This window comes from Triticum urartu, chromosome 5A (assembly GCF_056163025.1).
Source record: "Triticum urartu cultivar PI428250 chromosome 5A, HENAU_Tu73, whole genome shotgun sequence".
Classification (NCBI taxonomy): domain Eukaryota; kingdom Viridiplantae; phylum Streptophyta; class Magnoliopsida; order Poales; family Poaceae; genus Triticum; species Triticum urartu.
The window spans coordinates 501,793,420-501,864,772 of NC_141877.1; positions in this window are offsets into that span (position 1 = coordinate 501,793,420).

A 71,353-nucleotide genomic window follows, 5' to 3' on the forward strand; every position below is an offset into this window, starting at 1 on the left:
AGACGTGTTCATGCCGACCCAGTACATACCGTTAATGTAGTTGAGGCTGACGGGGATCAGATTGCAGTCAAGGGGGTTGATGCTCGCCACCTTACGATCGTTATGCTGCGTGACACGCCATTTCTAAAGATCAGGCGGCATTAGCAAGCAAGGAGGTGGCTTAAAAAGCTCCGGTATGAGGTCTTTGATTAAACGGTACAGCCCCGATGAGCACGCGGTGAGCGGCATGGTAATGAGATTACCTCTGTGGGGAGCGAATTCCAGCCACTCTTTTGGCGGATGCTGCTTGGTTCTGCCATTGTTAGTTCTTGGGTTTCGGACGAGGGGGGGAGGCGCCTTAGCGGGGATGGAAGATTGGACGAGATTATGTGCGGACAAAGATGGAGAAGCAAATATGTGCTACGGGAGGTGGATAGGTGATGATGACTACATCACGCCGCTTGACTTACGAGACACATACCAGCAGCGTAGGGTCATGTCTATGCGAGACAACTTGCTTGAGTGATCATAGTACTGGTACTCCCTACAGTGCTATGCCCTAAATAGCTTGAGTAGAGTAGTAGAGTAGGACTCTGCTCTACTACTAGCACCGGAGTAGTATATTCTAATCTAATATAGTTACAAACTTCAATGCCCGAGCATGGAACGACTACGAACCGTGCTCAAAGACCGTGTCTACGTGGTGTTTGGACATGGGCGACAACCTCAACGCCAATGGTGCTGCTCCCATTGCACCGTATGTGTTTCTGTCCTTCCTGTTCGAAACCGGGGTAGAATTCATGATTTATTTTGTGCTTATTAGGATTAAATCTCTTCGTAACTTGCTACTATAGATTAGTACGACCAAAAATTGAACTAACCTTATATATAGTACGATAAATGCTGATGCATGTCACCTAAAATTATATCATTCAAAACTATGTTCAAATACGAATCCAACAATATAGTTTTTGTTGACATGCACTAACATTTTGTCAGTTAAATCTTCAGTCAAATTCAATGGGGGACTAATAAACCACGACCGAGGTAGTACAAGTGTAGAGGGCGGCGTTGCACGGGAGTCTCACTTCTCACCACACTCGTGGCGCGGCAGTAAAGCCGTCATATCACAAAACCCAACCACTCCCAGTAATAAGTGGCCTGGTAAAATAAACGGACAAGCAACCATCACATCCCTCCGTATTTTTTGCATTTCATCTCTCTGCATTTACTTTCTACGGTTCATCTCGCACACTCGATACCTAGCTACTACTCCTAGGGCCAGTTCTTTTGGCGGCTTCCCCAGCTTTTCCCACAAGACTAGTCACAGTGGAGAGTAACAATAAGGCGCCTCACTCATTTATTTGGGCTTCTAAACTACTGCTCCATCTTGGTTTATTCCTCACCATTGTAATTTGTGCTAAATTTTGACCAAAGATTTAACTGGTTTATTCCTCACCATTGTAATCCCTCCGTCTAGGTGTGTAAGTCATCTTACAAAAACCAAATAATCACAAAACACTTAGGCACGGTGCATTAACTTCTACCTCGTTTCTTGTTTCTTGACATATCAACCAATAAGAGATAAAGAGTGTGCATGCTTTTAATGACTTGAGATATCAAACACGATATGCAGTGGTTAGTTCATTGCATGCAAATACTATTAATTAGCAAATAAACATTAACGTTTCTTGTTTTCTCCTCCTCCTTGGTCACGGTGCACAACCTAAGATGACTTACTCACCTAGACGGATGGAGTGGTGCATGTGACATGCACTAACATTTCATTAGTTAAATTTATGATCAAAATTTGACACAGATTACAATGGGGACCAATAAACCAGGACGGAGGTAGTAGTTATGGGATTACTAATCTAGAAGCCTAAAAGAACTGGCCCCTAGTACTCCTACTAGTAGTAGTACTCAAGTTGGAATTCCAATTGCACGGCACAACTTGTTAGGCAAAAAATTCGATACAGGGTGTAGGAAGCGGTTTGGGAATTTGCATGCCTTTCCAACTAGTGAGATACTCCGTACAAAGTACGATAGAGAAATAACCACAGAGAAGGAGGCTAAAAGTAAAAAATAAAATGAGCATTTTTGCATTTGTTTTGCATTGAATCGTTTCACAAGCTTGACTAGTGTTGTTTTTATACTTTTACAAAAACCGCATCGTAATGTTAAAACGTGCATTTGCATGTACTCCCTCCGTCCGGGTTTATTAGGCCTAAAGACAACTTCTCTTAGACCAAGACACATAGTAATTTGCTCACATTAATTCATCCATTCCACTCCCAATGCACTCTCTCACGTGCATGCAGCCAATGAAAAAGCACACATGAAGTGTATTAACTTTTCAGCCATGGCACCAACAACAATAGCTTTCAATACAACCAATGAAATGGTTGCATGCATGCACCTTTCCAACGCGGGGCCTTATAAAAGGGGACATGCTTGTGATGCTGAGAGGCCTAATAAACCCGGACAGAGGTAGTACATAAGTAATAGTAGTACTCCCTCCGTCTAGGTGTATAAGTCTTCCCTCCTTCTTGGTCACGGTGCATAACCAAAGATGACTTATTGACCTGGACAGAGGGAGTAGCACAGTCTGCAAGCATATATTGAGAGAGACGTGCAGTGCGATAGTATATAGTAAAGTTTGTGCTATATGCACGTACATGCAAAATGCGTACAAATACACAAGGTTTCCAAACTTTCCCTTTTACATACTTAATTAAGGATGCTAAAAATTCTTGAATGTTTGGGATTTATCGTTTGCGTCCCAAAACTAATGAGATCGCCTTATGAAACAAAAATTATACTCCTCCTAAAAGCCACGACGCTCGTAGGAGCGCTTGCGGCGCGCCACGAGTGCCTTGGTGCGCGGCCGTTTCCCAGCGCGCCGCCCAACGCCTCTTCCTCAGCCTCGCAACACGCGAGGTGCTGATTGGCGGCTTGCCGGCGGGCGAGCGCGATCTCACCGGTGTGGTGATCTGGCGCCAACAGGTACTCCTCCTCGATGGAAGCATGCACCCAGTCCATGTACCGCCAAGCGTAGATGAGGTGATGAAGCTATGTACCTAGGGTAGGGTCATGGATCTGTCCAAGATACCCTCCCCAAGGACATCTCTAAAGGAGCCGGAAGCACTCAAAGAAAAATCATCATCCACTCGACCATGAAGCTATGTTCCACTCGACAGTCTCGAAGACACTCGACCGTATGGACAATCACTCGACTACCAGAAGATCTAGAGCCACTCCACTCTGCAACGGTCGGGAATTAAGTCATAGCTTTAATGGTCATTATGTATCTTTATTGCAGGCATTACTAGTAACGTCCCCCTCTTTATGTACCTTAAACCCTTTGTAATTGAGGGCAGGAGGTGTCCGGCGAACTCTATATAAGCCACCCCCTCCTTAGGGACAAGGGTTCGCACCCCCTATAACACACACGCATATAATCCAGTCGACCGCCTCCGGGCTCCTAGACGTAGGGCTGTTACTTCCTTCGAGAAGAACCTGCACTCGTAAAACTCGCGTGTACAACTCCTCTGCAGCAAAGATCTTGCCTCTACATTCCTACCCCCATTCTACTCTCAGACTTAGAACCATGACAGTTGGCGCCCACCGTGGGGCAGGTGTCTTAGCGACTTGTTGGAGAAGTTGTGGTTTTTCCAATCCCCATCAACATGGTTTCAGACGGAGGTTTGGCCAAGGGCCGCGAGATCCGTCTCGGCGCGCTCGTATTCATCGCCGATGACTCCGCTTGGCTCCAGGAAGCGGCACTCGACGTCGAGGCGCTCCCTGTCCGCGGGGCAACGCACTTTCACGCCTGGCCAAGTTGGTTGAGCGCACTCGACTAGAGAACCTCCAGTGCGCACTCGACGAGCGTGCTCGGCCGCGTGCTCCCGAATCCAGTCGACGTCAACTTTTCCCACCTCCGACTCAGGTATATTGAACTCGAATCCAGAATCTCGCAACTGCGGCCTAAATAGCGGAGTCAATTCAACCTTCCCAGTCGGAAGCTGGTCGATGTTTGGTGCAGATACGGGCCTTGCTCCGAGCAGCGGGAGAGCAGAATATAGTAGTATCTCAGTTGCGGAATAGGATTCACAGCAGATCCGTGGTTGCAGATACAGTCCAGTCGGCTCACAGCCCAAGATCGCCCCCGAGGTGTGAGGGACGTGGAGACCGACGAGATCAATACAGAAACTGTGAGCAGTATGATCACCGACTCGATCACGATGATCATCGCCGAGTGCCCACACCTCCCCTGAGGAGTGGATCATACATGCCTCGACAGCAGGATGATAGGCGCCCTCATAGTGGTGGGCGAAGGATTCTAGTCGACCCCAGGGAACCGGGCTTTGATGCGAGATCTATTCTCGTTCAGGGTCTGGTCGACAGAAACAGAGCTCACAGAGAAGGCCCCGACAGAGATTTTCCAACCAGCAGCAGAGTGCATGTCTCAGGCCCACAGTGCTTCAGCAGAGCCATCTGAGCTGCGGTGATTCCTCCCAACTTTAGGTTGGCGACTGGAGTCAGTAAGTTCACTGGTGAGTCCAAGCCTGACAATTGGCTTGAAGACTACTGAGTGGCTGTATAGATCGGTGGTGGCAACGATGAAGTGGCCATGAAGAACATTCCTTTGATGCTAGAGGGCTCGGCCAAGGCGTGGCTGAATCAGTTAGCTCCTGGTAGTATTTATACTTGGGAAGATCTTGCTCGAGTATGTGTCAGAACTTTTGAAGGTACTTGCAAGCGACCAGCAGGGTTGACCGAATTACAGTGTTGCATTCAGAAACCGAATGAAACTTTGAGGGATTATATCCAGAGATGGATCACGTTGCACCACAAGTGGAGAATGTGTCAGGTCACCAAGCAATTTATGCCTTCAAAGAAGGCGCTAAGTATTGGGAGTTGAATCGAAAATTCGGTCGGACAGGAGATATGACTCTGACTCGGATGATGGAGATTGCCACCAAGTATGCCAATGGTGAAGAAGAAGACTGACTCCGGAGTGGCAAGCACAAAACAGTCGCCCACGAAACTGGAGGAGGAAACTCCAATCGGAAGCAGAAGCGTAAAGCCGAGCCAGCCGCTCCTGGTGAAGCCTTAGCCGTGACTCAAGGGAAGTTCAAGGGGAAACCCAAAGGACCGTGGAATCCCAAGAAAGTAAAAGATCAGGATGGAAATGATGTGCTAGATGTACCATGCCACATTCACACCAAGAAATATGAAGAGGGTAATTTCATTTACCCAAAGCATACCACTCGACAGTGTCGACTGCAAATCCAGCAATTCTAAGAGAAACAGCCCAAGGAAAAGGAGAAGGATACAGACAAAGTTGAGGATGGGGAAGAGGACGATGACGGTTACCCCCACGTCAATTCCACTCTTATGATTTTCGCTGATGTCGAGAGTAAGAATCGACTGAAAGTCATCAACAGAGGAGTGAACATGGTTTCTCTAGTGACACCACCCAGTTATTTGAAGTGGTCTCAGACTGCCATCACATTCGACCAGTTCGATCACCCAGCACACATAGCCAACCCTGGGTGGCAAGCGCTGGTGGTCGACCCAGTAGTCGAAGGTACTTGATTGACTAAGGTTCTGATGGATGGGGGCAGTGGCCTGAATATACTGTATGTAGAGATGTTGAAAGGAATGGGCATTCCGATGTCCAGACTCAGTGAAAGCAATATGAGTTTCCATGGGGTCATTCCCGGCAAGAAGGCTGGATCACTCGGCCAGATCGCCCTTGATGTAGTGTTCGGTGATTCCAAAACTTATCGCAAAGAAAAGTTAACATTCGAAGTTGTAGATTTCCAGAGTGCTTATCATGCTATTTTGGGCAGGCCAGCTTATGCACATTTTATGGCTCGACCATGTTATGTGTACATCAAATTGAAGATGCATGGTCCCAAAGGGGTGATCACTATCACTTGCAATCGAAAGAAGGCAGAAGAGTGCTTCCAGAAAGGCTCAAAGATCGCTGATGCACAGATGGCAATAGTGGAATTGCAAGAATATCAAAAAAATGCAGATCCGAGTGATTTGTTGTGAGCTAAGAAGCCTGCCACGGATTCAGCATTCCAGTCGTCTGGCGAAACAATGTCGATTCACATTCACCCGACGGATCCCAATGCTGCTCCGAGTCACATTTCAACAACACTCGACTCCAAATAGGAAGAAGCGCTCATCTAGTTCCTCCGTGAGAACTGGGACATGTTTGCATGGAAACCTTCTGACATGCCAGGTGTTCCCAGGGGACTGGCTGAGCATCATTTGCGAGTTGACCCAAAAGTGAAACCAGTCAATGAACATCTTCGACGGTCTGTCATAAAGAAGAGGAAGGCAATTGGTGAAGAAGTGGCTCGGCTTCTGGCAGCTGAGTTTATCCGAGAGATTTACCACTCCGAGTGGTTAGCTAATGTTTTCATGGTCCCAAAGAAGGACAGCTCACTTCGCATGTGCATCGACTTCAAACATATCAATCGGGCCTGCCCGAAAGATCACTTTCCTCTCCCTCGCATCGACCAAATAGTTGACTCGACTGGGGGGTGTGTGTTGGGGAACGTAGTAATTTCAAAAAATTTCCTACGCACATGCAAGATCATGGTGATGCATAGCAATGAGGGGAGAGTGCGATCTACGTACCCTTGTAGACCGATAGCGGAAGCGTTATGACAACGCGGTTGATGTAGTCGTATGTCTTCACGGCCCGACCGATCAAGCACCGAAACTACGGCACCTCCGAGTTTTAGCACACGTTCAGCTTGATGACGATCCCCGAACTCCGATCCAGCAAAGCGTCGGGGAAGAGTTCCGTCAGCACGACGGCGTGGTGACGATCTTGATGTTCTACCGTGGCAGGGCTTCGCCTAAGCACGGCTACAATATTATCGAGGATTCACTACAAGAAATATGTCAACTTATGACCTTCTGTCAGTGACCCTCGAAGAATTGGTCATAAATTTATGACCATTTTAGACCAATTGGTCAAAAGCTGTTCAGGGGGCTTCAAACCCTAAACCATTGCGACCATTTTGGTCAGAAAGGTCATAATTTCCTTACACGAAATGGTCACAAAGCAAACAGTGCTACTCCGCTGCCTTATTTCTAGTTGTTAATGACCAATATAGATGGTCATAGCCTTGTAGATTGTGGTGGGTTGTGATGACTAGGCGCCATCTCATCAGTTTTGCCTATGTGTCATGTCCATGTGGCAGTTTTTACCCTAGGTTATGAAGCAACCTATATATCTATCATTCCCAAAATTCCCAAAAAAATCTCATAAATTCTTTGGGTCATATCTTCATCAAATATGTAAAAATCCTTCCTTGCCTAGTTCAAAACTAATTCAACAATATTCATTTTCCTATTATGTTCACAACAACACTTTATGAAGGAAGTGCTATTTATATATTCTTGATTGCCCTACGAATTTTTGGGCACTCTTTCCTATCCAAATCATTACCGCATGACAAAATTCAGCTCCATTTTCCTAGCAAATCTTCCTCGGCAAATTTCCAAAGTTTTTGTCCACCTAGAAGCATTGTGAAGGAAGTACCTTTTTATATCTCTAAATGACATGAAATTTATACATTTTCTTCATATACCCAAATTATCACCCTCCTCCAAATTGCAACTCAGTCAAATCATCTATGTGAGCCCAGGTTCAATTTATATTTTATGGCCAAATTGGCATGTTGCAAAGAAAGTGTTACATAGACCCCTCCTATTACCCTCAAACTTTTCGGGCACTCTTCCATACCCAAATCATTGCCACATGATAATATTCAGCTCAATTTTCCTAGTAAATCTTTCTCGGGAAATTTCCAAAGTTTCTACCTCGAGAGAAACTTTGTGAAGTAAGTACTAGCTAGGCTTACCCAAATGATCTGAAAATTGACCAGCGCATGACCATACCTAAGTAACTTACCTACACCAATTCTGAGCTCATTTCATTCATCCAATCTCTCTCACTAGTTTTCCCAAGTTTCTGTCCATAGAAGAGCATTGTGAAGGAAGTACTACTTTGGCATGTCCAAATGGTATCAATTTTCTACAATGCTTTCCTATGCCCAAATAACCATCCTCCACAAAATTTCAGCTCAATTCATTCATTATTTTGAGCCCAGCTTCAACATTCATATTTTTGTCTAGCGTGGTACTTTGCAAAGCAAGTACCACCTAGGATCCTCCTTTTGAGCTAAAAATTTGTGAAGACATTCTCCTTAGTATATGATCATCCTCAGCCAAAACTCGCGCCCATTGTCCATGTGAATTTCCCGTACCGCTAATCAAACACTTGTCTGCTAATTCATGTTTGAGCATCGATCGGTCTTCTCGTGAGAATCTTATGTTGTAATTTTCTTCCTAGCACCAACCTCGGAGTGCCCAACCCACTAGACATGCCTAAGCCGCCCAGAACACATGGCAACATTACGGTCACGCGGTGACCACGCGACGGGCATGCGAGTTTACGCGCTCTAGAGTTGGGGCCCTCGGCCACCGCCCAAACCTCGACGTATCGCCACCAAACCATGTATTTATGATTAAATAGGTCCTTATGTAACTAGAAATTATTTTTGGAAAAAATAAATAGCAAACTATGAGGCAGCTGCAGTTCAAATTTGACCTGCTTCCAGCTGAATCGGCGGAAATTTGTCTTTTTCACGAGAGGTGGATCAAAACTTTTTACACCCAACCATTTTGTCAATTGTGCATTGAATATGTCCTAGTATTTTAGAAAATTGATTTGGTCCAATTTTGCAACAATTATTTGGTAGTTCCTTCACAAAAAAACCTCCTTTCGGGTACTCAAAAAATGAAAAATGGTTTTTTCGTCCAAAGAAAATGAAAACTTCCTTAGGCAACATTGTTTGCCATTCCAATATGCACCCTTGTGCACAATATGAGATCATTTGAACAAACTATGCCACGAATGTGGCCATAAGATTGATCATTTGGCTTGAAAGCCATGAATCTTCAGAGATGATAGCTCATTTCTGAGAACACTTTTTTAAAATAATTGCCGTATTACAAGTTTGTTACTTTTCTTGGGAACTTGGCCACATATAATGACACAATGCGAAGGTTTCCCAATTTTTTGATTTTTTTTGAATTTTTTATGCCCGTTTCAAAATGCGGTCAAAACGGCGGGCTTGACCGTTCCTAGCTAGTGGTTGAATCTTGGAAAACTTTTGGTGTTTCTCTGATTAAATAGATACTTATGTACCTAGAAATGATTTTTTAAAAAAATAAATAGCAAACTATGAGGCAGCTGCAGTTCAAATTTGACCCGCTCCCAACTGAATCGGCGGAAATTTATCTCTTTCATGAGAGGTGGATCAAAACTTTTTACACCGAACCATTTTGTCAATTGTGCATTAAATATGTCCTAGTATTTTAGAAAATTGATTTGGTCCAATTTTGCAACAATTATTTGGTAGTTCCTTCACAAAAAATCCTCCTTTCAGGCACTCGAAAAATGGAAAATGGTTTTTTCGTCCAACGAAAATGAAAACTTCCTTAGGCAACATTGTTTGCCATTCCAATATGCACCCTTGTGCACAATATGAGATCATTTGAACAAACTATGCCATGAATGTGGCCATAAGATTGATCATTTGGCTTGAAAGCCATGAATCTTCACGCATGATAGCTCATTTCTGAGAACACTTTTTTAAAAGAATTGTCGTATTACAAGTTTATTAATTTTCCTAGTAACTTGATCACATATAATGACACAATGCGAAGGTTTTCCATTTTTTTTGATTTTTTTTTGAATTTTTTATTCCCGTTTCAAAATGCGGTCAAAACGGCGGGAATGACCGTTCCTAGCTAGTGGTTGAATCTTGGAATTTTTTTGATGTTTCTCTGATTAAATAGATACTTTTGTACCTAGAAATGATTTTTGGAAAAAATAAATAGAAAACTCTGAGGCAGCCGCAGTTCAAATTTGGCCTGCTTCCAACCGAAACGGCGGAAATTTGTCTTTTTCAGCAAAGGTGGATCAAAACTTTTGACACCCAACCATTTTGTCAATTGTGCATTAAGTATGTTCAAATATTTTAGAAAAATGATTTGGTCCAATTTTGCAACAAATATATTGTAGGTCCTTCTCAAAAAACTCATTTTCGGCACTTGATAAATGGAAAATGAATTTTTAATCAACCATGACCAATTTTTTAGTCAACTATGACCAATTTAAATGGTCATGACATCGTACCCGCGTGTTGCATTTTGATTGGTCTATGGGCGTTTCATGCGGATCGTGGATCGAACACCGTCGGATGCTCGCGGATCCAATGACAGTCCTCACCCCAAGCCCACCTAAGCCGAAACCCTAGTCCTTGTGGACATTTTCCAGCCACCCCCCCGCCTCCTTTCTTTCTCCCTCCCTCCCACGACCCCAACCCCTCCCTCCCGCGACCTCCTCTCCCCCGATCCCATTGGGCAGCGCGACCTCCGCTCCACCAGCCCCGCCAGCGACCTCCTACCCCAACGCCAGCGCGCGGCAGATCTCCCCCGTCTCCTCCTCCCATCAGATCCATCACCGCCGCCACCTCATCATCTCCTCCTCCCTTCAGATCCATCCACCCGTTGCCGCCCCTTCTCCCCCGTCTCCTCCTCCCATCGGATCCATCGCTGCCGCCACCTCCTCTTCTCCTCCTCCCTTTAGATCCATCCACCCACTGCCGCCCCTTCTCCCCCAGACCAAGCAACCTCCTCTCCTCACGCAACGGAGACAACAGCACTGACGCCCAGCCACAACAGCATTGCGGCTGGCTTGCTCGCCGGCGCGCGCATGCGTGCTTTGATGCGCGGCGCTCCGTCGAGCTGGCCGGACCATGGCGCGCGCATGGCTTGCTTAGGGTTTGCGGTGGCAGCACAACACGCCGTGTCTCCGTCCACCAGGACGGCAATGGCGCGAATCTCAGAGACCTCTCGGCCTCTCCCAGCCTCAAACGCTCACCCGTAGCCCTCCCCGTGGCTAGGGCGGCGGCGCCTCAATCGTCAACACGGCTCCGGCGACATTGGCGGCTGCTCCCCGACATCTGCCGCGCCCCCACATGCGTATCAGCCCCTGGATGGTGCTATTCCGCCCGGTGGCCTTGGGGTACTCGAGCTCCATCCCCTCCTATCTCTCTCTCTCTCTCTCTCTCTCACTTTCTCTCTCTCTCTCTCTAATTTCTGCTCTTGTTCTTTGACTGTAGGTATGCAAGAGGATGTTGTACATAGACTGGGCGGCAAGGATGGATGGCGCCTGAGGAGGGGGTGCTCGACCATGGCTGCTGCTCGGGATGCATCAGCCATGGATCTTACTCTCTGGCCGTAGGTGAGCTCGTCCCCTCCTCCTCTCTGCTCGATTGATTTGCTAGTACTAGGATAGGCCATTGCTTCTTTGGTGTTAGAATTTGGCACTGAACCTCATGTGGGTTGGATTGATTTTGCACAAAGATCCTAACAGCATATCAGAATAGAATCATCTTTTTAGGTTCGCTGGAATGCATCAGTACAGCAAACCGAACACATCATGCATCACAACAAAGAGCCTAATAGAAGTTTTGCTCTACTCCTTGCTAGTTCTATAATTAGATGCATTTTGTAGATAAATTGTTGGCCATCTATGATGGATTTACAGTGCTAATTTGGTTGTATAGCCTTTTCGAGAACCGGCAAAGATACTTCAAACATTATTTCTATTACAATGGTTTCATTAATCTGGTCTCAAAATTCAGTTTAGTTGGTTCAGTGTTGTAGTTTAACTGATCTCATTTGCCCCATGCACTGTCTTATAATGATTTACAATTCACCGATATGCTCACAAATGGACAACATCAATGATATGCTCACAAATTTGTTTTCCAAAATATTGACAGGAGCATTGCTCTTTCTGTTAGTAGAAAAGAAGAAGTTTAAATACAATTTCAGTACAGGGGCCAACCCCTAGCACCTTGGTACACAACCCAGATCATCAATGAGTATTCTGCTCACATTTTGACATGCATAAATGACCTGCTCTTAAATTGAGAAAATAAAGTTACGATCTCAGATAAATTTGAGTTCTAGATTCCTCACAAAATACAAATTCAGTTTCTAAAACTGAAACTTCACTTCAGGTTCTTGCTGCTCAGCTACTGCCTGCTGCCTCCTTCATCGGTTTAGAAGTTCAGTTTCTAAAATTGAAACTTCACTTCAGTATTTCTTGCTTGCATGTTTGCTTCTTCTTTAATGGTTTGCAATTCGGATCAACTAAACTGAAAGTGAGATGCTGAGGTGTGGATCACACTAGTACTATTTCAGTATTTCTTGCTTGCATGTTTGCTTCTTCTTTGTACTGAAGTAGGCGAGTTGATTTTCTGCTCTTAGTTTCTGTAGCAATTGGTGGAGGAGTTGGTGCCGAGAACTGGACCAGATGTGCTTTGATTCGTGATCTACAGCGCCCTTGATCTCAGGTGCGTGATCTACAGTGCCCTAGCTTGTTTGTTCTGACTAAATTTAGTTAGAACAAGTTAAGCTTCAGACTGCATATAAGAAAAGAATAAAAACAGACTCCTAAATTCAGTAAGAACAAGTTGAGTACCTGGAGTATATTCAAGGCCCTTTTCTTGTTTGTTCTAACTAAATTCTGTTGCCTCGCATGACCATGAGCGGAGGCTGGAGCAGATCCGGAGGGCGTTCCAGGGCATCGAGGGCTCCCACGTCTGTCCCTTCCAGGTCAAGCCTCGCTTCGCTATTTGTTTCTCCTGTAGTGTACATTACATTACTTGGTTTGCTGTTTGCAACGCTGCCTGCGTGCTATTGTCTAGTTTGCTGCTCCTTTTCGTGCTTCACTGAATTTCAGGATTGGGGTGTGTTTTCTAAATTTTCGTGCTTGTTATGGTGTAGTATGCTTCGACGGGAGCATCTGCGGAGAGGGTCAAGGAGTGGGTCTCAGAGCTGGCTCATCCACTTGGAGGTATGCACCTTGCTAAATCTTGGTGCAACTTATCATCAGATTTTCTTTGAAACTTGGCGTTGATTGGTCTGAAGATGAAACTATAGTACTATACACACGACATGCAGCAACCACTTATATCAAATAGTGGAACAGTGCTGATGTCCTGAATGGAACGACACGATATTTAGCATCGTTGATAAATCGTTTGTGTACTATCGTGTGTATAGCAGGGTTTAGATACTTGGAATTAATGTCTGCGTACATATATAACCGATTGGATTCTGTATGTATGCTTAGATGATTGTTTGGCTCTATATAATTGTTGACATGAATATCTTAACTTTCCAAACAAGTATAGGACTGTGCCTATGCATATAGATTATCCAAACAAAACTGAAAGTAAAAATTGAAGTATGAAATAAGCAATAAGTGTCTGATTTTTATCTACATGTTAAGCGGAAAGTTGCAGCCAAGGCTTATATATTACAAAATGTTGTCTCACATTTGAGCTTCTACCGTTGTTAGGGACATTGTAGTGTGATCTTCATGATTTTTTGCTTGAAGATGTACTGATTCATTAGTCAAGCAGAGACAGAAGTCATATTTTGTGTCTATTAAGTCACGTAAAAATCACATAACTTTATCAGTGCCTAACATTATATTTAAGCTATACTTTGTTGTAAGTTCTTGCTTATATTAGTGTCATTCATTTGTGTTCTAATTAATGTGGAACCGAGAATGAACATTTTTCTCTCTTTTTAGACTGCTAGGTTGTACAAGTTGAACAATCTGCTCTAGTTTAAACAAGTTGGGATCCATCAATACAATAGGACTTAGTTTACGTTTCATCTTTCTTGTAATCAATATCCTCACTTCTAATTAACCTCAAGTTTACCGTTTACCGAATGTTTCAAATTAGAAGAAGTTTCAAATTCTTATGTTGGTTTATGTTCTCTTTGTAGGTTATGAGATGTGCTGCTGGAGACATGCCATTAGCAAACTGGAAGTGATGCAACCAAATCTAATCGGAAGCATGGCCTTCTTGTAGGTTTGCACATAAGTGGAACTTGTAGTGTATAAGTAGTCGGTGGAGCTGTGATGGTGATCTTTCTTTTGACTGGCTGTCGTTTGTTATAGATGACAATCTTTTAGTTGCTGCTTCAAATGATGTAACTGCAAGAAATGATGTATGATTGTATAGTGAAACAAATGTTGCTTTGATAGCAAAATTGAAAAAAACTGAATTGTTTCTCTGTTGTCCAGTCCTTTGAATTAGTGGGCTGAAAATATTGATGGGCTAGAAGAGGCCTTAGCCCAAACAATATTGGACAAAAAAATGAAAGGAAAAACATCTTAAAAAATTTAAAAAATTAAATGGACCGCAGAAAGGCCGAGGCCCAGAAAAATGGAAGAAGCTCAGAAAACAAAAAAAGGCCAAATTGTTGGGCCAGGCCCATGTACTTAGCGAAAATTAACAAATATATATATATATATATTAAAAAGGCTGAATTAATGGGCTCGGCCCATCTAAAGCACCGAAATGGACCGGGCCGATTCTAATTTTTGACCTTTTAAATTAGTCGCAATTTTGCCACGTCAGATTGCCATGTCGGATCCGACATGGCCTGGGGAGAGAGCTAGCGACCAAAACAGAAGGTCATAGGATCAACGACCTTTTCTTAAAGGTCGCTATAGTCAGTTTACGACGCCCAGCTTTTGACCTTATGTTTTTGGTCACAAAAAGGTCATAAATGGAAATTTGTGACCATTGAGTGACCAATAGTGGTGGTCATAAGTTGACATATTTCTTGTAGTGATTATGGTGGATGGGGGCACCGCACACGGCTAAGAAAACGATCACGTGGATCAACTTGTGTGTCTATGGGTGCCCCCTGCCCCCGTATATAAAGGAGCAAGGGGAGGAGGCCGGCCGGCCCTATGGCGCGCCAAGGAGGAGTCCTCCTCCAAGTAGGAGTAGGACTCCTACTAGGAGGGGGAAGGAAGTGGGGAGGTAGAAGGAAAGGGGGGGCGCCGCCCCCCCTCTCCTAGTCCAATTTGGACTAGAGGGGAAGGAGGCGCGTGGCCCACCCTGGCTTCCCTTCTCTCTCTCCACTAAGGCCCATATGGCCCGTTACTTCTCCCGGGGGGGTTCCGGTAACCCTTCGGTACTCCGGTTTTCTCCGAAATCACCCGGAACACTTCCGGTGTCCGAATATAGTCGTCCAATATATCAATATTTATGTCTCGACCATTTCGAGACTCCTCGTTATGTCCGTGATCATATCCGCGACTCCGAACTAACTTCGGTACATCAAAACTCATAAACTCATAATATATCTATCATTGAAACCTTAAGCGTGCGGACCCTATGGGTTCGAGAACAATGTAGACATGAACGAGACATGTCTCCGGTCAATAACCAATAGCGGAACCTAGATGCTCATATTGGCTCCCACATATTCTACGAAGATCTTTATCGGTCAGACCGCATAACAACATACGTTATTCCCTTTGTCATCGGTATGTTACTTGCCCGATATTCGATTGTCAGTATCTCAATACCTAGTTCAATCTCATTACCGGCAAGTCTCTTTACTCGTTTCGTAATACATCATCTCACAACTAACTCATTAGTTGCAATGCTTGCAAGGCTTATGTCATGTGCATTACCGGGAGGGCCCAGAGATACCTCTCCGACAATCGGAGTGACAAATCCTAATCTCGAAATATGCCAACCCAACATTTACCTCTGGAGACACCTGTAGAGCTCCTTTATAATCACCCAGTTACGTTGTGACGTTTGGTAGCACACAAAGTGTTCCTCCGGCAAACGGGAGTTGCATAATCTCATAGTCATAGGAACATGTATAAGTCATGAAGAAAGCAATACCAACATACTAAATGATCGGGTGCTAAGCTAATGGAATGGGTCATGTCAATCACATCATTCTTCTAATAATGTGATCCCGTTAATCAAATGAGAACACATGTCTATGGTTAGGAAACATAACCATCTTTGATTAACGAGCTAGTCAAGTAGAGGCATACTAGTGACGTTTAGTTTGTCTATGTATTCACACAAGTATTATGTTTCCAGATAATACAATTCTAGCATGAATAATAAACATTTATCATGATATAAGGAAATAAAATAATAACATTATTATTGCCTCTAGGGCATATTTCCTTCAGTCTCCCACTTGCACTAGAGTCAATAATCTAGATTACACAGTAATGATTCTAACACCCGTGGAGCTTTGGTGCTGATCATGTTTTGCTCTTCGAAGAAGCTTAGTCAACGGGTCTGCAACATTCAGATCCGTATGTATCTTGCAAATCTCTATGTCTCCCACCTGGACTAGATCCCGGATGGAATTGAAGCATCTCTTGATGTGCTTGGTTCTCTTGTGAAATCCAGATTCCTTTGCCAAGGCAATTGCACCAGTATTGTCACAAAAGATTTTCATTGGACCCGATGCACTAGGTATGACACCTAGATCGGATATGAACTCCTTCATCCAGACTCCTTCGTTTGCTGCTTCCGAAGCAGCTATGTACTCCGCTTCACATGTAGATCCCGCCACAACGCTTTGTTTAGAACTGCACCAACTGATAGCTCCACCGTTTAATGTAAACACGTATCCGGTTTGCGATTTAGAATCGTCCGGATCAGTGTCAAAGCTTGCATCAACGTAACCTTTTACGATGAGCTCTTTGTCACCTCCATATATGAGAAACATATCCTTAGTCCTTTTCAGGTATTTCAGGATGTTCTTGACCGCTGTCCAGTGATCCACTCCTGGATTACTTTGGTACCTCCCTGCTAGACTTATAGCAAGACACACATCAGGTCTGGTACACAGCATTGCATGCATGATAGAGCCTATGGCTGAAGCATAGGGAACATCTTTCATTTTCTCTCTATCTTCTGCATTGGTCGGGCATTGAGTCTTACTCAATTTCACACCTTGTAACACAGGCAAGAATCCTTTCTTTGCTTGATCCATTTTGAACTTCTTCAAAATTTTGTCAAGGTATGTGCTTCGTGAAAGTCCAATTAAGCGTCTTGATCTATCTCTATAGATCTTAATGCCCAATATGTAAGCAGCTTCACCAAGGTCTTTCATTGAAAATCTCTTATTCAAGTATCCCTTTATGCTATTCAGAAATTCTATATTATTTCCGATTAGTAATATGTCATCTACATATAATATCAGAAATGCTACAGAGCTCTCACTCACTTTCTTGTAAATACAGGCTTCTCCAAAAGTCTGTACAAAACCAAATGCTTTGATCACACTATCAAAGCGTTTATTCCAACTCCGAGAAGCTTGCACCAGTCCATAAATGGATCGCTCGAGTTTGCACACTTTGTTAGCTCCCTTTGGATCGACAAAACCTTCCGGTTGCATCATATACAACTCCTCTTCCAGAAATCCATTCCGGAATGCAGTTTTGACATCCATTTGCCAAATTTCATAATTATAAAATGCGGCAATTGCTAACATGATTCGGACAAACTTAAGCATCACTACGGGTGAGAAGGTCTCATCGTAGTCAATCCCTTGAACTTGTCGAAAACCTTTTGCAACAAGTCGAGCTTTGTAGACAGTAATATTACCGTTAGTGTCAGTCTTCTTCTTGAAGATCCATTTATTCTCAATTGCTTGCCGATCATTGGGCAAGTCAACCAAAGTCCATACTTTGTTTTCATACATGGATCCCATCTCAGATTTCATGGCTTCAAGCCATTTTGCGGAATCTGGGCTCACCATCGCTTCTTCATAGTTCGTAGGTTCATGATGATCTAGTAGCATGATTTCCAGAACAGGATTACCGTACCACACTGGTGCGGATCTTACTCTGGTTGATCTATGAGGTTCAGTAGTATCTTGTTCTGAAGTTTCATGATCATCATCATTAGCTTCCTCACTAATTGGTGTAGATGTCACAGAAACTAGTTTCTGTGATGTACTACTTTCCAATAAGGGAGCAGGTACAGTTACCTCGTCAAGTTCTACTTTCCTCCCACTCACTTCTTTTGAGAGAAACTCCTTCTCTAGAAAGTTTCCGAATTTAGCAACAAAAGTCTTGCCTTCGGATCTGTGATAGAAGGTGTATCCAATAGTTTCCTTTGGATATCCTATGAAGACACATTTCTCCAATTTGGGTTCGAGCTTATCAGGTTGAAGCTTTTTCACATAAGCATCGCAGCCTCAAACTTTCAGAAACGACAACTTTGGTTTCTTGCCAAACCATAGTTCATAAGGCGTCGTCTCAACGGATTTGGATGATGCCCTATTTAACGTGAATGCGGCCGTCTCTAGAGCATATCCCCAAAACGATGGCGGTAAATCAGTAAGAGACATCATAGATCGTACTATATCTAGTAAAGTACGATTACGACGTTCGGACACACCATTACGCTGTGGTGTTCCGGGTGGCGTGAGTTGCGAAACTATTCCGCATTGTTTCAAATGTACACCAAACTCATAACTCAAATATTCTCCTCCACGATCAGATCGTAGGAATTTTATTTTCTTGTTACGATGATTTTCAACTTCACTCTGAAATTCTTTGAACTTTTCAAACATTTCAGACTTATGTTTCGTTAAGTAGATATACCCATATCTTCTTAAGTCATCTGTGAAGGTGAGAAAATAACGATATCCGCCACGAGCCTCAACATTCATCGGACCACATACATCTGTATGTATGATTTCCAACAAATCTGTTGCTCTCTCCATAGTATCAGAGAACGGTGTTTTTGTCATCTTACCCATAAGGCACGGTTCACAAGTACCCAGTGATTCATAATCAAGTGGTTCCAAAAGTCCATTAGTATGGAGTTTCTTCATGCGCTTTACACCGATATGACCCAAACGGTAGTGCCACAAATAAGTTGCACTATCATTATCAACTCTGCATCTTTTGGCTTCAACATTATGAATATGTGTGTCACTACTATCGAGATTTAATAAGAATAGACCACTCTTTAAGGGTGCATGACCGTAAAAGATATTACTCATATAAATAGAACAACCATTATTCTCTGCTTTAAATGAATAACCGTCTCACATCAAAAAAGATCCAGATATAATGTTCATGCTTAACGCTGGCACCAAATAACAATTATTTAGGTCTAATACTAATCCCGAAGGTAGATGTAGAGGTAGCGTGCCGGCCGCGATCACATCGACTTTGGAACCATTTCCCACGCGCATCGTCACCTCGTCCTTAGCCAATCTTCGCTTAATCCGTAGTCCCTGTTTCGAGTTGCAAATGTTAGCAACAGAACCAGTATCAAATACCTAGGTGCTACTGCGAGCATTAGTAAGGTACACATCAATAACATGTATATCACAGATACCTTTGTTCACCTTGCCATCCTTCTTATCCGCCAAATACTTGGGGTAGTTCCGCTTCCAGTGACCAGTCTGCTTGTAGTAGAAGCACTCAGTTTCAGGCTTAGGTCCAGGTTTGGGTTTCTTCTCTTGAGTAGCAACTTGCTTGCCGTTCTTTTTGAAGTTCCCCTTATTCTTTCCTTTGCCCTTTTTCTTAAAACTAGTGGTCTTGTTGAACATCAACACTTGATGCTCCTCTTGATTTCTACCTCCACAGCTTTCAGCATTGCGAAGAGCTCGGGAATAGTCTTATTCATCCCTTGCATATTATAGTTCATCACGAAGCTCTTGTAGCTTGGTGGCAGTGATTGGAGAATTCTGTAAATGACGCAATCATCTGGAAGATTAACTCCCAATTGAATCAAGTGATTATTATACCCAGACATTTTGAGTATATGCTCACTGACAGAACTGTTCTCCTCCATCTTACAGCTATAGAACTTATTGGAGACTTCATATCTCTCAATCCGGGCATTTGCTTGAAATATTAACTTCATCTCCTGGAACATCTCATATGCTCCATGACGTTCAAAACGTCGTTGAAGTCCCGATTCTAAGCCGTAAAGCATGGCACACTAAACTGTCGAGTAGTCATCAGCTTTGCTCTGCCACATGTTCATAACATCTGGTGTTGCTCCAGCAGCAGGCCTGGCACCCAGCGGTGCTTCCAGGACGTAATTCTTCTGTGCAGCAATGAGGATAATCCTCAAGTTATGGACCTAGTCCGTGTAATTGCTACCATCATCTTTCAACTTTGCTTTCTCAAGGAACGCATTAAAATTCAACGGAACAACAGCACGGGCCATCTATCTACAATCAAACATAAACAAGCAAGATACTATCAGGTACTAAGTTCATGATAAATTTAGGTTCAATTAATCATATTACTAAAGAACTCCCACTTAGATAGACATCCCTGTAATCCTCTAAGTGAGTACGTGATCCAAATCAACTAAACCATGTCCGATCATCACGTGAGATGGAGTAGTTTGATTGGTGAACATCACTATGTTGATCATATCTACTATATGATTCATGCTTGACCTTTTGGTCTCCATGTTCCGTGGCCATATCTGTATATGCTTGTCTCGTCAAGTATAACCTGAGTATTCTGCGTGTGCAACTGTTTTGCACCCGTTGTATTTGAACGTAGAGCCTATCACACCCGATCATCACGTGGTGTCTCAGCACGAAGAACTTTCGCAACGGTTCATACTCAGGGAGAACACTTCTTGATAATTAGTGAGAGATCATCTTAAAATGCTACCGTCAATCAAAGCAAGATAAGACGCATAAAAGATAAACATCACATGCAATCAATATAAGTGATATGATATGGCCATCATCATCTTGTTCTTGTGATCTCCATCTTCGAAGCACCGTCGTGATCACGATCGTCACCGGCGGGACACCTTGATCATCATTGTAGCATCGTTGTCGTCTCGCCATTCTTATGCTTCCACGACTATTGCTACCGCTTAGTGATAAAGTAAAGCATTACAGCACAGTTGCATTGCATACAATAAAGCGACAACCATATGGCTCCTGCCAGTTGCCGATAACTCAGTTACAAAACATGATCGTCTCATACAATAAAATTTGGCATCATGTCTTGACCATATCACATCACAACATGCCCTGCAAAAACAAGTTAGACGTCCTCTGCTATGTTGTGGCAAGTAATACGTGGCTGCTACGGGCTTAAGCAAGAACCAATCTTAACTACGCATCAAAACCACAATGATAGTTTGTCAAGTTGGTGTTGTTTTAAACTTCTCAAGGACCGGGCGTAGCCACACTCGGTTCAACTAAAGTTGGAGAAACTGTCACCCGCTAGCCACCTTTGTGCAAAGCACGTCGGGAGAACCGGTCTCACGTAAGCGTACACGTAATGTCGGTCCGGGCCGCTTCGTCCAACAATACCGCCGAACCAAAGTAGGACATGCTGGTAAGCAGTATGACTTATATCGCCCACAACTCACTTGTGTTCTACTCATGCATATAACATCAACACATAAAAAACCTGGCTCGGATGCCACTGTTGGGGAACGTAGTAATTTCAAAAAGTTTCCTACGCACACGCAAGATCATGGTGATGCATAGCAACGAGGGGAGAGTGCGATCTACGTACCCTTGTAGACCGATAGCGGAAGCGTTATGACAACGCGGTTGATGTAGTCGTACGTCTTCACGGCCCGACCGATCAAGCACCGAAACTACGGCACCTCCGAGTTTTAGCACACGTTCAGCTCGATGACGATCCCCGGACTCTGATCCAGCAAAGCGTCGGGGAAGAGTTCCGTCGGCACGACGGCGTGGTGACGATCTTGATGTTCTACCGTCGCAGGGTTTCGCCTAAGCACCGCTACAATATTATCGAGGATTATGGTGGAAGGGGGCACCGCACATGGCTAAGAAAACGATCATGTGGATCAACTTGTGTGTCTAGGGGTGCCCCCTGCCCCTATCGCGCAAGGGGAGGAGGCCGGCCGGCCCTATGGCGCGCGAAGGAGGAGTCCTCCTCCAAGTAGGAGTAGGACTCCTACTAGGAGGGGGAAGGAAGTGGGGAGGTAGAAGGAAAGGGGGGCGCCGCCCCCCCTCTCCTAGTCCAATTTGGACTAGAGGGGAAGGATGTGCGCGACCCACCCTAGCTGCCCTTCTCTCTCTCCAATAAGGCCCATATGGACCATTACTTCTCCCGGGGGGGGGGGTTCCGGTAACCCTCCGGTACTCCGGTTTTCTCTGAAATCACCCGGAACACTTCCGGTGTCCGAATATAGTCGTCCAATATATCAATATTTATGTCTCGACCATTTCGAGACTCCTCGTTATGTCCAAGATCATATCCGGGACTCCGAACTAACTTCGGTACATCAAAACTCATAAACTCATAATATATCTGTCATCGAAACCTTAAGCGTGCGGACCCTACGGGTTCGAGAACAATGTAGACATGACCGAGACATGTCTCCGGTCAATAACCAATAGCGGAACCTGGATGCTCATATTGGCTCCCACATATTCTACGAAGATCTTTATCGGTCAGACCGCATAACAACATACATTATTCCCTTTGTCATCGGTATGTTACTTGCCCAATATTCGATCATCGGTATCTCAATACCTAGTTCAATCTCATTACCAGCTAGTCTCTTTACTTGTACCGTAATACATCATCTCGCAACTAACTCATTAGTTGCAATGCTTGCAAGGCTTATGTGATGTGCATTACCGAGAGGGCCCAGAGATACCTCTCCGACAATCGGAGTGACAAATCCTAATCTCGAAATACGCCAACCCAACATTTACCATTGGAGACACCTGTAGAGCTCCTTTATAATCACCCAGTTACGTTGTGACGTTTGGTAGCACACAAAGTGTTCCTCCGGCAAACGGGAGTTGCATAATCTCATAGTCATAGGAACATGTATAAGTCATGAAGAAAGCAATAGCAACATACTAAACAATCGGGTGCTAAGCTAATGGAATGGGTCATATCAATCACATCATTCTTCTAATAATGTGATCCCGTTAATCAAATAACAACACATGTCTATGGTTAGGAAACATAACAATCTTTGATTAACGAGCTAGTTAAGTAGAGGCATACTAGTGACGTTTAGTTTGTCTATGTATTCACGCAAGTATTATGTTTCCGGATAATACAATTCTAGCATGAATAATAAACATTTATCATGATATAAGGAAATAAAATAATAACATTATTATTGCCTCTAGGGCATATTTCCTTCAGTGTGAGCGTTTGTCCTTTTTGGACGCTTATTCCGGGTATCACCTGATCCATCTGTACGGACCCGATGAGATAAAAATAGATTTCATCATCCCACTTGGGTGCTTCTGTTATGTCACTCTACCATTCGGTTTGAAGAACGCTGGAGCCACATTCATGCGGATGATTCAGAAGTGCTTGCTCACTCAGATCAGCTGGAATGTGGAAGCATACATGGATGACATTGTGGTCAAGTCACGTAAAGGTTCCGACCTACCGGCTGACCTTGCTGAAACCTTTGCCAACCTCAGAAGGTATGATATCAAGCTTAATCCATCAAAGTGCACGTTTGGAGTTCCAGGCGGAAAATTACTCGGTTTTCTCATTTCCGAACGAGGGATCGACGCTAACCCAGAGAAAGTGGGTGCCATACTCCGGATGAAACGCCCTGTGCGTGTGCATGATGTCCAGAAGCTTACTGGTTGTTTGGCCGCCCTAAGTCGATTCATTTCTCTCCTCGGTGAAAAGGAACTGCCTCTTTTACCGACTGATGAAGAAGTCAGATAAGTTCGAGTGGACTCCTGAAGCTGATGCAGCATTTGTAGAGCTTAAAGCCCTGCTTTCCACCCAGGCGGTGCTTGCTGCTCCAATCAGCAAAGAGCCTTTACTGCTTTACATTGCAGCCACTGGACAAGTCGTCAGTACAGTACTTACGGCCGATCGGGAAGAAGAAGGAAAAGCATACAAAGTTCAGTGCCCAGTATACTATGTCTCTAAAGTTTTGACTCCATCAAAGCAAACATATCCACATTATCAGAAGCTTGTTTATGGGATCTATATGACCACGAAGAAGGTTGCACATTACTTCTCTGATCACTCCATTATAGTCGTCAGTGATGCTCCATTATCAGAGATTCTGAACAATAGAGATGCAACTGGTGGAGTGGCAAAGTGGGCAATTGAATCCTTCCCTTAGATATCAAGTTCGAGGCAAAGAAAGCTATCATGTCCCAAGCAATAGTAGATTTCCTCGCCGAGTGGATTGAATAACAACTGCCGACTCAAGTTCACTCGGAGCACTAGACCATATTCTTTGATGGTTCCAAGATGCTGAATGGTTCCGGTGCTGGGGTGGTACTGTTATCCCCCCGAGGAGACAAGCTCAGATATGTCTTCCAGATTCACTTTGATTCCTCCAATAACGAAGCAGAATATGAAGAACTCTTGTATGGGTTGCGTATGGCCATTTCACTCGGCGTCCGTCGCCTCATGGTCTATGGCGACTCATATTTGGTAGTCAATCAAGTGATGAAGGAGTGGGACGTTAGAAGCCCAGCCATGACTGGTTACTGCAACGCAGTGATAAAGTTGGAAAAAAATTTGAGGGGTTAGAGCTCCATCATATACCCCGACTGAAAAATCAAGCAGGAGATGATTTGCAAAGATAGGCTCCAAGAGATAAGCCATTTCCAGTAATGTGTTCCTGGAGCATATTCATGCACCTTCAGCTCAAGAAGATCCCTTCAATGAAGAGCCCCCGCAGCCTAAGAGTGCCACAGATCCGACTGAAGTCGAGGTCCCAGCCATGGTCGACTTAATCATGGAGGTGTTGGTCATCACTCCCGACTGGACAGTGCCATACATTGCATATATCCTTAGGAAAGAGCTCCCAGAAGATGAAGAAGAAGCTCGACAGATCGTCCGTCGATCCAAGGCCTTTACTATAATAATAGGCCAACTGTTCAGAGAAAGTGCAACTGGGGTCAGCCAGAAATGCATAAAACCAGAAGAAGGCCGAGTGATCCTCCACGACATCCATTCGGGGACCTGTGGTCACCATGCGTCCTCTCGGACCATTGTGGCTAAAGCATACCGAGATGGATTTTATTGGCCACGAGTAAATGAAATGCCGAAAGATATAGTCGACAGATGTGAAGGCTGCCAGTTCTACTCCAATATGTCACACAAACCTGCATCAGCCCTGAAGACCATCCCACTGTCTGGCCCTTTGCTGTTTGGGGATTGGATATGGTTGGTCCACTGACAACTGGTAGGAGCGGCTTCACTGATGTGCTTGTAGCAGTCGACAAGTTTACCAAATGGATCGAAGCCAAGCCTATTAAGAATCTTGAAGCTAGTACTGTCGTCAGCTTCATCAGAGAGTTGATTTTTAGATATGTGGTTCCGCACAGCATCATCACTAACAACGGATCGAACTTCGATTCTGATGAGTTCAGAACCTTCTGCGCCTCACAAGGCACATGAGTCGACTATGATTCAGTCGCCAATCCCCAGTCGAATGGACAAGCAGAAAGACCAAATGGCCTGATTCTCAAAGGACTGAAACCTCGACTGATGCGAGATCTCAAGCACGTAGCGGGCGCCTGGGTTGATGAACTTCCATCAGTTCTCTGGGGATTGAGGACAACTCCTAATCGGTCGACTGGCCGAACTCCATTCTTCTTGGTCTATGGGGCTGAAGCTGTTCTACCGAGTGACTTGCTTCATAATGCACCACGAGTTGAGCTCTTCTCTGAAGATGAAGCATAACAAGCTCGGCAAGACGCAGTCGACCTCCTAGAGGAGGAAAGAGAGATGGCCTTGATCCGGTCAACCATTTATCAACAAGACTTGCGTAGATTCCATGCTAGACATGTGAAGGGTTGAGCCTTTCAAGATGGAGACTTGGTTCTTCGAGTGGATCAGCAGAAACCACACAAGCTCGCCCCAGCTTGGGAAGGTCCCTTCATTGTCACTAGAGTGCTCCACAATGGAGCATACCACATTTAAAGTGTCGACCATAAGAAGGACGAGCCACGGGCTTGGAACGCGGAGCTGCTCCACCCCTTTTATACTTAAGTACTCATTCGAATAAAGTGTAATAAGAAATAGCTTTGTAATTTGTTTATCAAAGACAAGAGCTTTACAGTCCTCTAGCAGGATTGTTGTTTCTTGTGTTTATGTCTAAAAACCCTTAGTGGGTGACTTAGCTGTGAATCCGTTTCGCCTAAGTTCGAAAGAAAATCCTACCGAGTGGTGAGCAAGCCTCTCACTCGGGGGCTTAGCTGCGAACCCGTTTCGCCTAAGTTTTTCAAAATCCTAATGAGTGGTGACCAAGCCTCTCACTCGGGGGCTTAGCTGTAGTCCAGTACTCGCCTAAGTTTGTAAAATCCTACCGAGTGGTGAGAAATCCTCCCACTCGCGGGCTTAGGTGTAGTCCAGTACTCGCGTAAGTTTAAAAATCCTGCCGAGTGGTGAGCAATCCTCCCACTTGGGGGGCTTAGCTGCAGTCCAGTAATCGCCTAAGTTTGTAAAATCCTATCGAGTGGTGAGCAACCCTCCCACTCGGAGGCTTAGCTGCAGTCCAGTACTCGCCTAAGTTTGTAAAATCCTACCGAGTGGTGAGCAACCCTCCCACTCAGGGGATTAGCTGCAGTCCAGTACTCGCCTAAGTTTAAAAAATCCTGCCGAGTGGTGAGCAACCCTCCCACTCGGGGGCTTAGCTGCAGTCCAGTACTCGCCTAAGTTTGTAAAATCCTGCCGAGTGGTGAGCAACCCTCCCACTCAAGGGCTTAGCTGCAGTCCAGTACTCGCCTAAGTTTAAAAACTCTTGCGGAGTGGTGAGAAATCCTCCCAGTCGGGGGCTTAGCTGTAGTACAGTACTCACCTAAGTTTGTAAAATTCTACTGAGTGGTGAGCAACCCTCCCACTCAGGGGCTTAGCTGCAGTACAGTACTCGCCTAAGTTTAATAAATCATGCTGAGTTGTGAGCAATCCTCCCACTCGGGGGCTTAGCTGCAGTCCAGTACTCGCCTAAGTTTAAAAAATCATGCCGAGTGGTGAGCAATCCTCCCACTCAGGAGCTTAGCTGCAGTCCAGTACTCTCCTAAGTTATTAAAATCCCACCTAGTGGTGAGCAACCCTCCCACTCGGGGGCTTAGCTGCAGTCCAGTACTCGACTAAGTTTAAAAAATCCTGCCGAGTGATGAGCAATCCTCCCACTCGGGGGCTTAGCTACAGTCCAGTACTAGCCTATGTTTGTAAAATCCTACCGAGTGGTGAGCAACCCTCCCACTCGGGGGCTTAGCTGCAGTCCAGTACTCGCCTAAGTTAACAAAATCCTGCCGAGTGGTGAGCAACCCTCCCACTAAGGGGCTTAGCCGTAGTCCAGTACTCGCCTAAGTTTGTAAAATCCTACTGAGTGGTGAGCAACCCTCCCACTCGGGGGTTTAGCTGCAGTCCAGTACTCGCCTAAGTTTAATAAATCATGCCGACTGGTGAGCAATCCTCCCACTCGGAGGCATAGCTGCAGTCCAGTACTCGCCTAAGTTTAAAAAATCCTGCCGAGTGGTGAACAATCCTCCCACTCGGGAGCTTAGCTGCAGTCCATTACTCGTCTAAGTTATTAAAATCCTACCGAGTGGTGAGCAACCCTACCACTCGGGGGCTTATATGCAGTCCAGTACTCGACTAAGTTTAAAAAATCCTGCCGAGTGATGAGCAATCCTCCCACTCGGGGCTTAGCTGCAGTCCAGTACTCGCCTAAGTTTGTAAAATCCTACCGAGTGGTGAGCAACCCTCCCACTCGGGGGCTTAGCTGCAGTCCAGTACTCGCCTAAGTTTAAAAAATCCTGTCAAGTGGTGAGCAATCCTCCCACTCGGGGGCTTAGCTGCAGTCCAGTACTCGCCTAAGTTTGTAAAATCCTACCGATCGGTGAGCAATCCTCCCACTCGGGGGCTTAGCTGCAGTCCAGTACTCGCCTAAGTTTAAAATATTCTGCCGAGGGGTGAGCAATCCTCCCACTCGGGAGCTTAGCTGCAGACCAGTACTCTCCTAAGTTATTAAAATCCTGTCGAGTGGTCAGCAACCCTCCCACTCGGGGGCTTAGCTGCAGTCCAGCACTCGACTAAGTTTAAAAAATCCTGCCGAGTGATGAGCAATCCTCCCACTCGGGGGCTTAGCTGCAGTCCAGTACTCGACTAAGTTTAAAAAATCCTGCCGAGTGATGAGCAATCCTCCCACTCGGGGCTTAGCTGTAGTCCAGTACTCGCCTAAGTTAAAAAAAATCCTGCCGAGTGGCGAGCAACCCTCCCACTAGGGGGCTTAGCTGCACTCCATTACTCGCCTAAGTTTGTAAATTCCTACCGAGTGGTGAGCAACCCACCCACTCGGGGGCTTAGCTGCAGTCCAGTACTCGCCTAAGTTTAAAAAATCCTGCTGAGTGATGAGCAAACCTCCCACTCGGGGTCTTAGCTGCAGTCCAGTAGTCGCCTAAGTTTGTAAAATCCTACCGAGTGGTGAGCAACCCTCCCACTCGGGGGCTTAGCTGCAGTCCAGTACTAGCCTAAGTTTAAAAAATCCTGCCGAGTGATGAGCAATCCTCCCACTCGGGGGCTTAGCTGCAGTCAGTACTTTCCTAAGTTTGTAAAAATCCTGCCGAGTGGTGAGAAATCCTCCCACTCGGCGGCTTAGCTGCAGTCCACAACTCGCCTAACTTTAAAAAATCTTACGGAGTGGTGAGCAATCCTCCCAGTCGGGGGCTTAGGTGCAGTCCGGTAATCGCCTAAGTTTGTAAAATCCAACTGATTGGTGAGCAACCCTCCCACTCAGGGGCTTAGCTGCAGTACAGTACTCGCCTAAGTTTAATTAATCTTGCCGAGTGATGAGCAATCCTCCCACTCAGGAGCTTAGCTGCAGTCCAGTACTCGCCTAAGTTTGTAAAATCCTATCGAGTGGTGAGCAACCCTCTCACTCAAGGGCTTAGCTGCAGTCCAGTACTAGCCTTAGGTTAAAAAATCCTGCGGAGTGATGAGCAATCCTCCCACTCGTGGGCTTAGCTGCAGTCGAGTACTTGCTTAAGTTTGTAAAAATCCTGCCGAGTGGTGAGAAATCCTCCCACTCGGCGGCTTAGGTGCAGTCCAGTACTCACCTAAGTATAAAAAATCTTGCGGAGTGGTGAGCAATCCTCCCAGTCGGGGGATTAGCTGCAGTCCAGTACTCACCTAAGTTTAAAAAATCCTGCCGAGTGGTGAGCAATCCTCACACTAGGGGCCTTAGCTGCAGTCCAGTACTCGCCTAAGATTAAAAAATCCTACCGGGTGATGAGCAATTCTCCCACTCGGGGGCTTAGCTGCAGTCCAGTACTCGCCTAAGTTTGTAAAATCTTACCCAGTGGTGAGAAACCCTCCCATTTGGGGGTTTAGCTGCAGTCCAGTACTCGCCTAAGTTTAAAAAATCCTGCCGAGTGGTGAGCAATCCTCCCACTCGGGGGCTTACCTGTAGTCCAGCACTCGCCTAAGTTTGTAAAATCCTGCCGAGTGGTGAGAAATCCTCCCACTCGGCGGCTTAGCTGCAGTCCAGTACTCGCCTAAGTTTAAAAAAATCCTATCGAGTGATGAGCAATCCTCCCACTCGGGGACTTAGCTGCAGTCCAGTACTCGCCTAAGTTTGTAAAATCCTACCGAGTGGTGAGCAACCCTCCCACTCGGGGGCTTAGCTACAGTCCATTACTCGCCTAAGTTTAAAAAATCCTGCTGAGTGATGAGCAATCCTCCCACTCGGGGGCTTAGCTGCAGTCAGTACTTTCCTAAGTTTGTAAAAATCCTGCCGAGTGGTGAGAAATCCTCCCACTCGGCGGCTTAGCTGCAGTCCACTACTCGCCTAACTTTAAAAAATCTTACGGAGTGGTGAGCAATCCTCCCAGTCGGGGGCTTAGCTGCAGTCCGGTAATCGCCTAAGTTTGTAAAATCCAACTGATTGGTGAGCAACCCTCCCACTCAGGGGCTTAGCTGCAGTACAGTACTCGCCTAAGTTTAATTAATCTTGCCGAGTGATGAGCAATCCTCCCACTCAGGAGCTTAGCTGCAGTCCAGTACTCGCCTAAGTTTGTAAAATCCTATCGAGTGGTGAGCAACCCTCTCACTCAAGGGCTTAGCTGCAGTCCAGTACTAGCCTTAGGTTAAAAAATCCTGCGGAGTGATGAGCAATCCTCCCACTCGTGGGCTTAGCTGCAGTCGAGTACTTGCCTAAGTTTGTAAAAATCCTGCCGAGTGGTGAGAAATCCTCCCACTCGGCGGCTTAGCTGCAGTCCAGTACTCACCTAAGTATAAAAAATCTTGCGGAGTGGTGAGCAATCCTCCCAGTCGGGGGATTAGCTGCAGTCCAGTACTCACCTAAGTTTAAAAAATCCTGCCGAGTGGTGAGCAATCCTCCCACTCGGGGCCTTAGCTGCAGTCCAGTACTCGCCTAAGATTAAAAAATCCTACCGGGTGATGAGCAATTCTCCCACTCGGGGGCTTAGCTGCAGTCCAGTACTCGCCTAAGTTTGTAAAATCTTACCGAGTGGTGAGCAACCCTCCCATTTGGGGGTTTAGCTGCAGTCCAGTACTCGCCTAAGTTTAAAAAATCCTGCCGAGTGGTGAGCAATCCTCCCACTCGGGGGCTTACCTGTAGTCCAGCACTCGCCTAAGTTTGTAAAATCCTGCCGAGTGGTGAGAAATCCTCCCACTCGGCGGCTTAGCTGCAGTCCAGTACTCGCCTAAGTTTAAAAAATCCTATCGAGTGATGAGCAATCCTCCCACTCGGGGACTTAGCTGCAGTCCAGTACTCGCCTAAGTTTGTAAAATCCTACCGAGTGGTGAGCAACCCTCCCACTCGGGGGCTTAGCTACAGTCCATTACTCGCCTAAGTTTAAAAAATCCTGTCAAGTGGTGAGCAATCCTCCCACTCGGGGGCTTAGCTGCAGTCCAGTACTCGCCTAAGTTTGTAAAATCCTACCGATCGGTGAGCAATCCTCCCACTCGGGGGCTTAGCTACAGTCCAGTACTCGCCTAAGTTTGTAAAATCCTACCGATCGGTGAGCAATCCTCCCACTCGGGGGCTTAGCTGCAGTCCAGTACTCGCCTAAGTTTAAAAAATTATGCCGAGGGGTGAGCAATCCTCCCACTCGGGAGCTTAGCTGCAGACCAGTACTCTCCTAAGTTATTAAAATCCTGTCGAGTGGTCAGCAACCCTCCCAGTCGGGGGCTTAGCTGCAGTCTAGTACTATCCTAAGTTTAAAAAATCCTGCCGAGTGATGAGCAATCCTCCCACTCGGGGGCTTAGCTGCAGTCAGTACTTGCCTAAGTTTGTAAAAATCCTGCCGAGTGGTGAGAAATCCTCCCACTCGGCGGCTTAGCTGCAGTCCACTACTCCCCTAACTTTAAAAAATCTTACGGAGTGGTGAGCAATCCTCCCAGTCGGGGGCTTAGCTGCAGTCCAGTACTCGCCTAAGTTTGTAAAATCCAACTGATTGGTGAGCAACCCTCCCACTGAGGGGCTTAGCTGCAGTACAGTACTCGCCTAAGTTTAAATAATCTTGCCGAGTGATGAACAATCCTCCCACTCAGGAGCTTATCTGCAGTCCAGTACTCGCCTAAGTTTGTAAAATCCTATCGAGTGATGAGCAATCCTCCCACTCGTGGGCTTAGCTGCAGTCCAGTACTTGCCTAATTTTGTAAAAATCCTGTGGAGTGATGAGCAATCCTCCCATTCGTGGGCTTAGCTGCAGTCCAGTACTTGCCTAAGTTTGTAGAAATCCTGCCGAGTGGTGACAAATCCTCCCACTCGGCGGCTTAGCTGCAGTCCAGTACTCACCTAAGTATAAAAAATCTTGCGGAGTGGTGAGCAATCCTCCCAGTCGGGGGATTAGCTGCAGTCCAGTACTCGCCTAAGTTTAAAAAATCCTGCCGAGTGGTGAGCAATCCTCCCACTCGGGGCCTTAGCTGCAGTCCAGTACTCGCCTAAGATTAAAAAATCCTGCCGGGTGATGAGCAATTCTCCCACTCGGGGGCTTAGCTGCAATCCAGTACTCGCCTAAGTTTGTAAAATCTTACCGAGTGGTGAGCAACCCTCCCATTTGGGGGTTTAGCTGCAGTCCAGTACTCGCCTAAGTTTAAAAAATCCTGCCGAGTGGTGAGAAATCCTCCCACTCGGCGGCTTAGCTGCAGTCCAGTACTCGCCTAAGTTTAAAAAATCTTGTGGAGTGGTGAGCAATCCTCCTAGTCGGGGGCTTAGCTACAGTCCAGTACTCACCTAAGTTTGTAAAATCCTACTGACTGGTGAGCAACCCTCCGACTCAGGGGCTTAGCTGCATTACAGTACTAGCCTAAGTTTAAAAAATCCTGCCGAGTGGTGAGAAATCCTCCCACTCGGCGGCTTAGCTGCAGTCCAGTACTCGCCTAAGTTTGTAAAAATCCTGACGAGTGGTGAGAAATCCTCCCACTCGGCGGCTTAGCTGCAGTCCAGTACTCGCCTAAGTTTAAAAAATCTTGCGGAGTGGTGTGCAATCCTCCCAGTCGGGGGCTTAGCTGTAGTCCAGTACTCGCCTAAGTTTGTAAAATCCTACTGAGTGGTGAGCAACCCTCCCACTCAGGGGCTTAGCTGCAGTACAGTACTCGCTTAAGTTTAAAAAATCCTGCCGAGTGATGAGCAATTCTCCCACTCGGGGGCTTAGCTGTAGTCCATACTCGCCTATGTTTGTAAAATCTTACCGAGTGGTGAGCAACCCTCCCATTCGGGGCTTAGCTGCAGTCCAATACTCGCCTAAGTTTAAAAAATCCTGCCGAGTGGTGAGCAATCCTCCCACTTGGGGGCTTAGCTGTAGTCCAGCACTCGCCTAAGTTTGTAAAATCCTACTGAGTGGTGAGCAACCCTCCCACTCGGGGGCTTAGCTGCAATCCAGTACTCGCCTAAGTTTAAAAAATCCTGCTGAGTGATGAGCAATCCTCCCACTCGGGGTCTTAGCTGCAGTCCAGTAGTCGCCTAAGTTTGTAAAATCCTACCGAGTGGTGAGCAACCCTCCCACTCGGGGGCTTAGCTGCAGCCCAGTACTATCCTAAGTTTAAAAAATCCTGCCGAGTGATGAGCAATCCTCCCACTCGGGGGCTTAGCTACAGTCCAGTACTAGCCTATGTTTGTAAAATCCTACCGAGTGGTGAGCAACCCTCCCACTCGGGGGCTTAGCTGCAGTCCAGTACTCGCCTAAGTTAACAAAATCCTGCCGAGTGGTGAGCAACCCTCCCACTAAGGGGCTTAGCTGCAGTCCAGTACTCGCCTAAGTTTGTAAAATCCTACTGAGTGGTGAGCAACCCTCCCACTCGGGGGTTTAGCTGCAGTCCAGTACTCGCCCAAGTTTAATAAATCATGCCGACTGGTGAGCAATCCTCCCACTCGGAGGCATAGCTGCAGTCCAGTACTCGCCTAAGTTTAAAAAATCCTGCCGAGTGGTGAACAATCCTCCCACTCGGGAGCTTAGCTGCAGTCCATTACTCGTCTAAGTTATTAAAATCCTACCGAGTGGTGAGCAACCCTCCCACTCGGGGGCTTATATGCATTCCAGTACTCGACTAAGTTTAAAAAATCCTGCCGAGTGATGAGCAATCCTCCCACTCGCGGCTTAGCTGCAGTCCAGTACTCGCCTAAGTTTGTAAAATCCTACCGAGTGGTGAGCAACCCTCCCACTCGGGGGCTTAGCTGCAGTCCAGTACTCGCCTAAGTTTAAAAAATCCTGTCAAGTGGTGAGCAATCCTCCCACTCGGGGGCTTAGCTGCAGTCCAGTACTCGCCTAAGTTTGTAAAATCCTACCGATCGGTGAGCAATCCTCCCACTCAAGGGCTTAGCTGCAGTCCAGTACTCGCCTAAGTTTAAAAAATTCTGCCGAGGGGTGAGCAATCCTCCCACTCGGGAGCTTAGCTGCAGACCAGTACTCTCCTAAGTTATTAAAATCCTGTCGAGTGGTCAGCAACCCTCCCACTCGGGGGCTTAGCTGCAGTCCAGCACTCGACTAAGTTTAAAAAATCCTGCCGAGTGATGAGCAATCCTCCCACTCGGGGGCTTAGCTGCAGTCCAGTACTCGACTAAGTTTAAAAAATCCTGCCGAGTGATGAGCAATCCTCCCACTCGGGGCTTAGCTGCAGTCCAGTACTCGCCTAAGTTAAACAAAATCCTGCCGAGTGGCGAGCAACCCTTCCACTAGGGGGCTTAGCTGCACTCCATTACTCGCTTAAGTTTGTAAATTCCTACCGAGTGGTGAGCAACCCACCCACTCGGGGGCTTAGCTGCAGTCCAGTAATTGCCTAAGTTTAAAAAATCTTGTTGAGTGATGAGCAATCCTCCCACTCGGGGTCTTAGCTGCAGTCCAGTACTCGCCTCAGTTTGTAAAATCCTACCGAGTGGTGAGCAACCCTCCCACTCGGGGGCTTAGCTGCAGTCCAGTACTCGCCTAAGTTTGTAAAATCTTACCGAGTGGTGAGCAACCCTCCCATTTGGTGGTTTAGCTGCAGTCCAGTACTCGCCTAAGTTTAAAAAATCCTGCCGAGTGGTGAGAAATCCTCCCACTCGGCGGCTTAGCTGCAGTCCAGTACTCGCCTAAGTTTAAAAAATCTTGTGGAGTGGTGAGCAATCCTCCCAGTCGGGGGCTTAGCTACAGTCCACTACTCACCTAAGTTTGTAAAATCCTACTGACTGGTGAGCAACCCTCCGACTCAGGGGCTTAGCTGCATTACAGTACTAGCCTAAGTTTAAAAAATCCTGCGGAGTGATGAGCAATCCTCCCACTCGGGGGCTTAGCTGCAGTCCAGTACTCGCCTAAGTTTGTAAAAATCCTGACGAGTGGTGAGAAATCCTCCCACTCGGCGGCTTAGCTGCAGTCCAGTACTCGCCTAAGCTTAAAAAATCTTGCGGAGTGGTGTGCAATCCTCCCAGTCGGGGGCTTAGCTGTAGTCCAGTACTCGCCTAAGTTTGTAAAATCCTACTGAGTGGTGGGCAACCCTCCCACTCAGGGGCTTAGCTGCAGTACAGTACTCGCTTAAGTTTAAAAAATCCTGCCGAGTGATGAGCAATTCTCCCACTCGGGGGCTTAGCTGTAGTCCAGTACTCGCCTAAGTTTGTAAAATCTTACCGAGTGGTGAGCAACCCTCCCATTCGGGGCTTAGCTGCAGTCCAATACTCGCCTAAGTTTAAAAAATCCTGCCGAGTGGTGAGCAATCCTCCCACTTGGGGGCTTAGCTGTAGTCCAGCACTCGCCTAAGTTTGTAAAATCCTACCGAGTGGTGAGCAACCCTCCCACTCGGGGGCTTAGCTGCAGTCCAGTACTCGCCTAAGTTTAAAAAATCCTGTCGAGTGGTGAGCAATTCTCCCACTTGGGGGCTTAGCTGCAGTCTAGTACTTGCCTAAGTTTAAAAAATCCTACTGAGTGGTGAGCAACCCTCCCACTCAGGGGCTTAGCTGCAGTACAGTACGCGCCTAAGTTTAATAAATCATACTGAGTTGTGAGCAATCCTCCCACTCGGGGGTTAGCTGCAGTCCAGTACTCGCCTAAGTTTAAAAAATCCTACCGAGTGGTGAGCAATCCTCCCACTCAGGAGCTTAGCTGCAGTCCAGTACTCTCCTAAGTTATTAAAATCCTACCTAGTGGTGAGCAACCCTCCCACTCGGGGGCTTAGCTGCAGTCCAGTACTCGACTAAGTTTAAAAAATCTTGCCGAGTGATGAGCAATCCTCCCACTCGGGGGCTTAGCTACAGTCTAGTACTAGCCTATGTTTGTAAAATCCTACCGAGTGGTGAGCAACCCTCCCACTCGGGGGCTTAGCTGCAGTCCAGTACTCGCCTAAGTTAACAAAATCCTGCCGAGTGGTGAGCAACCCTCCCACTAAGGGGCTTAGCTGCAGTCCAGTACTCGCCTAAGTTTGTAAAATCCTACTGAGTGGTGAGCAACCCTCCCACTCGGGGGTTTAGCTGCAGTCCAGTACTCGCCTAAGTTTAATAAATCATGCCGACTGGTGAGCAATCCTCCCACTCGGAGGCATAGCTGCAGTCCAGTACTCGCCTAAGTTTAAAAAATCCTGCCGAGTGGTGAACAATCCTCCCACTCGGGAGCTTAGCTGCAGTCCATTACTCGTCTAAGTTATTAAAATCCTACCGAGTGCTGAGCAACCCTCCCACTCGGGGGCTTATATGCATTCCAGTACTCGACTAAGTTTAAAAAATCCTGCCGAGTGATGAGCAATCCTCCCACTCCCGGCTTAGCTGCAGTCCAGTACTCGCCTAAGTTAAAAAAAATCCTGCCGAGTGGCGAGCAACCCTCCCACTAGGGGGCTTAGCTGCACTCCATTACTCGCCTAAGTTTGTAAATTCCTACCGAGTGGTGAGCAACCCACCCACTCGGGGGCTTAGCTGCAGTCCAGTAATTGCCTAAGTTTAAAAAATCTTGTTGAGTGATGAGCAATCCTCCCACTCGGGGTCTTAGCTGCAGTCCAGTACTCGCCTCAGTTTGTAAAATCCTACCGAGTGGTGAGCAACCCTCCCACTCGGGGGCTTAGCTGCAGTCCAGTACTAGCCTAAGTTTAAAAAATCCTGCCGAGTGATGAGCAATCCTCCCACTCGGGGGCTTAGCTGCAGTCAGTACTTTCCTAAGTTTGTACAAATCCTGCCGAGTGGTGAGAAATCCTCCCACTCGGCGGCTTAGCTGCAGTCCACTACTCGCCTAACTTTAAAAAATCTTACGGAGTGGTGACTAATCCTCCCAGTCGGGGGCTTAGCTGCAGTCCAGTACTCGCCTAAGTTTGTAAAATCCAACTGATTGGTGAGCAACCCTCCCACTCAGGGGCTTAGCTGCAGTACAGTACTCGCCTAAGTTTAATTAATCTTGCCGAGTGATGAGCAATCCTCCCACTCAGGAGCTTAGCTGCAGTCCAGTACTCGCCTAAGTTTGTAAAATCCTATCGAGTGGTGAGCAACCCTCTCACTCAAGGGCTTAGCTGCAGTCCAGTACTAGCCTTAGGTTAAAAAATCCTGCGGAGTGATGAGCAATCCTCCCACTCGTGGGCTTAGCTGCAGTCGAGTACTTGCCTAAGTTTGTAAAAATCCTGCCGAGTGGTGAGAAATCCTCCCACTCGGCGGCTTAGCTGCAGTCCAGTACTCACCTAAGTATAAAAAATCTTGCGGAGTGGTGAGCAATCCTCCCAGTCGGGGGATTAGCTGCAGTCCAGTACTCGCCTAAGTTTAAAAAATCCTGCCGAGTGGTGAGAAATCCTCCCACTCGGGGCCTTAGCTGCAGTCCAGTACTCGCCTAAGATTTAAAATATCCTGCCGGGTGATGAGCAATTCTCCCACTCGGGGGCTTAGCTGCAGTCCAGTACTCGCCTAAGTTTGTAAAATCCTATCGAGTGGTGAGCAACCCTCTCACTCAAGGGCTTAGCTGCAGTCCAGTACTAGCCTTAGGTTAAAAAATCCTGCGGAGTGATGAGCAATCCTCCCACTCGTGGGCTTAGCTGCAGTCGAGTACTTGCCTAAGTTTGTAAAAATCCTGCCGAGTGGTGAGAAATCCTCCCACTCGGCGGCTTAGCTGCAGTCGAGTACTCACCTAAGTATAAAAAACATTGCGGAGTGGTGAGCAATCCTCCCAGTCGGGGGATTAGCTGCAGTCCAGTACTCGCCTAAGTTTAAAAAATCCTGCCGAGTGGTGAGCAATCCTCCCACTTGGGGCCTTAGCTGCAGTCCAGTACTCGCCTAAGATTTAAAATATCCTGCCGGGTGATGAGCAATTCTCCCACTCGGGGGCTTAGCTGCAGTCTAGTACTCGCCTAAGTTTGTAAAATCTTACCGAGTGGTGAGCAACCCTCCCATTTGGGGGTTTAGCTGCAGTCCAGTACTCGCCTAAGTTTAAAAAATCCTGCCGAGTGGTGAGCAATCCTCCCACTCGGGGGCTTACCTGTAGTCCAGCACTCGCCTAAGTTTGTAAAATCCTGCCGAGTGGTGAGAAATCCTCCCACTCGGCGGCTTAGCTGCAGTCCAGTACTCACCTAAGTATAAAAAATCTTGCGGAGTGGTGAGCAATCCTCCCAGTCGGGGGATTAGCTGCAGTCCAGTACTCGCCTAAGTTTAAAAAATCCTGCCGAGTGGTGAGAAATCCTCCCACTCGGGGCCTTAGCTGCAGTCCAGTACTCGCCTAAGATTTAAAATATCCTGCCGGGTGATGAGCAATTCTCCCACTCGGGGGCTTAGCTGCAGTCCAGTACTCGCCTAAGTTTGTAAAATCCTATCGAGTGGTGAGCAACCCTCTCACTCAAGGGCTTAGCTGCAGTCCAGTACTAGCCTTAGGTTAAAAAATCCTGCGGAGTGATGAGCAATCCTCCCACTCGTGGGCTTAGCTGCAGTCGAGTACTTGCCTAAGTTTGTAAAAATCCTGCCGAGTGGTGAGAAATCCTCCCACTCGGCGGCTTAGCTGCAGTCCAGTACTCACCTAAGTATAAAAAATCTTGCGGAGTGGTGAGCAATCCTCCCAGTCGGGGGATTAGCTGCAGTCCAGTACTCGCCTAAGTTTAAAAAATCCTGCCGAGTGGTGAGCAATCCTCCCACTCGGGGCCTTAGCTGCAGTCCAGTACTCGCCTAAGATTTAAAATATCCTGCCGGGTGATGAGCAATTCTCCCACTCGGGGGCTTAGCTGCAGTCTAGTACTCGCCTAAGTTTGTAAAATCTTATCGAGTGGTGAGCAACCCTCCCATTTGGGGGTTTAGCTGCAGTCCAGTACTCGCCTAAGTTTAAAAAATCCTGCCGAGTGGTGAGCAATCCTCCCACTCGGGGGCTTACCTGTAGTCCAGCACTCGCCTAAGTTTGTAAAATCCTGCCGAGTGGTGAGAAATCCTCCCACTCAGCGGCTTAGCTGCAGTCCAGTACTCGCCTAAGTTTAAAAAATCCAATCGAGTGATGAGCAATCCTCCCACTCGGGGACTTAGTTGCAGTCCAGTACTCGCCTATGTTTGTAAAATCCTACCGAGTGGTGAGCAACCCTCCCACTCGGGGGCTTAGCTGCAGTCCAGTACTCGCCTAAGTTTAAAAAATCCTGTCAAGTGGTGAGCAATCCTCCCACTCGGGGGCTTAGCTGCAGTCCAGTACTCGCCTAAGTTTGTAAAATCCTACCGATCGGTGAGCAATCCTCCCACTCGGGGGCTTAGCTGCAGTCCAGTACTCGCCTAAGTTTGTAAAATCCTACCGATCGGTGAGCAATCCTCCCACTCGGGGGCTTAGCTGCAGTCCAATACTCGCCTAAGTTTAAAAAATTATGCCGAGGGGTGAGCAATCCTCCCACTCGGGAGCTTAGCTGCAGACCAATACTCTCCTAAGTTATTAAAATCCTGTCGAGTGGTCAGCAACCCTCCCACTCGGGGGCTTAGCTGCAGTCCAGCACTCGACTAAGTTTAAAAAATCCTGCCGAGTGGTGAGCAATCCTCCCACTCGGGGGCTTAGCTGCAGTCCAGTACTCGCCTAAGTTTGTAAAATCCTACCGATCGGTGAGCAATCCTCCCACTCGGGGGCTTAGCTGCAGTCCAGTACTCGCCTAAGTTTAAAAAATTCTGCCGAGGGGTGAGCAATCCTCCCACTCGGGACCTTAGCTGCAGACCAGTACTCTCCTAAGTTATTAAAATCCTGTCGAGTGGTCAGCAACCCTCCCACTCGGGGGCTTAGCTGCAGTCCAGCACTCGACTAAGTTTAAAAAATCCTGCCGAGTGATGAGCAATCCTCCCACTCGGGGGCTTAGCTGCAGTCCAGTACTCGACTAAGTTTAAAAAATCCTGCCGAGTGATGAGCAATCCTCCCACTCGGGGCTTAGCTGAAGTCCAGTACTCGCCTAAGTTAAAAAAAATCCTGCCGAGTGGCGAGCAACCCTCCCACTAGGGGGCTTAGCTGCACTCCATTACTCTTCTAAGTTTGTAAATTCCTACCGAGTGGTGAGCAACCCACCCACTCGGGGGCTTAGCTGCAGTCCAGTAATTGCCTAAGTTTAAAAAATCTTGTTGAGTGATGAGCAATCCTCCCACTCGGGGTCTTAGCTGCAGTCCAGTACTCGCCTCAGTTTGTAAAATCCTACCGAGTGGTGAGCAACCCTCCCACTCGGGGGCTTAGCTGCAGTCCAGTACTAGCCTAAGTTTAAAAAATCCTGCCGAGTGATGAGCAATCCTCCCATTCGGGGGCTTAGCTGCAGTCAGTACTTTCGTAAGTTTGTAAAAATCCTGCCGAGTGGTGAGAAATCCTCCCACTCGGCGGCTTAGCTGCAGTCCACTACTCGCCTAACTTTAAAAAATCTTACGGAGTGGTGAGCAATCCTCCCAGTCGGGGGCTTAGCTGCAGTCCAGTACTCGCCTAAGTTTGTAAAATCCAACTGATTGGTGAGCAACCCTCCCACTCAGGGGCTTAGCTGCAGTATAGTACTCGCCTAAGTTTAATTAATCTTGCCGAGTGATGAGCAATCCTCCCACTTAGGAGCTTAGCTGCAGTCCAGTACTCGCCTAAGTTTGTAAAATCCTACCGAGTGGTGAGCAACCCTCCCACTCGGGGGCTTAGCTGCAGTCCAGTACTATCCTAAGTTTAAAAAATCCTGCCGAGTGATGAGCAATCCTCCCACTCGGGGGCTTAGCTGTAGTCAGTACTTGCCTAAGTTTGTAAAAATCCTGTCGAGTGGTGAGAAATCCTCCCACTCAGCGGCTTAGCTGCAGTCCACTACTCGCCTAACTTTAAAAAATCTTACGGAGTGGTGAGCAATCCTCCCAGTCGGGGGATTAGCTGCAGTCCAGTACTCGCCTAAGTTTAAAAAATCCTGCCGAGTGGTGAGCAATCCTCCCACTCGGGGCCTTAGCTGCAGTCTAGTACTCGCCTAAGATTAAAAAATCCTGCCGGGTGATGAGCAATTCTCCCACTCGGGGGCTTAGCTGCAGTCTAGTACTCGCCTAAGTTTGTAAAATCTTACCGAGTGGTGAGCAACCCTCCCATTTGGGGGTTTAGCTGCAGTCCAGTACTCGCCTAAGTTTAAAAAATCCTGCCGAGTGGTGAGCAATCCTCCCACTCGGGGGCTTACCTGTAGTCCAGCACTCGCCTAAGTTTGTAAAATCCTGCCGAGTGGTGAGAAATCCTCCCACTCGGCGGCTTAGCTGCAGTCCAGTACTCGCCTAAGTTTAAAAAATCCAATCGAGTGATGAGCAATCCTCCCACTCGGGGACTTAGTTGCAGTCCAGTACTCGCCTAAGTTTGTAAAATCCTACCGAGTGGTGAGCAACCCTCCCACTCGGGGGCTTAGCTGCAGTCCAGTACTCGCCTAAGTTTAAAAAATCCTGTCAAGTGGTGAGCAATCCTCCCACTCGGGGGCTTAGCTGCAGTCCAGTACTCGCCTAAGTTTGTAAAATCCTACCGATCGGTGAGCAATCCTCCCACTCGGGGGCTTAGCTGCAGTCCAGTACTCGCCTAAGTTTGTAAAATCCTACCGATCGGTGAGCAATCCTCCCACTCGGGGGCTTAGCTGCAGTCCAGTACTCGCCTAAGTTTAAAAAATTATGCCGAGGGGTGAGCAATCCTCCCACTCGGGAGCTTAGCTGCAGACCAGTACTCTCCTAAGTTATTAAAATCCTGTCGAGTGGTCAGCAACCCTCCCACTCGGGGGCTTAGCTGCAGTCCAGCACTCGACTAAGTTTAAAAAATCCTGCCGAGTGATGAGCAATCCTCCCACTCGGGGGCTTAGCTGCAGTCCAGTACTCGACTAAGTTTAAAAAATCCTGCCGAGTGATGAGCAATCCTCCCACTCGGGGCTTAGCTGCAGTCCAGTACTCGCCTAAGTTAAAAAAAATCCTGCCGAGTGGCGAGCAACCCTCCCACTCGTGGGCTTAGCTGCACTCCATTACTCGCCTAAGTTTGTAAATTCCTACCGAGTGGTGAGCAACCCACCCACTCGGGGGCTTAGCTGCAGTCCAGTACTCGCCTAAGTTTAAAAAATCCTGCTGAGTGATGAGCAATCCTCCCACTCGGGGTCTTAGTTGCAGTCCAGTAGTCGCCTAAGTTTGTAAAATCCTACCGAGTGGTGAGCAACCCTCCCACTCGGGGGCTTAGCTGCAGCCCAGTACTATCCTATGTTTAAAAAATCCTGCCGAGTGATGAGCAATCCTCCCACTCGGGGGCTTAGCTGCAGTCAGTACTTGCCTAAGTTTGTAAAAATCCTGCCGAGTGGTGAGAAATCCTCCCACTCGGCGGCTTAGCTGCAGTCCACTACTCGCCTAACTTTAAAAAATCTTACGGAGTGGTGAGCAATCCTCCCAGTCGGGGGCTTAGATGCAGTCCAGTACTCGCCTATGTTTGTAAAATCCAACTGATTGGTGAGCAACCCTCCCACTCAGGGGCTTAGCTGCAGTACAGTACTCGCCTAAGTTTAAATAATCTTGCCGAGTGATGAGCAATCCTCCCACTCAGGAGCTTAGCTGCAGTCCAGTACTCGCCTAAGTTTGTAAAATCCTATCGAGTGGTGAGCAACCCTCTCACTCAAGGGCTTAGCTGCAGTCCAGTACTAGCCTTAGTTTAAAAAATCCTGCGGAGTGATGAGCAATCCTCCCACTCGTGGGCTTAGCTGCAGTCCAGTACTTGCCTAAGTTTGTAAAAATCCTGCCGAGTGGTGAGAAATCCTCCCACTCGGCGGCTTAGCTGCAGTCCAGTTCTCACCTAAGTATAAAAAATCTTGCGGAGTGGTGAGCAATCCTCCCAGTCGGGGGATTAGCTGCAGTCCAGTACTCGCCTAAGTTTAAAAAATCCTGCCGAGTGGTGAGCAATCCTCCCACTCGGGGCCTTAGCTGCAGTCCAGTACTCGCCTAAGATTAAAAAATCCTGCCGGGTGATGAGCAATTCTCCCACTCGGGGGCTTAGCTGCAGTCCAGTACTCGCCTAAGTTTGTAAAATCTTACCGATTGGTGAGCAACCCTCCCATTTGGGGGTTTAGCTGCAGTCCAGTACTCGCCTAAGTTTAAAAAATCCTGCCGAGTGGTGAGCAATCCTCCCACTCGGGGGCTTACCTGTAGTCTAGCACTCGCCTAAGTTTGTAAAATCCTGTCGAGTGGTGAGAAATCCTCCCACTCGGCGGCTTAGCTGTAGTCCAGTACTCGCCTAAGTTTAAAAAATCTTGTGGAGTGGTGAGCAATCCTCCCAGTCGGGGGCTTAGCTATAGTCCAGTACTCACCGAAGTTTGTAAAATCCAACCGAGTGGTGAGCAGCCCTCCCACTCGGGGGCTTAGCTGCATTACAGTACTCGCCTAAGTTTAAAAAATCCTGCGGAGTGATGAGCAATCCTCCCACTCGGGGGCTTAGCTGCAGTCCAGTACTCACCTAAGTTTGTAAAAATCCTGCCGAGTGGTGAGAAATCCTCCCACTCGGCGGCTTAGCTGCAGTCCAGTACTCGCCTAAGTTTAAAAAATCCTACCGATCGATGAGCAATCCTCCCACTCGGGGGCTTATCTGCAGTCCAGTACTCGCCTAAGTTTAAAAAATTATGTCGAGGGGTGAGCAATCCTCCCACTCGGGAGCTTAGCTGCAGACCAGTACTCTCCTAAGTTATTAAAATCTTGTCGAGTGGTCAGCAACCCTCCCACTCGGGGGCTTAGCTGCAGTCCAGTACTCGACTAAGTTTAAAAAATCCTGCCGAGTGATGAGCAATCCTCCCACTCGGGGGCTTAGCTGCAGTCCAGTACTCGACTAAGTTTAAAAAATCCTACCGAGTGATGAGCAATCCTCCCACTCGGGGCTTAGCTGCAGTCCAGTACTCGCCTAAGTTAAAAAAAATCCTGCCAAGTGGCGAGCAACCCTCCCACTCGGGGGCTTAGCTGCACTCCATTACTCGCCTAAGTTTGTAAATTCCTACCGAGTGGTGAGCAACCCACCCACTCGGGGGCTTAGCTGCAGTCCAGTACTCGCCTAAATTTAAAAAATCCTGCAGAGTGATGAGCAATCCTCCCACTCGGGGTCTTAGCTGCAGTCCAGTAGTCGCCTAAGTTTGTAAAATCCTACCGAGTGGTGAGCAACCCTCCCACTCGGGGGCTTAGCTGCAGTCCAGTACTATCCTAAGTTTAAAAAATCCTGCCGAGTGATGAGCAATCCTCCCACTCGGGGGCTTAGCTGCAGTCAGTACTTGCCTAAGTTTGTAAAAATCCTGCCGAGTGGTGAGAAATCCTCCCACTCGGCGGCTTAGCTGCAGTCCACTACTCGCCTAACTTTAAAAAATCTTACGGAGTGGTGAGCAATCCTCCCAGTCGGGGGCTTAGCTGCAGTCCAGTGCTCGCCTATGTTTGTAAAATCGTACCGAGTGGTGAGCAACCCTCCCACTCGGGGGCTTAGCTGCAGTACAGTACTCGCCTAAGTTTAAAAAATCCTGCTGAGTGATGAGCAATCCTCCCACTCGGGGTCTTAGCTGCAGTCCAGTAGTCGCCTAAGTTTGTAAAATCTTACCGAGTGGTGAGCAACCCTCCCACTCGGGGGCTTAGCTGCAGTCCAGTACTATCCTAAGTTTAAAAAATCCTGCCGAGTGATGAGCAATCCTCCCACTCGGGGGCTTAGCTGCAGTCAGTACTTGCCTAAGTTTGTAAAAATCCTGCCGAGTGGTGAGAAATCCTCCCACTCGGCGGCTTAGCTGCAGTCCACTACTCGCCTAACTTTAAAAAATCTTACGGAGTGGTGAGCAATCCTCCCAGTCGGGGGCTTAGCTGCAGTCCAGTACTCGCCTAAGTTTGTAAAATCGTACCGAGTGGTGAGCAACCCTCCCACTCGGGGGCTTAGCTGCAGTACAGTACTCGCCTAAGTTTAAAAAATCCTGCTGAGTGATGAGCAATCCTCCCACTCGGGGTCTTAGCTACAGTCCAGTAGTCGCCTAAGTTTGTAAAATCCTACCGAGTGGTGAGCAACCCTCCCACTCGGGGGCTTAGCTGCAGTCCAGTACTATCCTAAGTTTAAAAAATCCTGCCGAGTGATGAGCAATCCTCCCACTCGGGGGCTTAGCTGCAGTCCAGTAGTCGCCTAAGTTTGTAAAATCCTACCGAGTGGTGAGCAACCCTCCCACTCGGGGGCTTAGCTGCAGTCCAGTACTATCCTAAGTTTAAAAAATCCTGCCGAGTGATGAGCAATCCTCCCACTCGGGGCTTAGCTGCAGTCCAGTACTCGCCTAAGTTAAAAAAAATCCTGCCGAGTGGCGAGCAACCCTCCCACTCGTGGGCTTAGCTGCACTCCATTACTCGCCTAAGTTTGTAAATTCCTACCGAGTGGTGAGCAACCCACCCACTCGGGGGCTTAGCTGCAGTCCAGTACTCGCCTAAGTTTAAAAAATCCTGCTGAGTGATGAGCAATCCTCCCACTCGGGGTCTTAGCTGCAGTCCAGTAGTCGCCTAAGTTTGTAAAATCCTACCGAGTGGTGAGCAACCCTCCCACTCGGGGGCTTAGCTGCAGCCCAGTACTATCCTAAGTTTAAAAAATCCTGCCGAGTGATGAGCAATCCTCCCACTCGGGGGCTTAGCTGCAGTCAGTACTTGCCTAAGTTTGTAAAAATTCTGCCGAGTGGTGAGAAATCCTCCCACTCGGCGGCTTAGCTGCAGTCCACTACTCGCCTAACTTTAAAAAATCTTACGGAGTGGTGAGCAATCCTCCCAGTCGGGGGCTTAGCTGCAGTCCAGTACTCGCCTAAGTTTGTAAAATCGTACCGAGTGGTGAGCAACCCTCCCACTCGGGGGCTTAGCTGCAGTACAGAACTCGCCTAAATTTAAAAAATACTGCTGAGTGATGAGCAATCCTCCCACTCGGGGTCTTAGCTCCAGTCCAGTAGTCGCCTAAGTTTGTAAAATCCTACCGAGTGGTGAGCAACCCTCCCACTCGGGGGCTTAGCTGCAGTCCAGTACTATCCTAAGTTTAAAAAATCCTGCCGAGTGATGAGCAATCCTCCCACTCGGGGGCTTAGCTGCAGTCAGTACTTGCCTAAGTTTGTAAAAATCCTGCCGAGTGGTGAGAAATCCTCCCACTCGGCGGCTTAGCTGCAGTCCACTACTCGCCTAACTTTAAAAAATCTTACGAAGTGGTGAGCAATCCTCCCAGTCGGGGGCTTAGCTGCAGTCCAGTAGTCGCCTAAGTTTGTAAAATCGTACCGAGTGGTGAGCAACCCTCCCACTCGGGGGCTTAGCTGCAGTACAGTACTCGCCTAAGTTTAAAAAATCCTGCTGAGTGATGAGCAATCCTCCCACTCGGGGTCTTAGCTGCAGTCCAGTAGTCGCCTAAGTTTGTAAAATCCTACCGAGTGGTGAGCAACCCTCCCACTCGGGGGCTTAGCTGCAGTCCAGTACTATCCTAAGTTTAAAAAATCCTGCCGAGTGATGAGCAATCCTCCCACTCGGGGGCTTAGCTGCAGTCAGTACTTGCCTAAGTTTGTAAAAATCCTGCCGAGTGGTGAGAAATCCTCCCACTCGGCGGCTTAGCTGCAGTCCACTACTCGCCTAACTTTAAAAAATCTTACGGAGTGGTGAGCAATCCTCCCAGTCGGGGTCTTAGCTGCAGTCCACTACTCGCCTAACTTTAAAAAATCTTACGGAGTGGTGAGCAATCCTCCCAGTCGGGGGCTTAGCTGCAGTCCAGTACTCGCCTAAGTTTGTAAAATTGTACAGAGTGGTGAGCAACCCTCCCACTCGGGGGCTTAGCTGCAGTACAGTACTCGCCTAAGTTTGTAAAATCCTACCGAGTGGTAAGCAACCCTCCCACTCGGGGGCTTAGCTGCAGTCCAGTACTATCCTAAGTTTAAAAAATCCTGCCGAGTGATGAGCAATCCTCCCACTCGGGGGCTTAGCTGCAGTCCAGTAGTCGCCTAAGTTTGTAAAATCCTACCGAGTGGTGAGCAACCCTCCCACTCGGGGGCTTAGCTGCAGTCCAGTACTATCCTAAGTTTAAAAAATCCTGCCGAGTGATGAGCAATCCTCCCACTCGGGGCTTAGCTGCAGTCCAGTACTCGCCTAAGTTAAAAAAATCCTGCCGAGTGGCGAGCAACCCTCCCACTCGTGGGCTTAGCTGCACTCCATTACTCGCCTAAGTTTGTAAATTCCTACCGAGTGGTGAGCAACCCACCCACTCGGGGGCTTAGCTGCAGTCCAGTACTCGCCTAAGTTTAAAAAATCCTGCTGAGTGATGAGCAATCCTCCCACTCGGGTTCTTAGCTGCAGTCCAGTAGTCGCCTAAGTTTGTAAAATCCTACCGAGTGGTGAGCAACCCTCCCACTCGGGGGCTTAGCTGCAGCCCAGTACTATCCTAAGTTTAAAAAATCCTGCCGAGTGATGAGCAATCCTCCCACTCGGGGGCTTAGCTGCAGTCTGTACTTGCCTAAGTTTGTAAAAATTCTGCCGAGTGGTGAGAAATCCTCCCACTCGGCGGCTTAGCTGCAGTCCACTACTCGCCTAACTTTAAAAAATCTTACGGAGTGGTGAGCAATCCTCCCAGTCGGGGGCTTAGCTGCAGTCCAGTACTCGCCTAAGTTTGTAAAATCGTACCGAGTGGTGAGCAACCCTCCCACTCGGGGGCTTAGCTGTAGTACAGTACTCGCCTAAATTTAAAAAATACTGCTGAGTGATGAGCAATCCTCCCACTCGGGGTCTTAGCTCCAGTCCAGTAGTCGCCTAAGTTTGTAAAATCCTACCGAGTGGTGAGCAACCCTCCCACTCGGGGGCTTAGCTGCAGTCCAGTACTATCCTAAGTTTAAAAAATCCTGCCGAGTGATGAGCAATCCTCCCACTCGGGGGCTTAGCTGCAGTCAGTACTTGCCTAAGTTTGTAAAAATCCTGCCGAGTGGTGAGAAATCCTCCCACTCGGCGGCTTAGCTGCAGTCCACTACTCGCCTAACTTTAAAAAATCTTACGAAGTGGTGAGCAATCCTCCCAGTCGGGGGCTTAGCTGCAGTCCAGTAGTCGCCTAAGTTTGTAAAATCGTACCGAGTGGTGAGCAACCCTCCCACTCGGGGGCTTAGCTGCAGTACAGTACTCGCCTAAGTTTAAAAAATCCTGCTGAGTGATGAGCAATCCTCCCACTCGGGGTCTTAGCTGCAGTCCAGTAGTCGCCTAAGTTTGTAAAATCCTACCGAGTGGTGAGCAACCCTCCCACTCGGGGGCTTAGCTGCAGTCCAGTACTATCCTAAGTTTAAAAAATCCTGCCGAGTGATGAGCAATCCTCCCACTCGGGGGCTTAGCTGCAGTCAGTACTTGCCCAAGTTTGCAAAAATCCTGCCGAGTGGTGAGAAATCCTCCCACTCGGCGGCTTAGCTGCAGTCCACTACTCGCCTAACTTTAAAAAATCTTACGGAGTGGTGAGCAATCCTCCCAGTCGGGGGCTTAGCTGCAGTCCAGTACTCGCCTAAGTTTGTAAAATCGTACCGAGTGGTGAGCAACCCTCCCACTCGGGGGCTTAGCTGCAGTACAGTACTCGCCTAAGTTTAAAAAATCCTGCTGAGTGATGAGCAATCCTCCCACTCGGGGTCTTAGCTGCAGTCCAGTAGTCGCCTAAGTTTGTAAAATCCTACCGAGTGGTGAGCAACCCTCCCACTCGGGGGCTTAGCTGCAGTCCAGTACTATCCTAAGTTTAAAAAATCCTGCCGAGTGACGAGCAATCCTCCCACTCGGGGGCTTAGCTGCAGTCCAGTAGTCGCCTAAGTTTGTAAAATCCTACCGAGTGGTGAGCAACCCTCCCACTCGGGGGCTTAGCTGCAGTCCAGTACTATCCTAAGTTTAAAAAATCCTGCCGAGTGATGAGCAATCCTCCCACTCGGGGCTTAGCTCTAGTCCAGTACTCGCCTAAGTTAAAAAAAATCCTGCCGAGTGGCGAGCAACCCTCCCACTCGTGGGCTTAGCTGCACTCCATTACTCGCCTAAGTTTGTAAATTCCTACCGAGTGGTGAGCAACCCACCCACTCGGGGGCTTAGCTGCAGTCCAGTACTCGCCTAAGTTTAAAAAATCCTGCTGAGTGATGAGCAATCCTCCCACTCGGGGTCTTAGCTGCAGTCCAGTAGTCGCCTAAGTTTGTAAAATCCTACCGAGTGGTGAGCAACCCTCCCACTCGGGGGCTTAGCTGCAGCCCAGTACTATCCTAAGTTTAAAAAATCCTGCCGAGTGATGAGCAATCCTCCCACTCGGGGGCTTAGCTGCATTCAGTACTTGCCTAAGTTTGTAAAAATCCTGCCGAGTGGTGAGAAATCCTCCCACTCGGCGGCTTAGCTGCAGTCCACTACTCGCCTAACTTTAAAAAATCTTACGGAGTGGTGAGCAATCCTCCCAGTCGGGGGCTTAGCTGCAGTCCAGTACTCGCCTATGTTTGTAAAATCCAACTGATTGGTGAGCAACCCTCCCACTCTGGGGCTTAGCTGCAGTACAGTACTCGCCTAAGTTTAAAAAATCCTGCTGAGTGATGAGCAATCCTCCCACTCGGGGTCTTAGCTGCAGTCCAGTAGTCGCCTAAGTTTGTAAAATCCTACCGAGTGGTGAGCAACCCTCCCACTCGGGGGCTTAGCTGCAGTCCAGTACTATCCTAAGTTTAAAAAATCCTGCCGAGTGATGAGCAATCCTCCCACTCGGGGGCTTAGCTGCAGTCAGTACTTGCCCAAGTTTGCAAAAATCCTGCCGAGTGGTGAGAAATCCTCCCACTCGGCGGCTTAGCTGCAGTCCACTACTCGCCTAACTTTAAAAAATCTTACGGAGTGGTGAGCAATCCTCCCAGTCGGGGGCTTAGCTGCAGTCCAGTACTCGCCTAAGTTTGTAAAATCGTACCGAGTGGTGAGCAACCCTCCCACTCGGGGGCTTAGCTGCAGTACAGTACTCGCCTAAGTTTAAAAAATCCTGCTGAGTGATGAGCAATCCTCCCACTCGGGGTCTTAGCTGCAGTCCAGTAGTCGCCTAAGTTTGTAAAATCCTACCGAGTGGTGAGCAACCCTCCCACTCGGGGGCTTAGCTGCAGTCCAGTACTATCCTAAGTTTAAAAAATCCTGCCGAGTGACGAGCAATCCTCCCACTCGGGGGCTTAGCTGCAGTCCAGTAGTCGCCTAAGTTTGTAAAATCCTACCGAGTGGTGAGCAACCCTCCCACTCGGGGGCTTAGCTGCAGTCCAGTACTATCCTAAGTTTAAAAAATCCTGCCGAGTGATGAGCAATCCTCCCACTCGGGGCTTAGCTGTAGTCCAGTACTCGCCTAAGTTAAAAAAAATCCTGCCGAGTGGCGAGCAACCCTCCCACTCGTGGGCTTAGCTGCACTCCATTACTCGCCTAAGTTTGTAAATTCCTACCGAGTGGTGAGCAACCCACCCACTCGGGGGCTTAGCTGCAGTCCAGTACTCGCCTAAGTTTAAAAAATCCTGCTGAGTGATGAGCAATCCTCCCACTCGGGGTCTTAGCTGCAGTCCAGTAGTCGCCTAAGTTTGTAAAATCCTACCGAGTGGTGAGCAACCCTCCCACTCGGGGGCTTAGCTGCAGCCCAGTACTATCCTAAGTTTAAAAAATCCTGCCGAGTGATGAGCAATCCTCCCACTCGGGGGCTTAGCTGCATTCAGTACTTGCCTAAGTTTGTAAAAATCCTGCCGAGTGGTGAGAAATCCTCCCACTCGGCGGCTTAGCTGCAGTCCACTACTCGCCTAACTTTAAAAAATCTTACGGAGTGGTGAGCAATCCTCCCAGTCGGGGGCTTAGCTGCAGTCCAGTACTCGCCTATGTTTGTAAAATCCAACTGATTGGTGAGCAACCCTCCCACTCTGGGGCTTAGCTGCAGTACAGTACTCGCCTAAGTTTAAAAAATCCTGCTGAGTGATGAGCAATCCTCCCACTCGGGGTCTTAGCTGCAGTCCAGTAGTCGCCTAAGTTTGTAAAATCCTACCGAGTGGTGAGCAACCCTCCCACTCGGGGGCTTAGCTGCAGTCCAGTACTATCCTAAGTTTAAAAAATCCTGCCGAGTGATGAGCAATCCTCCCACTCGGGCGCTTAGCTGCAGTCAGTACTTGCCTAAGTTTGTAAAAATCCTGCCGAGTGGTGAGAAATCCTCCCACTCGGCGGCTTAGCTGCAGTCCACTACTCGCCTAACTTTAAAAAATCTTACGGAGTGGTGAGCAATCCTCCCAGTCGGGGGCTTAGCTGCAGTCCAGTACTCGCCTAAGTTTGTAAAATCGTACCGAGTGGTGAGCAACCCTCCCACTCGGGGGCTTAGCTGCAGTACAGTACTCGCCTAAGTTTAAAAAATCCTGCTGAGTGATGAGCAATCCTCCCACTCGGGGGCTTAGCTGCAGTCAGTACTTGCCTAAGTTTGTAAAAATCCTGCCGAGTGGTGAGAAATCCTCCCACTCGGCGGCTTAGCTGCAGTCCACTACTCGCCTAACTTTAAAAAATCTTACGAAGTGGTGAGCAATCCTCCCAGTCGGGGGCTTAGCTGCAGTCCAGTAGTCGCCTAAGTTTGTAAAATCGTACCGAGTGGTGAGCAACCCTCCCACTCGGGGGCTTAGCTGCAGTACAGTACTCGCCTAAGTTTAAAAAATCCTGCTGAGTGATGAGCAATCCTCCCACTCGGGGTCTTAGCTGCAGTCCAGTAGTCGCCTAAGTTTGTAAAATCCTACCGAGTGGTGAGCAACCCTCCCACTCGGGGGCTTAGCTGCAGTCCAGTACTATCCTAAGTTTAAAAAATCCTGCCGAGTGATGAGCAATCCTCCCACTCGGGGGCTTAGCTGCAGTCAGTACTTGCCCAAGTTTGCAAAAATCCTGCCGAGTGGTGAGAAATCCTCCCACTCGGCGGCTTAGCTGCAGTCCACTACTCGCCTAACTTTAAAAAATCTTACGGAGTGGTGAGCAATCCTCCCAGTCGGGGGCTTAGCTGCAGTCCAGTACTCGCCTAAGTTTGTAAAATCGTACCGAGTGGTGAGCAACCCTCCCACTCGGGGGCTTAGCTGCAGTACAGTACTCGCCTAAGTTTAAAAAATCCTGCTGAGTGATGAGCAATCCTCCCACTCGGGGTCTTAGCTGCAGTCCAGTAGTCGCCTAAGTTTGTAAAATCCTACCGAGTGGTGAGCAACCCTCCCACTCGGGGGCTTAGCTGCAGTCCAGTACTATCCTAAGTTTAAAAAATCCTGCCGAGTGACGAGCAATCCTCCCACTCGGGGGCTTAGCTGCAGTCCAGTAGTCGCCTAAGTTTGTAAAATCCTACCGAGTGGTGAGCAACCCTCCCACTCGGGGGCTTAGCTGCAGTCCAGTACTATCCTAAGTTTAAAAAATCCTGCCGAGTGATGAGCAATCCTCCCACTCGGGGCTTAGCTCTAGTCCAGTACTCGCCTAAGTTAAAAAAAATCCTGCCGAGTGGCGAGCAACCCTCCCACTCGTGGGCTTAGCTGCACTCCATTACTCGCCTAAGTTTGTAAATTCCTACCGAGTGGTGACCAACCCACCCACTCGGGGGCTTAGCTGCAGTCCAGTACTCGCCTAAGTTTAAAAAATCCTGCTGAGTGATGAGCAATCCTCCCACTCGGGGTCTTAGCTGCAGTCCAGTAGTCGCCTAAGTTTGTAAAATCCTACCGAGTGGTGAGCAACCCTCCCACTCGGGGGCTTAGCTGCAGCCCAGTACTATCCTAAGTTTAAAAAATCCTGCCGAGTGATGAGCAATCCTCCCACTCGGGGGCTTAGCTGCATTCAGTACTTGCCTAAGTTTGTAAAAATCCTGCCGAGTGGTGAGAAATCCTCCCACTCGGCGGCTTAGCTGCAGTCCACTACTCGCCTAACTTTAAAAAATCTTACGGAGTGGTGAGCAATCCTCCCAGTCGGGGGCTTAGCTGCAGTCCAGTACTCGCCTATGTTTGTAAAATCCAACTGATTGGTGAGCAACCCTCCCACTCTGGGGCTTAGCTGCAGTACAGTACTCGCCTAAGTTTAAAAAATCCTGCTGAGTGATGAGCAATCCTCCCACTCGGGGTCTTAGCTGCAGTCCAGTAGTCGCCTAAGTTTGTAAAATCCTACCGAGTGGTGAGCAACCCTCCCACTCGGGGGCTTAGCTGCAGTCCAGTACTATCCTAAGTTTAAAAAATCCTGCCGAGTGATGAGCAATCCTCCCACTCGGGGGCTTAGCTGCAGTCAGTACTTGCCCAAGTTTGCAAAAATCCTGCCGAGTGGTGAGAAATCCTCCCACTCGGCGGCTTAGCTGCAGTCCACTACTCGCCTAACTTTAAAAAATCTTACGGAGTGGTGAGCAATCCTCCCAGTCGGGGGCTTAGCTGCAGTCCAGTACTCGCCTAAGTTTGTAAAATCGTACCGAGTGGTGAGCAACCCTCCCACTCGGGGGCTTAGCTGCAGTACAGTACTCGCCTAAGTTTAAAAAATCCTGCTGAGTGATGAGCAATCCTCCCACTCGGGGTCTTAGCTGCAGTCCAGTAGTCGCCTAAGTTTGTAAAATCCTACCGAGTGGTGAGCAACCCTCCCACTCGGGGGCTTAGCTGCAGTCCAGTACTATCCTAAGTTTAAAAAATCCTGCCGAGTGACGAGCAATCCTCCCACTCGGGGGCTTAGCTGCAGTCCAGTAGTCGCCTAAGTTTGTAAAATCCTACCGAGTGGTGAGCAACCCTCCCACTCGGGGGCTTAGCTGCAGTCCAGTACTATCCTAAGTTTAAAAAATCCTGCCGAGTGATGAGCAATCCTCCCACTCGGGGCTTAGCTGTAGTCCAGTACTCGCCTAAGTTAAAAAAAATCCTGCCGAGTGGCGAGCAACCCTCCCACTCGTGGGCTTAGCTGCACTCCATTACTCGCCTAAGTTTGTAAATTCCTACCGAGTGGTGAGCAACCCACCCACTCGGGGGCTTAGCTGCAGTCCAGTACTCGCCTAAGTTTAAAAAATCCTGCTGAGTGATGAGCAATCCTCCCACTCGGGGTCTTAGCTGCAGTCCAGTAGTCGCCTAAGTTTGTAAAATCCTACCGAGTGGTGAGCAACCCTCCCACTCGGGGGCTTAGCTGCAGCCCAGTACTATCCTAAGTTTAAAAAATCCTGCCGAGTGATGAGCAATCCTCCCACTCGGGGGCTTAGCTGCATTCAGTACTTGCCTAAGTTTGTAAAAATCCTGCCGAGTGGTGAGAAATCCTCCCACTCGGTGGCTTAGCTGCAGTCCACTACTCGCCTAACTTTAAAAAATCTTACGGAGTGGTGAGCAATCCTCCCAGTCGGGGGCTTAGCTGCAGTCCAGTACTCGCCTATGTTTGTAAAATCCAACTGATTGGTGAGCAACCCTCCCACTCTGGGGCTTAGCTACAGTACAGTACTCGCCTAAGTTTAAAAAATCCTGCTGAGTGATGAGCAATCCTCCCACTCGGGGTCTTAGCTGCAGTCCAGTAGTCGCCTAAGTTTGTAAAATCCTACCGAGTGGTGAGCAACCCTCCCACTCGGGGGCTTAGCTGCAGTCCAGTACTATCCTAAGTTTAAAAAATCCTGCCGAGTGATGAGCAATCCTCCCACTCGGGCGCTTAGCTGCAGTCAGTACTTGCCTAAGTTTGTAAAAATCCTGCCGAGTGGTGAGAAATCCTCCCACTCGGCGGCTTAGCTGCAGTCCACTACTCGCCTAACTTTAAAAAATCTTACGGAGTGGTGAGCAATCCTCCCAGTCGGGGGCTTAGCTGCAGTCCAGTACTCGCCTAAGTTTGTAAAATCGTACCGAGTGGTGAGCAACCCTCCCACTCGGGGGCTTAGCTGCAGTACAGTACTCGCCTAAGTTTAAAAAATCCTGCTGAGTGATGAGCAATCCTCCCACTCGGGGTCTTAGCTGCAGTCCAGTAGTCGCCTAAGTTTGTAAAATCCTACCGAGTGGTGAGCAACCCTCCCACTCGGGGGCTTAGCTGCAGTCCAGTACTATCCTAAGTTTAAAAAATCCTGCCGAGTGACGAGCAATCCTCCCACTCGGGGGCTTAGCTGCAGTCCAGTAGTCGCCTAAGTTTGTAAAATCCTACCGAGTGGTGAGCAACCCTCCCACTCGGGGGCTTAGCTGCAGTCCAGTACTATCCTAAGTTTAAAAAATCCTGCCGAGTGATGAGCAATCCTCCCACTCGGGGCTTAGCTGTAGTCCAGTACTCGCCTAAGTTAAAAAAAATCCTGCCGAGTGGCGAGCAACCCTCCCACTCGTGGGCTTAGCTGCACTCCATTACTCGCCTAAGTTTGTAAATTCCTACCGAGTGGTGAGCAACCCACCCACTCGGGGGCTTAGCTGCAGTCCAGTACTCGCCTAAGTTTAAAAAATCCTGCTGAGTGATGAGCAATCCTCCCACTCGGGGTCTTAGCTGCAGTCCAGTAGTCGCCTAAGTTTGTAAAATCCTACCGAGTGGTGAGCAACCCTCCCACTCGGGGGCTTAGCTGCAGCCCAGTACTATCCTAAGTTTAAAAAATCCTGCCGAGTGATGAGCAATCCTCCCACTCGGGGGCTTAGCTGCATTCAGTACTTGCCTAAGTTTGTAAAAATCCTGCCGAGTGGTGAGAAATCCTCCCACTCGGCGGCTTAGCTGCAGTCCACTACTCGCCTAACTTTAAAAAATCTTACGGAGTGGTGAGCAATCCTCCCAGTCGGGGGCTTAGCTGCAGTCCAGTACTCGCCTATGTTTGTAAAATCCAACTGATTGGTGAGCAACCCTCCCACTCTGGGGCTTAGCTGCAGTACAGTACTCGCCTAAGTTTAAAAAATCCTGCTGAGTGATGAGCAATCCTCCCACTCGGGGTCTTAGCTGCAGTCCAGTAGTCGCCTAAGTTTGTAAAATCCTACCGAGTGGTGAGCAACCCTCCCACTCGGGGGCTTAGCTGCAGTCCAGTACTATCCTAAGTTTAAAAAATCCTGCCGAGTGATGAGCAATCCTCCCACTCGGGCGCTTAGCTGCAGTCAGTACTTGCCTAAGTTTGTAAAAATCCTGCCGAGTGGTGAGAAATCCTCCCACTCGGCGGCTTAGCTGCAGTCCACTACTCGCCTAACTTTAAAAAATCTTACGGAGTGGTGAGCAATCCTCCCAGTCGGGGGCTTAGCTGCAGTCCAGTACTCGCCTAAGTTTGTAAAATCTTACCGAGTGGTGAGAAACCCTCCCACTCAGGGGCTTAGCTGCAGTACAGTACTCGCCTAAGTTTAAAAAATCCTGCCGAGTGGTGTGCAATCCTCCCACTCGGGGGTTTTGCTCCAGTCCAGTACTCGCCTAAGTTTGTAAAATCCAACCGAGTGGTGAGCAACCCTCCCACTCGGGGGCTTAGCTGCAGTCCAGTACTCGCCTAAGTTTAAAAAATCTTGTTGAGTGATGAGCAATCCTCCCACTCGGGGGCTTAGCTGCAGTCAGTACTTGCCTAAGTTTGTAAAAATCCTGCCGAGTGGTGAGAAATCCTCCCACTCGGCGGCTTAGCTGCAGTCCACTACTCGCCTAACTTTAAAAAATCTTACGAAGTGGTGAGCAATCCTCCCAGTCGGGGGCTTAGCTGCAGTCCAGTAGTCGCCTAAGTTTGTAAAATCGTACCGAGTGGTGAGCAACCCTCCCACTCGGGGGCTTAGCTGCAGTACAGTACTCTCCTAAGTTTAAAAAATCCTGCTGAGTGATGAGCAATCCTCCCACTCGGGGTCTTAGCTGCAGTCCAGTAGTCGCCTAAGTTTGTAAAATCCTACCGAGTGGTGAGCAACCCTCCCACTCGGGGGCTTAGCTGCAGTCCAGTACTATCCTAAGTTTAAAAAATCCTGCCGAGTGATGAGCAATCCTCCCACTCGGGGGCTTAGCTGCAGTCAGTACTTGCCTAAGTTTGTAAAAATCCTGCCGAGTGGTGAGAAATCCTCCCACTTGGCGGCTTAGCTGCAGTCCACTACTCGCCTAACTTTAAAAAATCTTACGGAGTGGTGAGCAATCCTCCCAGTCGGGGGCTTAGCTGCAGTCCAGTACTCGCCTAAGTTTGTAAAATCGTACTGAGTGGTGAGCAACCCTCCCACTCGGGGGCTTAGCTGCAGTACAGTACTCGCCTAAGTTTAAAAAATCCTGCTGAGTGATGAGCAATCCTCCCACTCGGGGTCTTAGCTGCAGTCCAGTAGTCTCCTAAGTTTGTAAAATCCTACCGAGTGGTGAGCAACCCTCCCACTCGGGGGCTTAGCTGCAGTCCAGTACTATCCTAAGTTTAAAAAATCCTGCCGAGTGATGAGCAATCCTCCCACTCGGGGGCTTAGCTGCAGTCCAGTAGTCGCCTAAGTTTGTAAAATCCTACCGAGTGGTGAGCAACCCTCCCACTCGGGGGCTTAGCTGCAGTCCAGTACTATCCTAAGTTTAAAAAATCCTGCCGAGTGATGAGCAATCCTCCCACTCGGGGCTTAGCTGTAGTCCAGTACTCGCCTAAGTTAAAAAAAATCCTGCCGAGTGGCGAGCAACCCTCCCACTCGTGGGCTTAGCTGCACTCCATTACTCGCCTAAGTTTGTAAATTCCTACCGAGTGGTGAGCAACCCACCCACTCGGGGGCTTAGCTGCAGTCCAGTACTCACCTATGTTTAAAAAATCCTGCTGAGTGATGAGCAATCCTCCCACTCGGGGTCTTAGCTGCAGTCCAGTAGTCGCCTAAGTTTGTAAAATCCTACCGAGTGGTGAGCAACCCTCCCACTCGGGGGCTTAGCTGCAGTGCAGTACTATCCTAAGTTTAAAAAATCCTGCCGAGTGATGAGCAATCCTCCCACTCGGGGGCTTAGCTGCATTCAGTACTTGCCTAAGTTTGTAAAAATCCTGCCGAGTGGTGAGAAATCCTCCCACTCGGCGGCTTAGCTGCAGTCCACTACTCGCCTAACTTGAAAAAATCTTACGCAGTGGTGAGCAATCCTCCCAGTCGGGGGCTTAGCTGCAGTCCAGTACTCGCCTATGTTTGTAAAATCCAACTGATTGGTGAGCAACCCTCCCACTCAGGGGCTTAGCTGCAGTACAGTACTCGCCTAAGTTTAAAAAATCCTGCTGAGTGATGAGCAATCCTCCCACTCGGGGTCTTAGCTGCAGTCCAGTAGTCGCCTAAGTTTGTAAAATCCTACCGAGTGGTGAGCAACCCTCCCACTCGGGGGCTTAGCTGCAGTCCAGTACTATCCTAAGTTTAAAAAATCCTGCCGAGTGATGAGCAATCCTCCCACTCGGGGGCTTACCTGTAGTCAGTACTTGCCTAAGTTTGTAAAAATCCTGTCGAGTGGTGAGAAATCCTCCCACTCAGCGGCTTAGCTGCAGTCCACTACTCGCCTAACTTTAAAAAATCTTACGGAGTGGTGAGCAATCCTCCCAGTCGGGGGCTTAGCTGCAGTCCAGTACTCGCCTAAGTTTGTAAAATCTTACCGAGTGGTGAGAAACCCTCCCACTCGGGGGCTTAGCTGCAGTACAGTACTCGCCTAAGTTTAAAAAATCCTGCCGAGTGGTGTGCAATCCTCCCACTCGGGGGTTTTGCTCCAGTCCAGTACTCGCCTAAGTTTGTAAAATCCAACCGAGTGGTGAGCAACCCTCCCACTCGGGGGCTTAGCTGCAGTCCAGTACTCGCCTAAGTTTAAAAAATCTTGTTGAGTGATGAGCAATCCTCCCACTCGGGGGCTTAGCTGCAGTCCAGCACTCGACTAAGTTTAAAAAATCCTGCCGAGTGATGAGCAATCCTCCCACTCGGGGGCTTAGCTGCAGTCCAGTACTCGACTAAGTTTAAAAAATCCTTCCGAGTGATGAGCAATCCTCCCACTCGGGGCTTAGCTGCAGTCCAGTACTTGCCTAAGTTAAAAAAAATCCTGCCGAGTGGCGAGCAACCCTCCCACTCGTGGGCTTAGCTGCACTCCATTACTCGCCTAAGTTTGTAAATTCCTACCGAATGGTGAGCAACCCACCCACTCGGGGGCTTAGCTGCAGTCCAGTACTCGCCTAAGTTTAAAAAATCCTGCTGAGTGATGAGCAATCCTCCCACTCGGGGTCTTAGCTGCAGTCCAGTAGTCGCCTAAGTTTGTAAAATCCTACCGAGTGGTGAGCAACCCTCCCACTCGGGGGCTTAGCTGCAGCCCAGTACTATCCTAAGTTTAAAAAATCCTGCCGAGTGATGAGCAATCCTCCCACTCGGGGGCTTAGCTGCAGTGCAGTACTATCCTAAGTTTAAAAAATCCTGCCGAGTGATGAGCAATCCTCCCACTCGGGGGCTTAGCTGCATTCAGTACTTGCCTAAGTTTGTAAAAATCCTGCCGAGTGGTGAGAAATCCTCCCACTCGGCGGCTTAGCTGCAGTCCACTACTCGCCTAACTTTAAAAAATCTTACGCAGTGGTGAGCAATCCTCCCAGTCGGGGGCTTAGCTGCAGTCCAGTACTCGCCTATGTTTGTAAAATCCAACTGATTGGTGAGCAACCCTCCCACTCAGGGGCTTAGCTGCAGTACAGTACTCGCCTAAGTTTAAAAAATCCTGCTGAGTGATGAGCAATCCTCCCACTCGGGGTCTTAGCTGCAGTCCAGTAGTCGCCTAAGTTTGTAAAATCCTACCGAGTGGTGAGCAACCCTCCCACTCGGGGGCTTAGCTGCAGTCCAGTACTATCCTAAGTTTAAAAAATCCTGCCGAGTGATGAGCAATCCTCCCACTCGGGGGCTTAGCTGTAGTCAGTACTTGCCTAAGTTTGTAAAAATCCTGTCGAGTGGTGAGAAATCCTCCCACTCAGCGGCTTAGCTGCAGTCCACTACTCGCCTAACTTTAAAAAATCTTACGGAGTGGTGAGCAATCCTCCCAGTCGGGGGCTTAGCTGCAGTCCAGTACTCGCCTAAGTTTGTAAAATCTTACCGAGTGGTGAGAAACCCTCCCACTCGGGGGCTTAGCTGCAGTACAGTACTCGCCTAAGTTTAAAAAATCCTGCCGAGTGGTGTGCAATCCTCCCACTCGGGGGTTTTGCTCCAGTCCAGTACTCGCCTAAGTTTGTAAAATCCAACCGAGTGGTGAGCAACCCTCCCACTCGGGGGCTTAGCTGCAGTCCAGTACTCGCCTAAGTTTAAAAAATCTTGTTGAGTGATGAGCAATCCTCCCACTCGGGGGCTTAGCTGCAGTCCAGCACTCGACTAAGTTTAAAAAATCCTGCCGAGTGATGAGCAATCCTCCCACTCGGGGGCTTAGCTGCAGTCCAGTACTCGACTAAGTTTAAAAAATCCTGCCGAGTGATGAGCAATCCTCCCACTCGGGGCTTAGCTGCAGTCCAGTACTCGCCTAAGTTAAAAAAAATCCTGCCGAGTGGCGAGCAACCCTCCCACTCGTGGGCTTAGCTGCACTCCATTACTCGCCTAAGTTTGTAAATTCCTACCGAATGGTGAGCAACCCACCCACTCGGGGGCTTAGCTGCAGTCCAGTACTCGCCTAAGTTTAAAAAATCCTGCTGAGTGATGAGCAATCCTCCCACTCGGGGTCTTAGCTGCAGTCCAGTAGTCGCCTAAGTTTGTAAAATCCTACCGAGTGGTGAGCAACCCTCCCACTCGGGGGCTTAGCTGCAGCCCAGTACTATCCTAAGTTTAAAAAATCCTGCCGAGTGATGAGCAATCCTCCCACTCGGGGGCTTAGCTCCAGTCAGTACTTGCCTAAGTTTGTAAAAATCCTGCCGAGTGGTGAGAAATCCTCCCACTCGGCGGCTTAGCTGCAGTCCACTACTCGCCTAACTTTAAAAAATCTTACGGAGTGGTGAGCAATCCTCCCAGTCGGGGGCTTAGCTGCAGTCCAGTACTCGCCTATGTTTGTAAAATCCAACTGATTGGTGAGCAACCCTCCCACTCAGGGGCTTAGCTGCAGTACAGTACTCGCCTAAGTTTAAAAAATCCTGTTGAGTGATGAGCAATCCTCCCACTCGGGGTCTTAGCTGCAGTCTAGTAGTCGCCTAAGTTTGTAAAATCCTACCGAGTGGTGAGCAACCCTCCCACTCGGGGGCTTAGCTGCAGTCCAGTACTATCCTAAGTTTAAAAAATCCTGCCGAGTGATGAGCAATCCTCCCACTCGGGGGCTTAGCTGCAGTCAGTACTTGCCTAAGTTTGTAAAAATCCTGCCGAGTGGTGAGAAATCCTCCCACTCGGCGGCTTAGCTGCAGTCCACTACTCGCCTAACTTTAAAAAATCTTACGGAGTGGTGAGCAATCCTCCCAGTCGGGGGCTTAGCTGCGGTCCAGTACTCGCCTAAGTTTGTAAAATCGTACCGAGTGGTGAGCAACCCTCCCACTCGGGGGCTTAGCTGCAGTACAGTACTCGCCTAAGTTTAAAAAATCCTGGTGAGTGATGAGCAATCCTCCCACTCGGGGTCTTAGCTGCAGTCCAGTAGTCGCCTATGTTTGTAAAATCCTACCGAGTGGTGAGCAACCCTCCCACTCGGGGGCTTAGCTGCAGTCCAGTACTATCCTAAGTTTAAAAAATCCTGCCGAGTGATGAGCAATCCTCCCACTCGGGGGCTTAGCTGCAGTCAGTACTTGCCTAAGTTTGTAAAAATCCTGCCGAGTGGTGTGAAATCCTCCCACTCGGCGGCTTAGCTGCAGTCCACTACTTGCCTAACTTTAAAAAATCTTACGGAGTGGTGAGCAATCCTCCCAGTCGGGTGCTTAGCTGCAGTCCAGTACTCGCCTAAGTTTGTAAAATCGTACCGAGTGGTGAGAAACCCTCCCACTCGGGGGCTTAGCTGCAGTCCAGTACTATCCTAAGTTTAAAAAATCCTGCCGAGTGATGAGCAATCCTCCCACTCGGGGGCTTAGCTGCAGTCAGTACTTTCCTAAGTTTGTAAAAATCCTGCCGAGTGGTGAGAAATCCTCCCACTCGGCGGCTTAGCTGCAGTCCACTACTTGCCTAACTTTAAAAAATCTTACGGAGTGGTGAGCAATCCTCCCAGTCGGGGGCTTAGCTGCAGTCCAGTACTCGCCTATGTTTGCCAAGTCCAACTGATTGGTGAGCAACCCTCCCACTCAGGGGCTTAGCTGCAGTACAGTACTCGCCTAAGTTTAAATAATCTTGCCGAGTGATGAGCAATCCTCCCACTCAGGAGCTTAGCTGCAGTCCAGTACTCGCCTAAGTTTGTAAAATCCTATCGAGTGGTGAGCAACCCTCTCACTCAAGGGCTTAGCTGCAGTCCAGTACTAGCCTTAGTTTAAAAAATCCTGCGGAGTGATGAGCAATCCTCCCACTCGTGGGCTTAGCTGCAGTCCAGTACTTGCCTAAGTTTGTAAAAATCCTGCCGAGTGGTGAGAAATCCTCCCACTCGGCGGCTTAGCTGCAGTCCACTACTCGCCTAACTTAAAAAAATCTTACGCAGTGGTGAGCAATCCTCCCAGTCGGGGGCTTAGCTGCAGTCCAGTACTCGCCTATGTTTGTAAAATCCAACTGATTGGTGAGCAACCCTCCCACTCAGGGGCTTAGCTGCAGTACAGTACTCGCCTAAGTTTAAAAAATCCTGCTGAGTGATGAGCAATCCTCCCACTCGGGGTCTTAGCTGCAGTCCAGTAGTCGCCTAAGTTTGTAAAATCCTACCGAGTGGTGAGCAACCCTCCCACTCGGGGGCTTAGCTGCAGTCCAGTACTATCCTAAGTTTAAAAAATCCTGCCGAGTGATGAGCAATCCTCCCACTCGGGGGCTTACCTGTAGTCAGTACTTGCCTAAGTTTGTAAAAATCCTGTCGAGTGGTGAGAAATCCTCCCACTCAGCGGCTTAGCTGCACTCCACTACTCACCTAACTTTAAAAAATCTTACGGAGTGGTGAGCAATCCTCCCAGTCGGGGGCTTAGCTGCAGTCCAGTACTCGCCTAAGTTTGTAAAATCTTACCGAGTGGTGAGAAACCCTCCCACTCGGGGGCTTAGCTGCAGTACAGTACTCGCCTAAGTTTAAAAAATCCTGCCGAGTGGTGTGCAATCCTCCCACTCGGGGGTTTTGCTCCAGTCCAGTACTCGCCTAAGTTTGTAAAATCCAACCGAGTGGTGAGCAACCCTCCCACTCGGGGGCTTAGCTGCAGTCCAGTACTCGCCTAAGTTTAAAAAATCTTGTTGAGTGATGAGCAATCCTCCCACTCGGGGGCTTAGCTGCAGTCCAGCACTCGACTAAGTTTAAAAAATCCTGCCGAGTGATGAGCAATCCTCCCACTCGGGGGCTTAGCTGCAGTCCAGTACTCGACTAAGTTTAAAAAATCCTTCCGAGTGATGAGCAATCCTCCCACTCGGGGCTTAGCTGCAGTCCAGTACTTGCCTAAGTTAAAAAAAATCCTGCCGAGTGGCGAGCAACCCTCCCACTCGTGGGCTTAGCTGCACTCCATTACTCGCCTAAGTTTGTAAATTCCTACCGAATGGTGAGCAACCCACCCACTCGGGGGCTTAGCTGCAGTCCAGTACTCGCCTAAGTTTAAAAAATCCTGCTGAGTGATGAGCAATCCTCCCACTCGGGGTCTTAGCTGCAGTCCAGTAGTCGCCTAAGTTTGTAAAATCCTACCGAGTGGTGAGCAACCCTCCCACTCGGGGGCTTAGCTGCAGCCCAGTACTATCCTAAGTTTAAAAAATCCTGCCGAGTGATGAGCAATCCTCCCACTCGGGGGCTTAGCTGCAGTGCAGTACTATCCTAAGTTTAAAAAATCCTGCCGAGTGATGAGCAATCCTCCCACTCGGGGGCTTAGCTGCATTCAGTACTTGCCTAAGTTTGTAAAAATCCTGCCGAGTGGTGAGGAATCCTCCCACTCGGCGGCTTAGCTGCAGTCCACTACTCGCCTAACTTTAAAAAATCTTACGCAATGGTGAGCAATCCTCCCAGTCGGGGGCTTAGCTGCAGTCCAGTACTCGCCTATGTTTGTAAAATCCAACTGATTGGTGAGCAACCCTCCCACTCAGGGGCTTAGCTGCAGTACAGTACTCGCCTAAGTTTAAAAAATCCTGCTGAGTGATGAGCAATCCTCCCACTCGGGGTCTTAGCTGCAGTCCAGTAGTCGCCTAAGTTTGTAAAATCCTACCGAGTGGTGAGCAACCCTCCCACTCGGGGGCTTAGCTGCAGTCCAGTACTATCCTAAGTTTAAAAAATCCTGCCGAGTGATGAGCAATCCTCCCACTCGGGGGCTTAGCTGTAGTCAGTACTTGCCTAAGTTTGTAAAAATCCTGTCGAGTGGTGAGAAATCCTCCCACTCAGCGGCTTAGCTGCAGTCCACTACTCGCCTAACTTTAAAAAATCTTACGGAGTGGTGAGCAATCCTCCCAGTCGGGGGCTTAGCTGCAGTCCAGTACTCGCCTAAGTTTGTAAAATCTTACCGAGTGGTGAGAAACCCTCCCACTCGGGGGCTTAGCTGCAGTACAGTACTCGCCTAAGTTTAAAAAATCCTGCCGAGTGGTGTGCAATCCTCCCACTCGGGGGTTTTGCTCCAGTCCAGTACTCGCCTAAGTTTGTAAAATCCAACCGAGTGGTGAGCAACCCTCCCACTCGGGGGCTTAGCTGCAGTCCAGTACTCGCCTAAGTTTAAAAAATCTTGTTGAGTGATGAGCAATCCTCCCACTCGGGGGCTTAGCTGCAGTCCAGCACTCGACTAAGTTTAAAAAATCCTGCCGAGTGATGAGCAATCCTCCCACTCGGGGGCTTAGCTGCAGTCCAGTACTCGACTAAGTTTAAAAAATCCTGCCGAGTGATGAGCAATCCTCCCACTCGGGGCTTAGCTGCAGTCCAGTACTCGCCTAAGTTAAAAAAAATCCTGCCGAGTGGCGAGCAACCCTCCCACTCGTGGGCTTAGCTGCACTCCATTACTCGCCTAAGTTTGTAAATTCCTACCGAATGGTGAGCAACCCACCCACTCGGGGGCTTAGCTGCAGTCCAGTACTCGCCTAAGTTTAAAAAATCCTGCTGAGTGATGAGCAATCCTCCCACTCGGGGTCTTAGCTGCAGTCCAGTAGTCGCCTAAGTTTGTAAAATCCTACCGAGTGGTGAGCAACCCTCCCACTCGGGGGCTTAGCTGCAGCCCAGTACTATCCTAAGTTTAAAAAATCCTGCCGAGTGATGAGCAATCCTCCCACTCGGGGGCTTAGCTCCAGTCAGTACTTGCCTAAGTTTGTAAAAATCCTGCCGAGTGGTGAGAAATCCTCCCACTCGGCGGCTTAGCTGCAGTCCACTACTCGCCTAACTTTAAAAAATCTTACGGAGTGGTGAGCAATCCTCCCAGTCGGGGGCTTAGCTGCAGTCCAGTACTCGCCTATGTTTGTAAAATCCAACTGATTGGTGAGCAACCCTCCCACTCAGGGGCTTAGCTGCAGTACAGTACTCGCCTAAGTTTAAAAAATCCTGTTGAGTGATGAGCAATCCTCCCACTCGGGGTCTTAGCTGCAGTCTAGTAGTCGCCTAAGTTTGTAAAATCCTACCGAGTGGTGAGCAACCCTCCCACTCGGGGGCTTAGCTGCAGTCCAGTACTATCCTAAGTTTAAAAAATCCTGCCGAGTGATGAGCAATCCTCCCACTCGGGGGCTTAGCTGCAGTCAGTACTTGCCTAAGTTTGTAAAAATCCTGCCGAGTGGTGAGAAATCCTCCCACTCGGCGGCTTAGCTGCAGTCCACTACTCGCCTAACTTTAAAAAATCTTACGGAGTGGTGAGCAATCCTCCCAGTCGGGGGCTTAGCTGCGGTCCAGTACTCGCCTAAGTTTGTAAAATCGTACCGAGTGGTGAGCAACCCTCCCACTCGGGGGCTTAGCTGCAGTACAGTACTCGCCTAAGTTTAAAAAATCCTGGTGAGTGATGAGCAATCCTCCCACTCGGGGTCTTAGCTGCAGTCCAGTAGTCGCCTATGTTTGTAAAATCCTACCGAGTGGTGAGCAACCCTCCCACTCGGGGGCTTAGCTGCAGTCCAGTACTATCCTAAGTTTAAAAAATCCTGCCGAGTGATGAGCAATCCTCCCACTCGGGGGCTTAGCTGCAGTCAGTACTTGCCTAAGTTTGTAAAAATCCTGCCGAGTGGTGTGAAATCCTCCCACTCGGCGGCTTAGCTGCAGTCCACTACTTGCCTAACTTTAAAAAATCTTACGGAGTGGTGAGCAATCCTCCCAGTCGGGTGCTTAGCTGCAGTCCAGTACTCGCCTAAGTTTGTAAAATCGTACCGAGTGGTGAGAAACCCTCCCACTCGGGGGCTTAGCTGCAGTCCAGTACTATCCTAAGTTTAAAAAATCCTGCCGAGTGATGAGCAATCCTCCCACTCGGGGGCTTAGCTGCAGTCAGTACTTTCCTAAGTTTGTAAAAATCCTGCCGAGTGGTGAGAAATCCTCCCACTCGGCGGCTTAGCTGCAGTCCACTACTTGCCTAACTTTAAAAAATCTTACGGAGTGGTGAGCAATCCTCCCAGTCGGGGGCTTAGCTGCAGTCCAGTACTCGCCTATGTTTGCCAAGTCCAACTGATTGGTGAGCAACCCTCCCACTCAGGGGCTTAGCTGCAGTACAGTACTCGCCTAAGTTTAAATAATCTTGCCGAGTGATGAGCAATCCTCCCACTCAGGAGCTTAGCTGCAGTCCAGTACTCGCCTAAGTTTGTAAAATCCTATCGAGTGGTGAGCAACCCTCTCACTCAAGGGCTTAGCTGCAGTCCAGTACTAGCCTTAGTTTAAAAAATCCTGCGGAGTGATGAGCAATCCTCCCACTCGTGGGCTTAGCTGCAGTCCAGTACTTGCCTAAGTTTGTAAAAATCCTGCCGAGTGGTGAGAAATCCTCCCACTCGGCGGCTTAGCTGCAGTCCAGTACTCACCTAAGTATAAAAAATCTTGCAGAGTGGTGAGCAATCCTCCCAGTCGGGGGATTAGCTGCAGTCCAGTACTCGCCTAAGTTTAAAAAATCCTGCCGAGTGGTGAGCAATCCTCCCACTCGGGGCCTTAGCTGCAGTCCAGTACTCGCCTAAGATTAAAAAATCCTGCCAGGTGATGAGCAATTCTCCCACTCGGGGGCTTAGCTACAGTCCAGTACTCGCCTAAGTTTGTAAAATCTTACCGAGTGGTGAGCAACCCTCCCATTTGGGGGTTTAGCTGCAGTCCAGTACTCGCCTAAGTTTAAAAAATCCTGCCGAGTGGTGAGCAATCCTCCCACTCGGGGGCTTACCTGTAGTCCAGCACTCGCCTAAGTTTGTAAAATCCTGCCGAGTGGTGAGAAATCCTCCCACTCGGCGGCTTAGCTGCAGTCCAGTACTCGCCTAAGTTTAAAAAATCTTGTGGAGTGGTGAGCAATCCTCCCAGTCAGGGGCTTAGCTACAGTCCAGTACTCACCTAAGTTTGTAAAATCCTACCGAGTGGTGAGCAACCCTCCCACTCGGGGGCTTAGCTGCATTACAGTACTCGCCTAAGTTTAAAAAATCCTGCGGAGTGATGAGCAATCCTCCCACTCGGGGGCTTAGCTGCAGTCCAGTAGTCGCCTAAGTTTGTAAAAATCCTGCCGAGTGGTGAGAAATCCTCCCACTCGGCGGCTTAGCTGCAGTCCAGTACTCGCCTAAGTTTAAAAAATCCTACCGATCGGTGAGCAATCCTCCCACTCGGGGGCTTAGCTGCAGTCCAGTACTCGCCTAAGTTTAAAAAATTATGTCGAGGGGTGAGCAATCCTCCCACTCGGGAGCTTAGCTGCAGACCAGTACTCTCCTAAGTTATTAAAATCCTGTCGAGTGGTCAGCAACCCTCCCACTCGGGGGCTTAGCTGCAGTCTAGTACTCGACTAAGTTTAAAAAATCCTGCCGAGTGATGAGCAATCCTCCCACTCGGGGGCTTAGCTGCAGTCCAGTACTCGACTAAGTTTAAAAAATCCTGCCGAGTGATGAGCAATCCTCCCACTCGGGGCTTAGCTGCAGTCCAGTACTCGCCTAAGTTAAAAAAAATCCTGCCGAGTGGCGAGCAACCCTCCCACTCGGGGGCTTAGCTGCACTCCATTACTCGCCTAAGTTTGTAAATTCCTACCGAATGGTGAGCAACCCACCCACTCGGGGGCTTAGCTGCAGTCTAGTACTCGCCTAAGTTTAAAAAATCTTGCTGAGTGATGAGCAATCCTCCCACTCGGGGTCTTAGCTGCAGTCCAGTAGTCACCTAAGTTTGTAAAATCCTACCGAGTGGTGAGCAACCCTCCCACTCGGGGGCTTAGCTGCAGTCCAGTACTATCCTAAGTTTAAAAAATCCTGCCGAGTGATGAGCAATCCTCCCACTCGGGGGCTTAGCTGCAGTCAGTACTTGCCTAAGTTTGTAAAAATCCTGCCGAGTGGTGAGAAATCCTCCCACTCGGCGGCTTAGCTGCAGTCCACTACTTGCCTAACTTTAAAAAATCTTACGGAGTGGTGAGCAATCCTCCCAGTCGGTGGCATAGCTGCAGTCCAGTACTCGCCTAAGTTTGTAAAATCCAACTGATTGGTGAGCAACCCTCCCACTCAGGGGCATAGCTGCAGTACAGTACTCGCCTAAGTTTAAATAATCTTGCCGAGTATGAGCAATCCTCCCACTCAGGAGCTTAGCTGCAGTCCAGTACTCGCCTAAGTTTGTAAAATCCTATCGAGTGGTGAGCAACCCTCTCACTCTAGGGCTTAGCTGCAGTCCAGTACTAGCCTTAGTTTAAAAAATCCTGCGGAGTGATGAGCAATCCTCCCATTTGGGGGCTTAGCTGCAGTCCAGTACTCGCCTAAGTTTGTAAAATCCAACTGAGTGGTGAGCAACCCTCCCACTCAGGGGCTTAGCTGTAGTACAGTACTCGCCTAAGTTTAAAAAATCCTGCCGAGTGATGAGCAATTCTCCCACTCGGGGGCTTAGCTGCAGTCCAGTACTCGCCTAAGTTTGTAAAATCCTACCGAGTGGTGAGCAACCCTGCCATTAGGGGGCTTAGCTGCAGTCCAGTACTCGCCTAAGTTTAAATAATCTTGTTGAGTGATGAGCAATCCTCCCACTCGGGGGCTTAGCTGCAGTCCAGTACTCGCCTAAGTTTGTAAAATCCTACCGAGTGGTGAGCAACCCTCCTACTCAAGGGCTTAGCTGCAGTCCAGTACTAGCCTTAGTTTAAAAAATCCTGCGGAGTGATGAGCAATCCTCCCACTCGGGGGCTTAGCTGCAGTCCAGTACTCGCCTAAGTTTGTAAAAATCCTGCCGAGTGGTGAGAAATCCTCCCACTCGGCGGCTTAGCTGCAGTCCAGTACTCACCTAAGTTTAAAAAATCTTGTGGAGTGGTGAGCAATCCTCCTAGTCGGGGGCTTAGCTGCAGTCTAGTACTCGCCTAAGTTTAAAAAATCCTGCCGAGTGGTGAGCAATCCTCCCACTCGGGGGCTTAGCTGCAGTCCAGTACTCGCCTAAGTTAAAAAAATCCTGCCGAGTGGTGAGCAATCCTCCCACTCGGGGGCTTAGCTGCAGTCCAGTACTCGCCTAAGTTTAAAAAATCCTGCCGAGTGATGTGCAATTCTCCCACTCGGGGGCTTAGCTGCAGTCCAGTACTAGCCTAAGTTTGTAAAATCTTACCGAGTGGTGAGCAACCCTCCCATTCGGGGGCTTAGCTGCAGTCCATTACTCGCCTAAGTTTAAAAAATCCTGCCGAGTGGTGAGCAATCCTCCCACTTGGGGGCTTAGCTGTAGTCCAGCACTCGCATAAGTTTGTAAAATCCTGCCGAGTGGTGAGAAATCCTCCCACTCGGAGGCTTAGCTGCAGTCCAGTACTCGCCTAAGTTTAAAAAATCCTGCCGAGTGATGAGAAATTCTCCCACTCGGGGGCTTAGCTGCAGTCCAGTACTCGCCTAAGTTTAAAAAATCATGCCGAGTGGTGAGCAATCCTCCCAGTCGGGGGCTTAGCTGCAGTCCAGTACTCGCCTAAGATTAAAAAATCCTGCCGGGTGATGAGCAATTCTCCCACTCGGGGGCTTAGCTGCAGTCCAGTACTCGCCTAAGTTTGTAAAATCTTAACGAGTGGTGAGCAACCCTCCCATTTGGGGGTTTAGCTGCAGTCCAGTACTCGCCTAAGTTTAAAAAATCCTGCCGAGTGGTGAGCAATCCTCCCACTCGGGGGCTTACCTGTAGTCCAGCACTCGCCTAAGTTTGTAAAATCCTGCCGAGTGGTGAGAAATCCTCCCACTCGGCGGCTTAGCTGCAGTCCAGTACTCGCCTAAGTTTAAAAAATCTTGTGGAGTGGTGAGCAATCCTCCCAGTCGGGGGCTTAGCTACAGTCCAGTACTCACCTAAGTTTGTAAAATCCTACTGACTGGTGAGCAACCCTCCGACTCAGGGGCTTAGCTGCATTACAGTACTAGCCTAAGTTTAAAAAATCCTGCGGAGTGATGAGCAATCCTCCCACTCGGGGGCTTAGCTGCAGTCCAGTACTCGCCTAAGTTTGTAAAAATCCTGCCGAGTGGTGAGAAATCCTCCCACTCGGCGGCTTAGCTGCAGTCCAGTACTCGCCTAAGTTTACAAAATCCTGCCGAGTGATGAGAAATTCTCCCACTCGGGGGCTTAGCTGCAGTCCAGTACTCGCCTAAGTTTAAAAAATCATGCCGAGTGGTGAGCAATCCTCCCAGTCGGGGGCTTAGCTGCAGTCCAGTACTCGCCTAAGATTAAAAAATCCTGCCGGGTGATGAGCAATTCTCCCACTCGGGGGCTTAGCTGCAGTCCAGTACTCGCCTAAGTTTGTAAAATCTTACCGAGTGGTGAGCAACCCTCCCATTTGGGGGTTTAGCTGCAGTCCAGTACTCGCCTAAGTTTAAAAAATCCTGCCGAGTGGTGAGCAATCCTCCCACTCGGGGGCTTACCTGTAGTCCAGCACTCGCCTAAGTTTGTAAAATCCTGCCGAGTGGTGAGAAATCCTCCCACTCGGCGGCTTAGCTGCAGTCCAGTACTCGCCTAAGTTTAAAAAATCTTGTGGAGTGGTGAGCAATCCTCCCAGTCGGGGGCTTAGCTACAGTCCAGTACTCACCTAAGTTTGTAAAATCCTACTGACTGGTGAGCAACCCTCCGACTCAGGGGCTGAGCTGCATTACAGTACTAGCCTAAGTTTAAAAAATCCTGCGGACTGATGAGCAATCCTCCCACTCGGGGGCTTAGCTGCAGTCCAGTACTCGCCTAAGTTTGTAAAAATCCTGCCGAGTGGTGAGAAATCCTCCCACTCGGCGGCTTAGCTGCAGTCCAGTACTCGCCTAAGTTTACAAAATCTTGCGGAGTGGTGTGCAATCCTCCCAGTCGGGGGCTTATCTGTAGTCCAGTACTCGCCTAAGTTTGTAAAATCCTACTGAGTGGTGAGCAACCCTCCCACTCAGGGGCTTAGCTGCAGTACAGTACTCGCTTAAGTTTAAAAAATCCTACCGAGTGATGAGCAATTCTCCCACTCGGGGGCTTAGCTGTAGTCCAGTACTCGCCTAAGTTTGTAAAATCTTACCGAGTGGTGAGCAACCCTCCCATTCGGGGCTTAGCTGCAGTCCAATACTCGCCTAAATTTAAAAAATCCTGCCGAGTGGTGAGCAATCCTCCCACTCGGGGGCTTAGCTGTAGTCCAGCACTCGCCTAAG